The sequence below is a fragment of the Pipistrellus kuhlii genome, unplaced genomic scaffold, assembly GCF_014108245.1.
Source record: "Pipistrellus kuhlii isolate mPipKuh1 unplaced genomic scaffold, mPipKuh1.p scaffold_m20_p_8, whole genome shotgun sequence".
Classification (NCBI taxonomy): Eukaryota; Metazoa; Chordata; class Mammalia; order Chiroptera; family Vespertilionidae; genus Pipistrellus; species Pipistrellus kuhlii.
In genome coordinates, this window is record NW_023425584.1 from 28,712,334 (window position 1) to 28,783,127 (window position 70,794).

The following is a 70,794-nucleotide window of genomic DNA, read 5'->3' on the forward strand; positions in this document are numbered from 1 at the left end:
TTTTCCTCAAAAACATCTGGAAGGATCAGCTCCAATAATTTGACAATGGTTGTCTGTCACTGATTGTTAGGACTATAGGTAATTTTAACTTTTTTTCTTTCTGCTTTTGCCTATTCTCCAAAGCTTTTGCATGGAGAAAGTGTTAATTTTGTAAAAAGAGAAAAATCCTCTTCAAAGGCAAAGGTATCTCACTCTAGGTGAGGTTAAAGGATACTAAATTAACACCAGTTTAAGTGGTGTGATGCCCGGTGCAAGCACTGAGAGGCAGATCAAAGAAACGGAAAATCTGCCTGCAGACACAAGCTGATGTGAGGAAGCATAAAAGACATCTCAGGAAGGCAGAACAATGCAATGGGGAAGGAGGTAATTGAACTCCTGGTGGTGGCAGAAAAATTTGGAGATAAAATTATTCAATCAGACCCCCAATTCCCACCTTAGAGCAAACCGAATTCTAATTGGGTTTGAAAGGTGACAAGAAAATGATAGACACATTAAGAAATAAAGTCAAATTCACAAGTATGACTTTTCTAAAGCTGAAAATATGCTTAGACAGATGACAAAATGATCATAAATTGCTCATTGGTATAAATTTTATGATTTCCAGAAAAGGTATATAAGCTATTGATAAATACCTTTAAAGATTTACTTTTTTTTTTTTTTTTTTTTTTAAACAGGGTATTTGTCCTGGTTGAATTCTCTCAAGTATGTAAATTATAAACCACACAATAAAGAAAGGTTTTTCCTCCAGTGTGGATTCTACCATGTTGACAATGTTTTGTGTTCTGGGCACCTGCCTGACATCCACAGGGATTCGCCCCCAGTGATGTTTGCTGAGGTGGAACTGCACGTGAGCTTCTGTGAAGGCCTTCCCACATCCCACCTGGTTATGATTTTTCTTTCTCGGCTCTTGCTGTCAGGCTGCCACTGTGCCACTGAGGAACAGCCTCTGTGCCCTATTGCAGACTCAGAAATTGCCGTGGTTTGATGGCCTAGTGGGTCTATATTTACTGACGACGACCTACTCTGTGTCCACGCTAGACACTTTGAGGACAGACAACTTGCTTGCTGCCCTCAAGAAGCCGGCAGTTTTGTGGAATTCGGGTCTGTGTGAAATGCATTTAGAGTAGGGCCCAAGAGGCAAGGGTCAGTCATCTGCACCATGCGTTGTAGATATCTGCGCGTTATCCTAAGGAGAGGGTCCCCAGCTTGGGTCAGGAGTCCCTGGTTGTCTGAGGAATCCCCGCTCTAGGCTGGAAGTAGGATCTGAATGTGCTGAGGAGCTGCCCCTGCAGGACTGAGAGACTGAGGTCAAGGGCACTCACACCCTCACTGCCCTCCCTCTCCCCAGTGTGACTAAGCCTTCTCCTCCGCAAGGCCATTTCCCTCACCTTATGCTTCTGGGAGCTGGACTGAGAGCTGCCATCAGGGAAAGGTCCCTCCATGCAGATGGCTTCCTTGAACAAATTATTTAGGAGCTGTTGCCAGGAAGCCATAGGGACTCCCTGATCCCACTGGCGGGGAGAGAGTGGTTTTCCATCTGTTCACTCAAAAACTCATTTCCGCCCAAATGAGGGCATTTAATCAGATGGCTTTCCCCTCTGTCTCTGCTGCTTCCAAATCCCAGACCTTCTTTGTCCTAATAGAGCTGAAGAAGAAGATCCTAGAAATTGAGGGGGAGGGGGGAGACACGCTCTGAGCATGAAACTTTCTCTTCAAAGGAGCGAGGGTCAGATCGCCTGTCCGAGACAAAGGACCCATCTGTGCTGCATTTGTCTGTTCTCTGGGCCCACGTGTCCTCCTTGACCTGGTCCTCCACCATCTCTCACCTGGATGATTATAACAGCCTCTTAACTGGTTTCCTAGCTTCCAATAACCTATCCTCCACGGTGAAGCCAAAGCAATCTTTTAAAAACATATTGGGAACTTAAAAAAGCAATTCCATTTATGATAGCATCAAAAAGAATAAAATAGCCAAAACCAGTTTGGCTCAGTGGATAGAGCGTTGGTCTGTGGACTGAAAGGTCCCAGGTTCGATTCTGGTCAAGGGCATGTACATTGGTTGTGGGCACATCCCCAGTGGGGGTTGTGCAGGAGGCAGCTGGTAGATGATTCTCTCTCATCGACGTTTCTGACTCTCTATCTCTCTCCCTTCCTCTCTGTAAAATACCAATAAAATATATATATTTTTAAAAAAGAATAAAATAATTAACTTAACCACTATGCTGGAAAGTATAAAACATTGTTGGAAGAAGTTAAAGACAATAAATAAATAAAAAAGCACATTCTGTGTTCATGGATTGGAAGACATATTAAGATGTCAATATTACACAAAGTGAAATATAATATCAATGTAATGCCTATCAAAATCACTTTTTTTTTTTTCTGTAGAAAGAAAAAATCCTTCTAAAACTCAAGAGGCCCAGAACAGTCAAAACAATCTTGCAAAAGGAGAACAGGATAGGAAGACTCACACTTATTGATTTCAAAATTAACTACAAAGCTACAGCAATCAAAACAGTGTGGCACTGATATAAAGACTGACACATATCAGACCAGTAGACAATAGAATAAAGGCCCCTAAATAAACCCTTGCATAACTGGTCAAGTGATTTTCAACTTGAGTGCCTAGCCTAGAAAATTCAGTGGGGGAAAGGACAATCTTTCCAACAAATGATGTTGGGAAAACTGTATGTTGCATCCTTACCTTACACCATATGCAAAAATTAACTCAAAATGGATCAAAGACCTAAGCATAAGAGCTAAAACTATAGAATGCTTAGGAGAAAATCTTCATGACAAATTAGATTTGGCAATGATTTCTTACATATGACACCAAAAGCAAAGGGAACAAAAGAAAAAAAAAATAGGTAAATTGGACTTCATCAAAATTAAAATTTTCTGTTCATCAAAAGACACTATCAATAGAGTGAAAAGGCAACCCAGAGAATGCAAGAAACAATTTGCAAATCATACATTTTATGAGGGATTAATAGCCAGAATATATAAAGAGAGAGAGAGGGGTAGGGGGAAGATGTCCCAGACTTCTACTGACCTACCACTTATTCTCTGAACTACCTGCATCGGCTTTGGCCAAAGGACCCCATGGGATGAATGTCTTTCTTTGGTCACCAGGCAGGGCTGGCCGAGATGGCCCCATTTGACTTCGTTTGACTTTCCTGGATAAGACATTGGGCCCATCCCTCATTCCATGGCTCTCTGTCCTGGCTTTGGAAAAATTCTGAGCACAATATTCCGGGCAGCGCCTCTCAGAGCATGACAATGAATTAGGGTTTTGGACACAGAGGTATTTTCCTCTGTGTGAGAATCCCTTTCCCTTCTCTTCTTTCCTGACATGGGTGTGGCTGGCACCCATGGCTGTTGTGGACTCCTCTCCCTATGTCAGAGCATGTAAATAAGTTATGGTCTAGGGCTGTGCAAGCAGAGACTGGGCTGGCCTGGGCTTCTCAGGAGGGTTGGGGTTTTCAAGTCCTTTCTGGCTACCCTGCTCATGTCCTACTCGCCCAGGACTGCCTGGGCGCTTCCTCAATGGACCCTGTGTGGTGGGGCAGGAGGGCAGACAGGGTAAGAGTAGAGAGTCCGGACTCACGTGAGTCTGGACTGCTTTTCAGCTCTTCCTATTCTCTGACCAGGCAAACTGCTTTCTCTCTTTAAGCTCCTATGTCCACAGCAGTAAAATGAAGGTCCTACTAGCGCTCAGCCGTTTCACAGGACTGATGTCAGGAATCATGCATTTAGGTTCATAGCTGGACACAACAGCCTGTCCTCTGCCCCCATACTTGAGCTGGCCTGTCAGGTGGCCAAGGAGGTCAGGTGTAGACAGCCCCTGCCTCCTGCGTGGGGAAGGCCTAGGTCTGTGGAACCCAGTGCCGAGGGTCCTTGCAGTCCTCTCTACACCCCAGAGTGGCAGCAGAGAGAGAAGGGGCCAATCAGAGCCATTTCTCCTGGTTGGGGCTCAGCAGGCAGGGCTCCGACAGATGGTGGCTCAGGGAGGTACATACCTCCCTCCTGCAACTATCCATTTTCAGAAGCAGCCATTGGCTAAGCCCTTAACCCTGGGAATCCATCTCCAGGTGGCAGCACCTAATACTGAGTCCCCAGAAAAAAACACAGGGTGGGTGCTGTTCAGGACCCCCAAATGAGAACTTGATCCTCTTTGGCTGGGAGCAGGCAGGGCAGTGGCAGTCGCAGCGGGTCTCTCCAGGAAGAGCTGAGAGAATAAAGTGGAGCCCTCTTGTTGGGGAGGCTGCGTGGGGCCAGGGCAGCGGTCGAAGCGACAGATGGAGGGGGGAGGGAGGAGTTTGGCATTTTTAAGGAATCCTGAGATTTTTATTTTAAATGTTATCCCTGGGGTTCTGATGTTCTTACGAAGTCCAGGTGTATGCATTTTGGGAGCTTAAAGTGAGATAGAGCGGAGCACACTGGCCTGGCCAGGTGAGCAGGCAGAGCTGTGGGAAAGTGAGGGAGCAGGCGCACACGGAAGACGGTACCTCACCTCTCAGGACACCCTCTCCTGAGCCCTCCTCCCCAAGCCCAGCCACTTACCAAGTTAGCTCCTTCAGCTCCTCCCATCTCGCTCTGGGAGCTCCTGTGTTTCACCCCCCACCCCGCTCCCTCAGACGTATTATCTGCGCAGAATCACAGGCTGTCCTTCCGAGCCCACGTGGGTACGCAGGTGGGAGCGCTGTTAGCCGAAGAATGATTCCGTCTGTGGAATGAATGGGTGCCTTGATTGGGTGACAGGCAATGTCTGTGAGGGAGGGTTGTCTGCTCAGCCTCCTGTTCCCAGCACAGGACTGACCAGCAGAGGCGCTGTGGACGGCACCATCTTTGGGTCTGTGGGTCCATGAGGTGAAATGAGCTCCGCCTGCTGGCCGAGTGAAGTGTGGGAGGGCAGGAATGTCTCTCTTTTTTATTTTTATTCTTTAAAAGAAGTGGGCTGCTTTTGGGAAAAGACACAAAGCAGGCTGTCAGCCTCCCTGATCCTGAGCAGTCTTAGCATGATGAGAGCAAGGATACCTAAGGCTGTGCCAAGCATGTAAGTATCATCATTTTCACCCTCACAATGGAACCATGGAGTAGAAGTGACGGTCATTTCCAGTAGAGGTGAGGAAACAGAGGCACTAAGAGGTGCAGGGATGGGCCCCAGGCCACAACGTTAGGGAGCAATGATGCCGTGGCCACGCCAGCCTCTCAGTGCCAGGAACGTTTTAAGATGGGTAGCACAGAAGGATCAGGGGTGGGGACTGGAATGTTGTTGGCACCAAGAATATGACCTGGAAAACCTGACCTTGCTTGCTTGTCTAATGGCGGCCTCTGGGCTCCATTCAGGAGGCTTGGGCTCCAAGCCCAGCTGAACCGTTTTCTGTGTCCCCAATGGTTCCCCCTTTCCTGAGCCTCAGTCACCTCATCTACATGCAGGCAACCACTCCACAGGGTCACCCCGCTGGAAGGAAACACAGCGCTTCAGGCCAATAAGAGAAGTGCTGGTAAAGTGAACTGGAAACTCAAGGGCTGTCGGAAATGGAAATGAACACAGTTCCACAGAGTCTGAGGTTCAAACCTCAGACCATCCTTGGCTCAGGGCCCCTGAGTGCGGAGATGCTCCTGAGTGCATGTCGGTGTGAAGGAACCTCACAGCCCCGAGGCACAGAGCCCTCCCTGGTGAACACCAGCCAGCACAGTCCCCATCCACACAGGCATGTGTCTTTGGTTTTATTATTACAAACACACCATGGCTCTGCCAAACCTGGGAGACCCTGGGCTCTGCGTGCTCCACCCACCTTCTCTGATCTACCTGGACGGGGCCACACGGAAGTGTCCAAACCACTTGTAGACTCGAGGTGTGTTTGACAGAGCAGTTCAACGCATAGCTTATAATGACGCCATTTCTCCAGCTGTGAAAGAGCTTTACAGAAACCATGCCGGGACTCCCCCTGGAGGCTGGGTTGCTTGATTCGTGTTTTGGGAGCTCCACAAACTTTGGGTCCCTTTTCTGGAGCAGTGGGCATAGGCAGGAAATTCCACATTTGGGACGGGTCCTTCCTGGAGGTGAATGTCAGGCAGTGACATCCAGATCCCTCCATGGAGTGGGTTAACAGCCATGTGCAGAGAGAACAAAAATTGAAATGACACCTCTCCTTCCTCCCCCAACCCACCCAAGGCTCAGATCTCATTACGGTGCAGCCCATGTACATTGAAGTGTGATATTTGGTTTCAAAAACAATCAGTCTCTTTGGCAAACTGAGAGAAATTGGCAAGGAGCTGCAGAAGTGCATTCTTCCCGTGATCCTTCGCACTAATGCTTCATCCTCTCTAATAACCGCTGGTAGACAGGGGCTGAAAGAGAGAAGTTTGAACAGTGAGAAGGATGCGAACTTCCCCATGGCTAGGGCTTGTCAGTGTGGGCCCCTTCTGCCATACTCTCCTTGCACACAGCAGGTGCTCTGTGGTTTGTAAAACCTCCTGTCTTACTGAGATTCTGAACCGGGATTTTCTACATCTATCAGCTTGGACCATGGCCTCACCACAATCTCCCGCCAAGCCCTGTGCAATATCCCCAGGCTCCTAAAGCCAAACATTGATATCAACCCTAAAAGGTTGGCACTCTTATTATCTCCATCTTATAGAGAAGGGAATTGAGTGTTCTGTGTCTGACCCGGAAGGCCAGGCTTGCTTTATTGCCCCGTGATGTTTTTATCTATATAAAAACAGATGGTAGGTATGGCCCGCTTGGAAGTAAGGCCCAACAAGTCAATGAGATCTTCACACCCAGACCAGACTTACCTAGTTTCACAGAGGTGTGGCCCTGCAAACAAGAACAAAAACACGAGGTGTCAGGGTTTGTAGGGAAAGGTATGTCTGCACCTGCTCACGGCAGTGGCTTCCTTCACCGCCACCCCTGCTCAGAACAAGCACCAGGGATGAGGAAGAGGAAGGGGCATGTGGAACTGCTGGGCCCCGGGGAGCTCCTCAGTTGGCATCATCAGTCCTAAGTTGAGGTGAACATTTCCGGGAGATCTCGAAGCTGGGCTTCCACCGAGACCACAGCCTAATGCTTGGGGAGCTGGGACTGCCCAGGGGTGGAAGGGGTGCTCAGGAATAGGAGCTCAGGACCAAGAACCCTTCCTGAGGGGCACTAACACCTTCTTCCAGAAGGAAAGTGACACAGTCCAGCAGCAGGCCTCTGGGTGAAGGACTGCTTGTTGCAGGCTCCTCTCTTGAGGGGCAAAACTTGTGAGGTGCCCCCCGTTGCCAAGGGGCTTCACCTGCCCTGAAGTAGCAAAGCAGCCTGAGCAGGGCTCCTGGGCCCTGCAAGGCTGGAAGCAGGATGAGGAGCAATAAAGAGTCAGAGAGATCCAGAGAGGGGGTGGGGCCAAGGCAAGGAAGGCAGGCTCCGCACACAGAGCTGGTCCTGTATCCAGAACCCAAACCACAGCGCAGGACGCCCCAGGACCACCTGAGAGGGGCCATGTCATGGAAACAGAAGAGTCTCTTAAAGGCCCAGGCTCACGGCAGGCCAGGCCGCCATCTGGTGAATTCCTTGGAGAGATGGGTCCTGGAGCTGTCTGTGCTCACCAGCAGTGGCCCCCACGGCCAGAGGCTCAGAGGCCTCCGTGTGAAGGCCTGGGCTCTTTGCCCTGAACTCCACACAGGCCAGAGCAAAGGATGCCCCAGTGAGAGAGGGAAGAAGTTTCTAGAGAGCCCTGGGGCAGCGGCCACGGAAGACAGGGGAACTGGAGGGCCCCTCCATGGCCCCAAGAAGAAGACCAAGGCGGCTCAGACCAGGGGCGAACCTAGCAGGCATCTTACCCTGGAAAACGCTGACGCCTGTTTGAAAATCTCAAGTGCAGAGTCTGCAAGCTCGTCCCCTCGTTCCTGAGGTCTGTTGGCTGGGGATGAAAGAAAAGGCAGCGTTGGCGAGAGACACTATTAGCATGTCCTTCCTAACAGCCATGGCGGAGGGGCACTGTTGGGCTCTCTGGCTCACGTTTTCTAATGAATTTTCCCCCTATAACTTTCATAAGGCGTGGCAGAATTTGGTCGTGGGGAGAGAGTACAGAGAAAGGCGAATGCACAGGTGAGGATGGAGGCTGGGCTCACGTTCAGCTTTGCTGGAGGTAAAGAGAGCTGCCACGGGGCATGATGCTGAGAGAGCCACACTCATAGCATCTCTCTGCCTGTAACCAACAACTGGGCTGTGTCTAAACGGGCCAAGACAGCCAGGCAATTCAGCAAAGAGAGGCCTGTCCTCGTGTTACTTGGTATAACATCTTGGAAACAACAGTCCTAATTAGCTTTCAATTAGCCAAGGCGATGTGTTCATGAAGACTCACTTTGCACGTGGCACCTTGTTCCTATATGTGCTTAGGAGAGTTTTTTTCTATCGAACACCAACCACTAGAGAGGGGCCCAGCTACAAACTGAGTGGGCATGGGGCCTTACCTGGAGGCTGCAGGACAGTGGAGATGGCATAGACCACGCCGTTGGTGGCCATGATGTCCGCTTCAGCAACAGGCTCCTTGTTGACACTCACTACATTATTTTTCTGGCAGAAAAAGAGGCACTGGTTGTTGAACGTACAGCATACTTATTCATTCAGCAAATGTTTACTGAATGCCAGACCCTGAGTGAAGTGTTGGGGACACTCTGGTGAAAGGAACAGTCCCTGAGGGCTGCAGACCTTTGGTCTGGTACATGCATTCCAGTGCCTCGTGTGACTCAGCACGTTGTCATGTACAAAATGCTCTTGTGTGTTCCCACTTCTCCCTCACAGCAGTGCGTGGGGAGGAGGCAGATTTTATTGCCTCACTTGACAGAAGAGGAAACTGAGACTCAAGAGAGGCCCTTTAAGCTCAGCTGGGGGGATGGATGGGGACAGAAGCGAGGCCTCCTGTTCTGGGTTAAGGGTGCTTTTTCCACTCCTTCTTGATGCCCTACTTAGGATTTTCTCATAGGAAGCACACCAGGGTAAATCTATCTTTGGCTTTTCTGAATGACCCACATGTCAGACCCCAAGGGGTCAAAAGGGGAACTGAAGCCTGTGACAGACAGGACCTGACCCCAAAGCTAAGAGCTGAGAGAGTCTCTGGCGACTGGCCTAAGTCAAACAAGCCATCCCTGCCTCCCTACATGCCTTCCCATGCTCTGGAGGGAAATGGATGAGCAGAGGGATGGCTGAAGGTCAGGAGAGAGCAGGACGCAGAGGCAGAGCCAGCTGCATCCTGGAAGAGTGGTCCCTCCACAGGAACTCAGCGGCAGATCCAACATGGAATATTTATCAACGAGCAGGACAAGGGAAGGCTCACAGATCAAGCATCAGAAGGAAAGCCTTTTGGGATGGTCTGGCTCATGGCACAAATCAGTGAGCCCCAAAATTGGGGGAAGCCGTAGGTTGGAGATTCATCTCTCAAGACATAAAAGTAATTGCCTATCATCTCCTTACAGGAAGGAAGGTCTAAGACCCTCCCCCAGATGCCAATCAGAGGCTTTATTCCCCTGCAAGTGCGGAAGCTCTTATTCATGTCTAGCCACAATCTCACTCCATTTCCCTGAACACCCTTTTCTATTTTCTTTCCACAAGATGCCCTCAGAGGTTCAAGATGTATCTTAAAGACTGTGTGTGTGTGATGCCATTCTGGGGTGAGATGTGCCTGGAACCCTGGCGGAGGGCACCGCCAGCCTTTCAACTTTCAGACACACTCACTGAGCTGACTTCCAGCTTGTCGCCCTGGAGAGACTTCAGCCGCACCAGGGCCTCGATGCCGCCGCTCACCAGGATTTCATCACCAATGTGGTATTTCAGGATGCTGGCAAGCTCCTTGGCATTGCCTGCAGGTTTGTGGGAAAGAAAGCAGAGTTAACCCCAAGGCTGGTCATTGGTGTGGTGGAGAAAGGGACAGAGGAGAAGACACAAATGGCCACCCCTGAGATGGAGAACTCCTGCCTGGCTAACGAATGCTCACTGAGCACCACTGTGTGCTCAGCCCTCTGTCCCACCCCGAGTGACCAGGGAACAAGACGTGTCCGTGGCCATGCATCCCCCCGGCTCCTGGGTTCGAGCACATGTTCTCTTGATGCTGAGAAGGAGTTAATCCATACTCCGCTGTGAGCATGACTCATGTTTCCATGAGCTAAATATTTGCTTGGAAAGCCAGGGACCTTTCCAGCACCGGCATCTGGGACATTTCATCATCAGCATGGCTCCCGATGGCTATAACACAGTAGTGAAATATTTACACATTCTGCTCTCAAACGCATATTCTGAGACGGCTATTTCCTGAAGGGAGAACTTAAAAGAGTCAACAGCTGCAATCTGGAGGAACCATGGAGCCGATGAGGTCAGGGCCAAGGGGGGATTCCCGACACCGCATCTCTCCTCCTCATGTCTCAGCATTCCTTCCAGCCCACATCAGCTTCTCTACCAACTGGGGAAGTGTGATTGCTCATAAAGGTGCACAGGCATTTCCCCAAATTAAGTGTGGGAGGCAATTCTTCAAGCTGCCAGCTGCTCTCTCATCTCTATCAAGGCTGCCACTGATGCTCACATTACCAGCCAAATGGCTGGATCTCCCCCGGGGGCTTATGGATGGTTGTTTCCAGCATCTTGGAACTGAGAACGGAGAAAGTTTTAAAGCATTTTGGAGAGTCGGCTTGGTTATTCACACATCCACAGTAGTGCTGTGTGATGGAGCCACAGGTACCAAGTGATTTCCAAACAGACATGGCATGAGCTTCCCTTCCAAGGAGACACTGCCAGCCCCCGAGGTGCAGGGCCCTAACACCCGATTGACTGCTAACGCCTGGCTGGCCCTCCATCCCCCGAGAGTGCCGGGGTCTAACCCTGCCCTTGGGCCGGAGGGAGGGCGTGTTTGGGAAGCTTTGCCCTTGCCCCTCTGGGCCCCCACACAGCTGAAAGTGAACCGGAAGCCTAGCAGGCTCAGGCCCCTGGGGAAATACTTCATTCCTGCTGGACGGAGAGGAGGTGGAAAGTTTATGTTCAGAATGCACTTCTGCCCTCTTCCCAGGAACATACGTCAGCATCAGAGACGCAGACATTCGCTTAGCAATAAAGAAAATTAAACAGGACACAAATCCAGCTCACAGCTGCCTGCAACCTGAACTTTCTATTCCGTTCCAGAGCAGGAAGGGAGGTGTAGTCTATATGGGCCTGAAGGTTTGGCAGAGGTCCTTCCTCCTCAGGCCCACTTCTCTGCCATGGGTGGAAGTGTCTCTTACGAGCAGGAGTCAGAACTCAACACTGTAGTCCTGTCCTACTTCCCCACCAGCATAGCCGTTACTGTGTGTCCAACATGTGGGAATACCTCATTTCATCCTCACAACAAGGAGCTCTCACCTCCCTCATTTTTCTAACGGAAAAACTGAGGCTCAGAGAGGTTAAGCAACTTGCTAGAGGTCACTCAGCTCGTAAATACCAAGGAGTCAGGATTTGAACTTGCCCAAGCTCTTGACCACTAGGTTTCTTCTCAAACATCCTCAGCTACATTTCTCAGGGCTGTGAGTAGCTGCCAGTCAAGCTTTCATCCCAAGAGAGGTCTGATGCAGGTCAAAGGCTTCATTATCCCTGTTCTCACAGTTCCCAAGTGGAAGCCATGTCTCGATGCCTGGACTGGTAGTTACCCACCCTGAAGTCCTTTCTACTCTTCTCTGCCTTGTTTGGTGCCCAGAAGGCTGACTGTTATGAAAGGTATCTTCCGGGCTCCCTCCTGCCCCCTCCTGTAGCCAGCGGACAGGAGGCCTGGCAGCAGTGGGGGTGGGGGTGGGGCTGAGGCTCCTAGAGGCCATGGTTCTGACAGCAGCTATACTGTGACTCTGGCCACTGTCCTGTGCCCCGTGTACAGCTCTCCTGGCCTGCCCACCCCACCCCTCCACCCCCACGTCTGCCATGGTTGTCCGTCCTTAGGTGCCATCATACTCTGCCACATCCTTAACCCTGTCCACAATTCTGCCAATAGCCTCTCATTAAATTTCTTCCAGTCAAACCCTTCACAACCTGCCAAGTCTTTCCCGCTGGGACCCTGACTAATACTTTAGAAAAGCCGATCCATGCACATAAGTTGGTCTTTACCCAAGAGTTTGTTCAGCTCTCCTGGCGGCATGGCTTGGAAGGCTTCATCGGTGGGAGCAAAGACTGTGTAGACCCCTTCCCGGTTGAGCATCTCGGTCAATCCTGCAGTCTGGATGGCGGCTACCAGCATCCTGTGGACACATGCACAGAACCGGTCACTTTCCCACATACACCCCGTCACTGTGGGCAGGGGGAGTCCGGAGCACTGGGATTCACCTTGCACCACTTACAAAAAAAGGGACAATTCAGTCTGTTTCTTCTCTCCTGAATGCTAAGCTCAGTTAAATGGCCAGAAGTCAAAGGCCAGAGCAGGAAGGAAGGAGAGGCCAGTGGCATGGCTGACCAATGACCCAGATACTGGCAGAGCCATTGGACCCTGGGGATGTGATTCTGGGGAGGGTGGCCAGGTTCTTGTGCAGGCGGCTGAACTCAGTGACAGGAACATTCAATGTCACAGCACCTAGTGGTGAGGAAGTCAGGAATGGAGAGAAGGGGTGGAGAGAATGGGCAGGAAGAGTAGCGCAGGGAGCCTGAGAAGGTGTGGCACGAAGCCTGCAATGCAGTTGGTAGATACCACACAGGGAGACACACATACATTCAAAACCGGGTGCTCAGCTCACTTGGGATTTTAGATTGAGGACATGATGTCTTCCTTGCACTTTAATAATAAAAACTCGGTCCCTCCCTGTCCCCCACTGATGTGAGTTACACTTCCTTTTTCTCAACTTCGGCTTTCAAGGTCACCCTGATCTTTTCCACATCCCAAGCCTGGATGGTCACACCAGCGTGTCACTAATGTTCATTGACCCCGGGAGGATTAGGGGTTGGGCAGGAGGAGCTTGACAAATTACAGCCATCCAGAGTCCTCCCCAGCATGACCACTTGGCAGAAGCCCCGCCTGGGTTGGAGCTGGTTACCTGAAGCGATTGTCCCCCTTCAGGACATCCATGACGGTCCCCACTGGGGGGGTCAGCATCCGGTCTATGGTGAACAGGGTCCCGTACCTCCCCCTCTTGTCGTGGGCGGCGATACAGCTGTTCTCGATGCACAGGCTCTGTGCAAAGGGGGCAGAGAGAGGACAGGTTATCCCCCAACCAGAGGCCCCCGACTTGTGCTGATGGCTTCATCCACAAACATCAATGAATATGTATTGGGGTGGGTTTTCAAGAGTAGGATAAAATTATGTATTTCCTCTGGGAAAGAAAAACTTAAAAATAGTGTTCCTTAAGGAAAGAGGGCCATAGAGGCTTCAATAAAGTTACACAGAGGCGCTGTAATGGGAATATCAAGTTACTTGAGGTCCATCAACAATGATCAATTAAATAGGTCAAGTCTACTGATTTATTTATTGAACCGATGTCAACAATCTTTGGTCCAATGGTTGTGCTTCCTGCCTGCTAGTCCAGGGTAACAGTTGGGTTTGAAGAGAGAGAAGAGAAAGGAGAAGAGAAAAGAGAACCTTTGGACCAAGGAGGGCTGTGCTTCAGTCCAGGAGGCTTCTCTTCACATTAGCTAAGAAGGAGTCAGACCTCCAGCCTTCCACTCTTTCTTCATCCCTTTGAGTTCAAGGTGGACTCTGCCTACCTAGGTAGGTCAGACAGTGTGTGGCTTATTCCCAAAGGCCTCCAGAAAAACAAATTCTAATCCTTCTGCAAAATCTCATGTAACTCTTGATATCCTAACATATAAAACCCCGAGTCTGTCACATCCGCAAAGACTGGAGACTCGACCTAACGCCCAGACTGCGCATGCAGCAGGCTCTGGTGAGTGGGGACTGAAGAGGCCTGGATGGAAGGGAGGGCCAGCAGAGGGTGGAGCGGCCCCCACTGGCTCTGCCCCCTCCCAGCTGGGAAAGAGGAAGAGGAACACAGGGAGGCAGGAAGACCTGGAGGACTGCTGAGAAAAACCAAAGAGAGACAGAGACTGGGCAAGGTCAGGCTGGCAGGGGAGAGCAGTTGGGGGTGAGATTAGGTCAGCAAGGAGGGCAGTTCGGGGCGATCAGGCAGGCAGACAGGCAAGTGAGTGGTTAGGAGCCAGTGGTCCCAGATTGTGAGAGGGATGTCTGACTGCTGGTTTCGGCCTGATCCCACAAGGCTTATACCCCAAGGGGTCCCCAATTGGAGAGGATGCAGGCTGGGCTGAGAGAATCCCCTCATGACCCATGCACAAATTTTTGCACCGGGCCACTAGATATATGTTTTGTAGAAATTCCTCCCTTCCTTATTAGAAGCCAGTTCACAGGCAAGCTCCTAGTTATTGAGAACTTTTTTTTTTTTTTTTTAAATACTAATACAGCTTTTTTTTTTTTTTTTTTTTTTTTTTTTTTGAGCTGAGGCAAAGGAGGACCCAGAACTTACATTACGATAAACAAAAACTCTCAGTTTTTTGCCGCCCAGAGTCTCCAGGGTCTGTCCATGGTACAGATACTTGGAGGCCAGCTGGTCTTTAACCATATGGTTCCGAAGCAAATTCTTCATTCGGGCATCAACGCGGGGGCTTCCATCTGTAAGAGGCGGCACGGTTAGGCCAGGGCCAGGGCCAGGGCCAAGCTCAGAAAGGAAGAGTGGAGAGACAAATGTGGTGGAAAGCCTGGCTGTCCTTGAGTTTGGAAATGGAGATTGAGAAATCAAGTGAGGCTGCAATATTCCTTAATATCTTCTACCTTCTGGGAATTACAAAAACACAAGAAGGTCCAGACAACTGAGGGGGTTGGAGTTTTGCCTGAAGAGGGAGGGGAATGCACGGACACAGCTTGGCCCCCGTCTCCGCCTTTCCTGAGGCCAGGACTCAGCTGTCTCCTCATTGACCGCCTGACTAGCACATTGGCATTGATCCTTTCAACTAAAAGGCCGGGGAGTGCTCTGCTCCCCAGACAGATTCTAACTCTTGAATTCTGAGGACCAGAGCCCCAAATGCATCCTCTGCTCTGCCAAAGGAAACAGCAGAGGCTCTGAGGTTCCTGGTGAAGTCACATCTGCTTTCGGTTGAGCTGGGCGGGAATGCTCATGCTCCACAGGGTGCTGTAAATTAGGGAGGTGACAGTGGTGGGGCAGCAGCCCCCCCGTTGACACCCCCACAGGGATGCCTTCCTTACATTACCTTTGAAGACGGAATTCAGGGGGGCCAGGAGAGTCAGCCGCTCACTTCCAGAGAGGTGGGTGCTGAAGCCCGCTTGTGTGAAGAGATCAATGGCGGTGGAAACATCTGACTCTGCAGCCAACTCAAACAGCGTCTTGGCTACAAGGAAGGAGAAAGTGGGTTCAAAAGTTAAAAGTGCTGTTTTCATTTATCATTCATTCACCCCAGAGCATGACACCCATCAGCAGGAATGTCAGCCTGTGAGTCAACAGCGCCTCTGAACGCTGCTGGGGCACGGCAGGCACGTGTCATCAGGGGACAGTCACCCAGAAAATCTCACTGGTTGGGGAAGCAAGGTGAGGTCCAGTGGGGCAGAAGTCTGCCCCTGTTCCGCCTTTGGGCAGGGCACTAACGCCAGGGACACAGGCATCGTTGTCGGTTCTAAACAGCAGATGATGCCAATGACCACACCCATGGGAAGAGTTTTCCGCTGGTTTGGTTCCTCCTGTGAAAATTCCTCACTCACGCGGAGTAGCCCTCCCTGGAATTCCAGAACGGGGCTAGGATGCTGAATGAAACCCAAGCCAAAGTCCATTCGGTCATTTCTCCTGGGGTCACTGACCCTGGATGCTTGGGCACTACTGAGAAAGCGACCGCCCTCTGTGCCAACCAGATCTTCCGAAAGGCTCCTGTGGTTGAGTCGCTCCCTCCCCAGACTTCAGTGGCTCTCCACTACCTCCAAGATAGCGTCTGGACTGCCAGGCCTGCTGTTTAGGTTCTCCATGATGTGGCTGCAACCTACCCAGCACTCAGGCCTTTTCTCCTGAGAGGCTGTGAGCTGGGTGCAGGTAGGGAATCAGCCCCAAAGATCCCCAGATTCCCCCGGCTCTGCCACCATGGACGGCAGAGGGGACGGTGGGCCTATTGGGACCAAGGCCCACAGAGGCCTGTTTACCTGAATCTGGGATGAGCAGCTCGTCGATGTAGTGGATCACACCATTGGTGGCCAGGATGTCTTTGTTGGAGATGATGGCCTTCCCGTTGATGGTGAGCATGTCCCCGCTGCAGCCCACGTCCAGCGTCGTGCCTTGCAGGGTCTCCACGGACAGCCCCGCCACGATGGCTTCGGCACACATGGCCGACTTCAGGATGTGGTTGTTCAGCAGGTCTGGGGGCAAACCGCACGGGAGGGTCAGGGCCGCTCCAGGTGGTCTCAGGGGCCAGCTCACAGACTGCCCAGGGCTGTGAGGATTCTGTTCTCTCAGAGGCTGACCTCCCAATGAGGCTGGGGCCCTGCATGGCCCAGATCTTTCTCTCCCGCTTGCTGTCCCTTTATAACTAGCCAGGCCTCTGTGGTCAGGCTGCCGGAATTTGAATCCCAGCTCGACCACTGACCAGTGGTGGGCCTGGGCAAGTCATTTAGCCTTTTAGAGTCTCAACTTCCTCAGCCTTAGCACAGCACTCAGCTCCTAGGGCTGGTGTAAGGAGGACATGGAACTCTGAACGTGAGGCACCTGGCACAGAGCCGGACAGAGCAAATGCCCAAAACATATTAGTGATTCGCTTAACATGAACTTCAGGGTAAATTCTCATATTAATACCTGAACTTCAGGGTAAATTCTCTTTGATCATTTGGGCCTTTAACTCTCTCTGAGTCTGGCCTGGACCCCCAGCTCTGCCTCCTTCCTTAGTTAGCACCTGAACTTCAAGAATAGGGGGAAAACTCAAATGAATTTACCCTCGGGCTTTTTATCTTCTGACTTGAATAAAAATGCCAAATGTGGTAGGAAGATGGGAACAGTAGCAAATGAGGTTTTGAATGATTTGTACGTTTTATTTGCTGTTTTACATTTTACCCAAAGGTCTACTACTTGCCCAAGCGCTGCCTCAGGGACCAGACCTGGGCTGGAGAGGACGAGGGGGACGCGGCCAGCCCCAGCCAGGCAGAGCCGGTTCTGGGACTGCCACTCACCAGAGCTGCCAAGGCCCTTTGTCTCATGTTCCCACCGCAGAGGCAGGTTTCAATCTGTCCTGAGTGTGGGAACCAAAACCACGCTGTCACGGTCAGGAGGAAGCTCTGAGGCCGCAGGCCATGGGCACCTGCTGGAGAGTTGACGGCCAGCAAAGCCAGGGCTGACCCAATTGGGCCGGTAGGAGATAGAAATGATGGCAAGACGCTATGGGAATGAGGCCTTGGGGATTTCGCTTCTCAGGGACGAAGGCAGGGGTCGGGCAGGAGTGACCTGCCAGGGCCACTCTCAGGGCGAGCAGAACCAGTCTCCAAAGGGGGCACACCAGCCTGGAGCTGCTTCCTGCCTGTCTGCCAACCCCCTAATAACAACAGGACACTGTGGGACAAACTCGTGGCCTCTGCCTTCCAGCTGGCAGTCAACCCCCCATCCTCATCCCCACTGAGGGCTCTTGCTTCGAGCAAACAGGTTACTGAATTGGGAAAGGCAGATGTGCATACAGTAAATATTAAGGGTGTGTTTTTTTCTCACTTTATGCTGAGATGCATCCACATCTCACCTCCTCCAGGAAGCCTTCCAGACCCCTGAGGCTGCAAGTGCCCACCCATGCCTTGCTCTCACGGTGAGACTCTCTGTCATTGTGACCTTTTGTAAGCCTGTCAGCACCACTGGGTTTACACTTCCTTGAAGGTAAAGGCTATAGCATGTTTACTTTTGTGGCCCAAATCCTGGCTCAAGCCAGACCCATAGAGGCAGCACAACCTCTGGACATGGTAGATCCCCGTCTGTGCTTTCAGCAGTGTGCCCGTTCCCATCCCCGCATGGCTGTAAGGAGAACCTTTGCATTTATAGGTTGTTGGAAATGCAGCAGGCATTACATATAGTTCATTCCAAAGGTGGGTTTGAATAGATTCAAGAGAAATGAAGTTGTCCCTGGGGAAGATCTGGGAGGAATAAGGGTGCCTGGGGTACCCAGGGGAAGGGAGGCAGACTCCCCTTGCAGGGGACTCAGGGGTCACCAGGCAGCAGCTCGGTGGTCTTGGAGCTGAAGGGGGCACAGAGCCTGGCCTCCTCTCCTAATCTCCTCACATGCTTGTTCCTTCCCTCTCCTCCGGCAATAATTAGTACACCCCCTAACACAGAGCTCACTGAGAAGGTGAGGAAGGATCTAGCAAGAGTCGACTCTAACTGGTTTTTAATTACCATTCCCGATTATCTATGATATCCCTGGCCAGACATAGGAAGAGTTCAAGGGTCAGCATGACGATTCCTTTTCAAGGATGCCAGGACCTGCTGCCCACTCCCGATATCACCAAGTTGCTGCCTAACCGGCAGCCTTGTTCTGACTTTGATTATTTGGGCCTTTAACTCTCCCAGAGTCTGGCCTGAACCTCCAGCTCTGCCTCCCTCCTCAGCCCAGCTGTGTCCTTATGCAAAGGCTGCCGGATTCCATATGTGCCCCTCTGGCCAGGGCTCTGCTCTGACCACTGCAGAGATAGGGCTGGTTGGGAGCAACGAGATAGGATGGCAGACGCATGTCTATCTAGGATGAGAGCAGGCCTTGGGCTCAGTGTGGCTGCTCCCAGGAGGTGACAACACGAACTGAGGGTGCTCACCTTTCAGGGCCCCTGGGTCACCCAGGATCCGGTTCAAGGTCGCAGCAGGAATCTTCTCGAAGGCCTCATTGGTGGGGGCCAAGAGTGTGAACTGGCCATCACCTTCGAGCAGGGTGTTGAGCCCCGATGCAGCCACGGCAGCCTGTGGGAAAGAGAGGGAATGAGGCGCTTCCTGAAGGCTCGGGGAATATCTGCAGACAAGAGACACACACAGCATCGCCAGTCCTCCCTCAGAGCCCGAGATGAAAAGGAAGGCCAAACCAAAGCTCACTTCCTGCCATGGCCTCAGGGAGCTTGCCCAGCCCGAACTCCAGCCGCTCTGGCCATGTCTCAGTTACTTCGTGTGCCTTCTCCCTTCCTACCTCCAGCCTGGGCCCTGCCCTCCCCTCTGCTTTCTGTGACTCCTATTCCTTCTGTAGGCCCCAACTAAAATGTCATTTCTTTAAGCAGTCAATGTGACATCGCCTCCCACTTCACCTCACCCTGCCACTGCGCCCAATGAAAATGAGGCTGTTACACATACCTACACAGCTTGCTGTCCTTCTCATGTTTTAATTAAATAGTTATTGGTAATAATTATTGTGTGAGCCCCGTGAGTGTAAGGTTCAGATCACCCATTACCTACAGAGCAGCTAGAACGGCTCTCAGGATGAAGGTCTGCAAGGCCTTGAAGGAGCTGACCCCTGCTGACCTGGCCACACCCTCTCGCCTTGTGGTTACCTCGCTGTCTTTACTCTGACCCCACTGGCCTCCTGCTTGCCTTTATTTCTTTATTTCTGCCCTCCCCTCTGCCCGCTGTGCTTCTGAAGCTGTGTTTTCTTTCCCTCTCTTTATGTTTTTATTGATTTTAGAGAGGGAGAGGGAGAGAGGAAGAAACATCAGTGTGAAAGAGAAACATAAACTGGCCGCCTCCCACATGCACCCCAATCAGGGATCAGGTAATGGAGCCTGCGACTTGGGCATGTGACATGACTGGTAATCAGTCCTTTCCGTGCATGAGATGATGCTCAACCAACTGAGCCACACCGGCCAGGTCTGAACTGCGTTTTGGATAACTGGCTGTTCTCCTTTTTCAGGCCTCAACTGAAAAGTCACCTCTTCCAGAGAGACCTTTCCTGACCATCCAGTCCCAGCTGGCCTCCTCTGCTCACCACTTACTGACCACACACTTCCCACAATCTGTGGAAACCTTGTTTGTTTCTTGTCTGTCTCCCCAGAAAGGCCATACATGCCACTGAGGACAGAAATCTGTATATCTTGTTCACCACTCTACCCTTGTCACACAGAACAATGCCTGGGAAGTAGCAGGTGCTTAACTAAGTATGTGTTTGCAGAAGGAAAAATAGGTGTTAGGAAGAAGCTAAGAAGGAATATTTGACAAACATAAACAGTAAGAAGAGATCACTTGGTGGAGATCAACTGATGTTAATCAAAAGATGTCTCCCCCAGACCCCTACCCTGCCAAAGGTGACTCCCACTCTGTGAGAACATCATTCCTGTGCAGGCTCCTGACCTCTGAGTGACCCGGAAGGAAAGCAGGGGAAGAGCTTAGACAGCAGGGCTCTCCAGAGCCACTTCCTGAGGCCACCCCAGTACAGCCAGGGTGTTTTCTCTGTGTGTTGGAGATCTCCAGGGGAGGAGCCACCCCACTCCCACCCAGTGTCCATTGTGGTCAGGAAGTTCTCCTTGAATCAGGGCAAAAACCCTGACAGGGCAGCCTGTGTTCACTTCCTTTGAGCAGCGTTGCCAAGAGGAACGCCCGCCTGCCACTCCAATTGTAAGTCTTCTGGGCAGTGGGTAGGACAGGGTTCCATGGCCCCCTCCTGCTGACCTGGGATCCAAGGAAACATGGCTATGGCTGGAGCAGGGCTCATGGGGGAGACCTGTGGTCAAGAAGTCCATGCAGCCCAACAGGCCATTTATTTTAAACCCACAGGTGGGAGGCATCACCTGGGAGGAAGAACCCTCCCACCTCTGGAACCCACAGCGCAGGCCCTAGAAGCTCAGAGGACCCTGTCCTGCTGTGGGCACAAACCACTGAACTTCCTGGGAAGCCAAGGAAAGGAAGGCTTCACAAAGGAGAAGACAGGCTGGGGGAATTGACAGCAGGCAGTTATGATGTTTCCTGTGGCCAAGCTGGATCTAATTAGGAGATTCCCGATGTTCACGGTGTTTAGAAAAACTTGCTCCATGTCCGCTGCATGCCCGTGAACATGGAGATGCCCCTGCTCCTCCCGCTGCCTCTGGGCCCCCTCCCAGGGCAGTCCCTCACCCGAAGGGTCTCGAAGGTGTCCTCGATCTCGATGATCTGCTGGATGTTGTTGCTGATGGTGGAGATGACCCTGTCAATGAGGTGCACCACCCCGTTGGTTGCATGGTGGTCAGCCTTCAGCAGCCGGGCACAGTTGACGGTCACAATCTGCCCAGAGAAGGAGTGAGGATGAGCAGTTAACACATCAGAGGCACAGTCTTGAAGCCCCAGGCGGGGAAGACACAGCACAGGATGGTGTTCCACAAGGTGTGGAACCAGAGGCCCGAGGAAAAGCAGGCGCAGGAGGCAGAGGATTACCTGCAGCCACGGCACCTGTGGGACCAAACCTCAGAAAGCAGACCCCGCGTGGACCAGGAGTGAGCTCAGGGTGGGCACAAGGCAATCTGTGTAACGGGGCTGCCTACCCCATTGGGATAGTGGTGGATTTGGATGTCCGAGTTCTGGTACATGGAGGTGAGGGCCGTGCCGTGTTTCAGCTCGTCCGTCAGGACCCGTCTGTTCACCATGTGGTAGCGAAGGGCGTTGAGCAGCTCGATGTTGACATTGCTCACCAGGGAGTCCAGCACTTCCTACAAGGTCAGTGTGACAGTTAGGGGACTGCAGACCCCATGTTCACGAGATGGGTCATTGCTATCCTGGCAAAGATGCTCTGAAGCTTCAGTGACCCAGGCCCCCATTCTGCCAAGGACCCCTCCTCAGAGAACACTGAGGTCTGCCTGTCCGGTTGGCAGCAACCTGGTGAGGTATATTTTAGCTCAAGTTCCCTGGCTTCGTCCCTGGTGGGCTAAGAGAAAACTTTACTGAAATCACTACAGAATCTCATCCTTCATGCCCACCAGCCCGCCCCTCTGGGGAATAAGGCAGGCCCAGGAAGAGTCCCCTGGGCAGAGGAGGTCATCTCACAGCTGGCAAGGAAGCCCAGGCCTCGTTGCTGGGGGCAAAGATGGTGAAGCTGCCAGGCCCTTCCATCTCGGGCCTCAGTTTCTCTGTGCGGTCCGTGTACAGCTGAGTGGTGGTTGATCCAACGACTCCCAGTGTCTCGTAAAGGTTGGAGAGCGGTAGGGCTGCAGGGGCAGAGGACAGAGGAGGGATGAGCCTGTGAGGCCACCCCCACCTGACCACACCTTCCCTGTCCATAGCGGACACACATCTGCAGGAGTGTGTGGGCAGGCCCGGAGCCAGCCTGCCAGTGGTTGCTGGGGCAGGGGTGGGATGGAGGGAGGGGATAGCTCAGAGCGGGGCTGAAGCTTTCTCATGCTTCTTAAAACAACTCGGCCAAATGCTTCCCTACTTGAACTCAACCCATTGGTAATTTTTTTTTTATCATTTTAACCACAGCAGAGCAAAGCAAAGCTGTAGTTCACAGGCATTTAGATAATACAGGTGGGAATGTACTGGTACACCAGAAATAGAGATCCTAATCAATCGAGTCTGACAGATTTATCTAGGTGTTGAAACTGGTTCCCAGAATGAAAGTACTCTGCAAGTCTTCGAGGTACTTTGTGTGTTTACAAGTAGCTTGGGGGGGGCGGGGGGCTTGGCCTCACGCAGGGAGCGTAATGTTCATTTCACAGGGCGTGAAGCTGAGGCTCCAGGTTGAGCTGCCCTTCTGAGGCCTTGCTCCTTTCCCATTCCATATTCCCCGCCTGTCCTTCCACTCAGGACAGGAATGCCATGGCCCAGACCATGCCAACCACGCCTCCCTCGTGATACTGGCACCAACCAAATTGTCCCCTTCCTTTTAAATCTGCCTCACATTCTCAACTAATAAAATAGCATATATTTCAAAGGTTGAAAAAAGTATCCTCTGTAACATCCCTGGTGTGTATGGAACTAAAAGGAAGGCTCTGATGAAATTCACAGGAACACGCAGTCCTTGGCCTCATGTGGCCATTCGTGGCACTTTTGTTGAGTGTGGACAAGCCTATCTGGACGGCCACTCTCCTTCGATGGGCCAAATTTCCACAGAGCGAGGTGGAGGTGACGTGGCGCTGTGTGTGCTCTCTAGCAGTGCCGGACAGAAGTGCTGACTGTGTTAGAATCACTCCCAGCCCACAACCAGTAAGGCCAGGAGCCTGAGAATAGCACGGATAGGTGGTCAGAACTGTAGTCTGTTCCACCCTCTTGTCGAGGGGGTCATCTCAAACAGGCGGGAATAGTTGGAAACTTCAGTTTCCAGCTTCCACCTTCTCGCCCTTATGGAGCCTAGAGGCCAGAGAGCACATGGGGGGAGGGGGGAAAGTCCACACAGCTCATCCCTCCAACCCCCACTCAGGCTCTGCTGCCTCCATCTGCACCAACAGGCAAGGCCTGACTTATTCACCTGCTGGGCAGCCCTTCTCTCCAGGGACCTTTTCATATCCAGGACAGCACTCGTAGCTGATGACTCTGCAATGAGACATACAAACGCAGTATTAGCAGGGCTTCCCTCCTCCTCACAGGCCAACCGTCCTCTCTCCTGGAAGAATGGCCTCCACCGGCGAGGAAGGGAAATGGCGGGTAAACATCCTGCTCATGGAGGAATTGTTCAACTATCATGCCTGTGCCTTTCATTGGCAAGGGAGCTTGTCACTCCTCCTCGGCTTTGCAGAATATTCCTGACGGCACCAAGAAGTCTACCGCCTGGGAATGGTCAGGGGACTGTGGCAGCACATTCAACAGTGGGATCTGAATATACCAAGAGCTTATATCTCCAGTGTAATTCCTGGGGACCCGGCAGTTCCCGAGAGGCCGCGGGGAAGAGCAGGAAGAGCCCTGGACCTCTCCTGGCAGCCCCGCCTCATCTCTGGGACTCAGTTTCCTCATCTGTGGAAACTGTGTGTGTCATGTGAGGGTCATTGGATTAAATCTCTCATTGCCTTCTAGCTCTCCGTTCAATAACCAAAAGGACAGCATGTATATGGTCAAGTTGTTCTCAGTCTTTACAATCAAACTTTTAAAATTAAAAAAACAAAGCTCCTATTACCAAGATTTTTTTTTTTAATTTAAATTAAAAACCAAATTTTAATCGACAATCCCATCAGCCTTCCAGGAGGTGAGCAATATTGCCAGTTTGCAAGACTCCTTGTATTTGGAGGAACAAGACGGGCAGTATACAGTTTTACATGTTGAAATCATTTGGCAGAGAAACTTCAAACTTTCTCTTGTGCTAACTCAGACCAGTCTGTCTTAGAATATTTTCGTCCTTCCCGAGGTCTGAATCAGAGCTTCAGCTAACCTGGCGTTCTGGGGAAGGCCCAAGGACTTCAAATATCATTGCAGGGAAGCCGCTGTTCTAAAAGCCTACACCTGAAAGACTTGCTTCACATCAAATGTCCCCGTGCTGCCTCAGGCCACCCCTGCACTGGCAGTGTGGGCACAGGCCTCCTGGGCAGCCCGGAACGAGAGGCAAACAGCCATGTCCTGCCCCTCCCGTGGGGACAGTGGAGGACTTAGACTGGACTTTCCACAGAACAGCTCGCCACTCTCCCAGGGGCTGTTTGATGACGTCACCAGAAGAGAAGCAGGCGGATCGGAAAGAAACAGGGCTTGCAGTGGGGGCGGATGCTTTCAAAGAGCCCATACATTCTGCTCTGAGTAATCCCCTGGAGTCAGCTCAGGGAAGCCCTGGTGAGTCACGTTCATCTGTTATCCAAGGTGGTGTTTCAGAGACGGACTGGCTAGGATTCTCAGGCTGCTGGGGAGCTACAGGAGCCATTGGCCAGAAATGCTCCCTGCCACCCCCCAGGGTATGGCTGAGATGACAAGCCATGCACATTCTTCTTTGTCCTGTTCTCTCAATCTTTCTGCCTCTCTCCTCCCCCTTTTCTCTGGCCCTCCTCTAATCCTGTTCCTTTCTAATCTACACGTATAAGGCTAACCAGGCTGGTGGTCTCAGGACTCAGCTTGGCCAATCCACAAATTTATTTTTAATACCTAAAGTAATATTTGATGACTACTCAACCTCTCGAAGACAGTGTGGTGCAACAGAATAAGTATAAGAATTAGAATTGTTGTGTGACCCATCAGTAACTACCAAGATGACACTGAAAGTCCATTCTCTCTCGGTCTCAGTTTCCTGATCTATAAAATGGGATGAAGTTAAACTAGATGATCTCTAAGGTTCTTCACAATTTCACATTCACAATTCTGGTCAATGGGATTAATTCTAGGCCAGTGGTCGGCAAACTTATTAGTCAACAGAGCCAAATATCAACAGTACAAGATTGAAATTTCTTTTGAGGGCCAAATTTTTTAAATTTAAACTCCATAAGTAGGTACATTGTTATTAACTTAATTAGGGTACTCCTAAGCTGGCCTTTGCTAAAAACTCAGGGGCCAAAGAGCTTCATGTGGCTCTTGAGCCGCAGTTTGCCAATCACTGCTCTAAGAGGAAGAAGAACTCTCTTTCAAAGAAGGAGAGTGCCAGCTTCTCCCAGCTAACCTCAGGAAGAGCTCCAAGCCTTGAGCCCACAGGACCAGGGGACACCCATGCGTGGAATCCCCGGCTTTCTGTGATAAATACCAGGGTTCTCTTCCGGGGTACACGGTTAGGCCAAGCCCACCAAAGTTTAGTTCCTTGCAAAAGTGCCTGGGTAACATTCCATGACCTTGGAAAAGCACAACTGGAGGATAAGTCTTCTCCTCAAAGCCTTCCTTCTCCCTGGGACCCTTCTATACATGGGCACTACACATGCCATGCCTTGGAGCCCAGCCACACTGGCCCTGGTGAGCCATGTGACTCACCAATGACTCTTCTTCCAGGGTGTTTGCACCTGAGTTCCATCCCCAAAAAACCACAAGAGAGCTCAACGGCTCGGGTGACTTCATCAAGAATTCACTGAGGACAAAAGAAAACCAACTGCCCAAGTGTAAACTGGTTCTTGTGGCCAAGCGTCTGTACTGGTGGGGGAAGTGGTGAGAATGACAGGAGAAACAGGGCTGGGGAGGAGGGACGGATCTAAGCCTGCAGAAGGATACATAGATGGAATCAGAAAGCTGCAAGGGCTCTGAGGCACAAAGGGGTTTTCAATTCCTTTCCCATTGCTCTTGACAAAGCACATCTTTTGGGGAAAGCTGACTGATTTGGAAAGTTTAACTCTGAGAGGACACAGGTTTCTCTCCAATGTGGTCAGAGTTAAACCTTGTCCTCACTCACTGTGCCTGTCCAGGTGGGCTTTTTGAACCCATGTTCCCCAGAAGCCAGATGTGGGTGCCACACTATGCCCAGCAGGGGCTTAGTCCCCCAGCTGAAGGCTTTTTCCTGGTTTTCTACCAGACAGCTTTCTCCTAATCCTCTCACCTGCTGACCTCTCCCTCTCCCTCCACGGCCCTCCTGCTGCCCAGTCTGGCATCCAGGCACTCTCTAGGTAAGCAGGTGTCAGCCGTGCCTCTCAGCCTGAGCCTGGCAGCCCTGTGGGTTGAGATCTGCCACAGCTGGCAGTTTCCCTGCTCTCAGCTGCCCCAACAATACCATCTCTCCTCAGAGCCTATCTGCTTGGCCCAGAGAAGCAGAGCAGTTGGAAACTGAAGATGGTCCATTGAGACAATCTTGACCAAATCTTTCTGGACAAGCAGTCTCTGTTTTCTGGCCCTGGAGAGAATACACATGCTGTGGGGAAATGGGGCTGGGGGCAACCACAGGGACATGGGCCTGATGCCATCTTTCTAGGATGAAGGCAGCAAAGGATGATGGGGAATCCCCATCATCTATGTCTCCCTAGATCAGTATTTCCCAAAGTGTGGTACAGGTACCCCCAGGGGTATGGGAAGAGTTTGGTGGGGGTATGCACTGCACTGTGCTTAGCTGCGCCTAATTCTACAATCTCATGAGTACGAGGGGTACTCAGCATTACGTAAATTATAGAAGGGGTACGCATATGTCAAAAGTTTGGAAACTGCTAGATCATGAGCTTCTCTGTGTAGAGAGGACCAATTGGTTGGTTTTTGAAGTGAACCTCATCAGCAAAAGCTGTTCTAATTAAAGGCTCCTCACTCTCCTTGACCTGACACAGTCCAGTAAGTAAAAACTTTAGATCAGAAAAGGCAGGAGACACTCATTTTTGTTGTTGTTGTTGTTGTTGTTGTTCCAGCTTCCCTGGTCAGAAGAACAATTTGAGGAAGAAAGTGAGGGAAGGTGTCTGATTTAAAAGGGCATTTGGGGGAGGGTAAAAACAAGCCATGGACGGGTAGTGTCAATCCAAGGTCTAATAACAGAGATTTGTGGGAAGCTCTCCTTCAGCCTCCTCCAAAATGTTTACTCGTGATTGGATTAAGAAAGAATTATTGGTGTTTTTCTCCCTAAATAATCTTCGGAGAAGTTAATGTAATAAGCTAAAACAATCACTCTCTCCCAAGTATGCTTCATGCTTTTGGCTGTCTGCCGTGGCTGTAAATACCCTAGAGATGGACTAGCCCCTGGATGTAGGTGGAGCAAGGAGCGGAGCCCGAGAGCCGGTTTCCTGTGACAGAAGGTAAACCATTCAGTGTGTCATGATTTCCAAGAGGGATCCCAGAGCAAACACAGACCAGCATTGTCTAGACATCCAACATGCCCCGCAGCTGGGCTGCCTGGAGCTGCGTGCTTCTGCCCTGCTGGCCTGGGAAACTCAGCTGAGCTTTCTTGAAAGCTGGTGAAAAAGGGCTTGTTTTAACATAAGGTCCATCCCCAAAGACCTCACCACTACCCCATTCACCAGGGTGTAGCTTGGTTAGTGATGAGACTGTCTTCAGAAAATGTAGTTGTTTTCTTGTGGGAATCTGTGTGTTTGGGAGGCCGTTTTGGGGCTTCTGGATGGTGACCGTGTCTCCTCAGTTCCCATGCCCTTCATCATCTCACCAGGGGTGTTGGGGAGGCCCCTTGAAGCAGGGGATCAGAATGATACCAGACTGGGGGTGAGCAACCAGGAGAAAGTTGGTAACTCTGGGCCAAATGGCCTCTGCTGACCCTGAGAAGGCCTTCTCCCTAGGGTTCAAAGCTGAAGGGAGAAATCTGGGGCAGTTCACCCAGGCCCTTTAGGGCTGCTCACTCGTGGACCACCGACATTAACCACTAGCCTTATTCTCCCTGGGGCAGGAAAGTAGAGTAGCAGACCTCCCCACTTACTAGCAGGTGACTTTGAGCGGGCTCCTTAGGCTTTCTGAGCCTGTCTCCCCATATGATCTGATAGGGCAGTTGTGTGAACTGAATGATAGGAAAGTCACTTAACAGAGGCTTGATATGTACTAAGTGCCCAGTTGTTGAGCTTCTTCTAAAAAAAAAAACTCCAGGTATACACTTTAAAATTGAAGGTTGGTTAATAACTTCATTGAGTCCTACCTGAGACCACTGATCAAATCATGTTATAATAAATCTCTCATAACACATCTGTATGACTCAACAGTTAGGGTCTGTATTATTTTCTCATTGTCGCTGCAACACATTATCACAATTTTAGTAGCTTATAAAAACACAAATTTATTATCTTACAGCTCTGGATGTTAACGTCAGAAATTGGCCTTATCAGGCTAAAATCAAAGGCTGCATTCCTCCTAGAGGCTCTAGGGAAGAACCCATCCCTTATCTTTTCCAGCTTCTGAAGGCTACTTGCATTTCTTGGCTTGTGGCCACATCACTCCAGCTTCAGTTTGCATTGTCAGATGTCTTTCTCTGACTCTGACCCTCCTGCCTCCCTCTTGTAAGGATCCCTGGACTCATCTGACAATCCTGGATAATCTCCCTCTCTCAAGACTCTTAATTTAATCATATCTACAAAGTTTCTTTTTCCTTGTAAGGGAACATGTTCACAGGTTCAGAGATTAGGATGAGGACATCTGTAGGGAGTCATTATTCTGCCCACCACAGGGCAAAATTCCATGTCAGCTAAGCTGCCTCCTTCGAGTTTGCAGAATGGGACAGAACCTCCAGGAAGCCCTGCCTAACAGAGGTGTTCGGTGTACGACAACCCTCGGTGTTGGGTGTACAACAAATCTCAGCTACTTTGGAGCAGATTTCCCATGAGTCCCAGCTGGCTGGACAGGGAATATGAATTAGTAAAGGAGGTGCTGGTGTGTGTCTGGGGACAGCCTGTCTTCCCTAGATAGCTTCTCACCATCCTCTTCTTGTTCCTCGTGTGACCAAGGTTGTGGGATACAGGAAAGGGAGGCCATGAAGGGCTCTTCTCCAGTGTCACTGTAATGTCTCTGGCTGCCCCACCTCAATGAGAGCTCCTGGAAATAGCCCTGCCAGCCGATGAAAGCTCAACCATACACTGGCTGGCTTTGTAAGGGACATATTTCTTTTTATTTATTTATTTATTCATTTATTTTTTATATATTTTATTGATTTTTTACAGAGAGGAAGAGAGAGAGATAGTTAGAAACGTTGTTGAGAGAGAAACATCGATCAGCTGCCTCCTGCACACCCTCCACCGGGGATGTGTCCACAATCAAGGTACATGCCCTTGACAGGAATCGAACCTGGGACCTTTCAGATCTGCAGGCCGATGCTCTATCCACTGAGCCAAACTGGTCTTGGCAGGGACACATTTCTAAGCTTTAATGCAGCGCTGCAGAAGTATTAATACTTCAGCCCCAGGGCAAAACACAGCACTGCTTGCTACTAGAGAAAGGGGGTGTCCTGCCAGCTCATCTTGGCTCTGGAGGAGGGCTTTTGTGCTCATGAGATGTGTTGCTTGTGAAACAACTTCAAGACTTTTGGAACGGACAGCTGCCATTCCAACCTGCCAGCTCCCACTGGCCTCCCGGAGCCACGTTTATGATGTCTGAGCTCCTGCAATGACTGGTACAGTCTCATGATGTCAACCCCGACTTGGCTGCTAACGAGGCCTCCCTCTCACCGGGGTTTGCACAAAGGAGTCCTGTTGAGAGGCAGGGAGGCTTCCTGACCACAATTTCCTGCACCACCGCTCAAGCTGCTGCATGTAAAAATTTTATGGTTTGCTGATCAGACTGGAGCCTAAAATCAGAGTGGGATGCCGTCTCCCTCATAATTCTCTTTGTCTGGTTAGCTATTGTATTACTCTGGTGCTCTTTAGGGTCTGAAATAAAAGCTAACTTAAATCTCCAAGTAATAAAATTCACTCAAGTTACTAAACAGAGGCCCACTGGTAACCGCTTCCTGTAATAAAATCCATATGCTGGCTTGACAAATAGCACCGAAGATTCTGGTTCTTCTCTTTTAGCCAATGCAGAAAAGTTATTGTCTGGGAACGAAGTCATGTCCCCTGAGAGGCGTGCTAAGTGTGGCCAGTATCCTCCCTCCCTCCATGGAGGTGGCTCCAGGTTCCCTGGGTCTCTGTGCGACCTGACACTACAAAGTCTTCACAAACTCCCCACCCTGCGCTTGGTGCCGCTTATCTGCTTTCAAGGTCAAGTTCTTCTTGGTCTTGGGCCTCTTGGTGGCCTGTGCTATCTCCTTCCCTATGACACTTTGCACCCTTTCACCCCAATATACACTTCTTGCTCCAGTCTTCTCCCTGAGAAAGTTCCCACTGCCCAAATTTGCCCCCTACTGAGATAGGCCTCTGTCCAACCACCTCCTCCCTACTCCCCATGTACCAGTCTGGTCCTCACCCACATAAATGTGCTTAGGGACCCATTTTCACCTGGAGGACATCAACTCCAGCCAGCACAGCTCTCTCCCCCTCCCTTGCTGACCATCCCTAGCACTTAATTCCTGGGGATCAGAGGGCAGCTCTGACCGGGGCCTCAGTCCTGGGCACACCAGCGAATGGTGAGGCTGATCTTTCTCAGCTTTCCTAGGGACAACGGAGATAAGTTCAGCTGCTTCTTCGTTCCCTCCCCGGGTTCCCTGGACCTTTCCCAGCTCAGCTCCACCTTCCTGACACGCACATAGTGTTCCAGGAAGGGACCCTCTTACCCTAGATCATGAAGTTTTATATCAACTCATGATTTTCTATCCCCATTTCCTCTTTTGAAGCTGCCTGGAGCAAAGGCCACACTGACAAGTTGAAAGTACAAATTGTCCCCTCCGGTGTTGAAAGGCCAGGCTGATGGCTGGGCCTGCCCCTGGGCTCTGCTTGACTCCACTGTGTACCTTGTTTTCTGTACCCACACCCCACTCACCTATTCCCTTTCCCAGTGCCCAGGCCCTGCCCTCACTGCTGTGAGGTGACTGCACCATCATGTGGCCACACTCAAAGCCTAACCTGCCCAGAGGGGAAGACTGGGTCATCAGGACACTGGCCAGCACACCGCTGTGCCACCTGTGCCTCGTCCTGGCACACGGACTGAGAAGGACACAGGTACAAGGGCCAGTGAGCCAAGGCCACTCACCACCAACAGCGGTGTCCGCCTGGGAACTGCTGGGGAACATTCTCAGTCTGCTGTTAACTATTCAGGCAAACGCCTCAACACAGGGCCACCTGAAGTGCCAGGGCCGATGCCACCCTACTGCCAGCTTGACATCACATTTCCATTTTTAGGGAAACTGGTACGGACACAAAGGCAGAGCTCTCTGAAGCTCAGACTCTGACATGCTGAAGAGCTGTGTGCTTGGTACAGATGCTCTGGTCACCTTCCAAGAAGCAATTATATGGGGCTTGGCTTGGTGTTGAGTAATTAACTGTTTATTTAAGCAGATAAGTACACACATGGGAAAAATCAGAGTACTGAAGGTTTTCTCTCTCTCTCTCTCTCTCTCTCTCTCTCACTCTCTCTCTCTTTTTACTTGAGCACCATGAAAGGATGTGTGGTCCATCATTTGCATAATCTCTTTTGTCCATAGCAGAAGGATTATCCTTGGGTGTTTGTTCACTGAACCCCGAAGGTGTTCTTAGCTCATTCAACCCTCAGCTTTGAAGCTGGGCTTGGTCAGGTGGGAGCCCGCTGTACCGGACCTGACCTCGACAGGCTCCCAGGGGGCTGCTGGCTTCTCCCCTAACACCCTTGATTCATAGGAGGATGGACTAACATAATAAGGATCACAGTTGGGATATTCATTTCCATTTTAAAGGAAGAGCATTTTCCCTTCCTTCAGTCGGTTATGAAACCGGAGGAGATATCTGCTCCAAAGCAATGTCACGAACAATACTTAAAAAAGAAACACCCAACATGGGAAGGGGTTCAAGATAGTAGCTTAGAGTCTCATAACCCTTCTCTTATGAGACAAGAGGAGGGTCAGGCCCTCCTAGGTGGTTCAGGAGGTTTCCCACAGCACCTCTTCCTGTCTGCAGGAGAGAGCCAGCTTTGAGCTCTGTTGACAAGTCGGCGCCAACACAGATTAGGTTTCCACGAAATTCTGTTAGAACATGCTCGCCGCCCCGTTCCCACCAGGCAGCAGGTGGCTGAGTGCATGTGCCTCCCTGCACGCTGACATCGGTCCACACCCCACTGGCACTCTCACTTCTGTTTGTGTGGCCTAGATTTGCAAGTTCTAGGGGTAATAAGAATAGCAGATAGCCTCTCACATGCATTACTTCATTCAATCCTCCTGTAATCCCATAAGGTCTTCCTATCGTTATTTCCATTTCACAGAGGAGGGAACTGAGGGCTCCAAGGTAAAGCAACTTGGAAACAGGGAAATGGCAAAGCCAGGGTTTGAATTAGGGAGGCTGAGCCTATATTCTTAAGATACACCCTAGCCGGTTTGGCTCAGTGGAAAGAGCATCGGCTTGCAGATTGAAGGGTCCCGGGTTCGATTCTGGTTAGGGGCACATGCCCGGCTGTGGGCTCGATCCCCAGTAGTACAGGAGGCAGCTGATCAATGATTATCTCTCACCACTGACGTTCCTATCTCTCTCCCCCTTTCCCTTCCTATCTGAAATCAGTAAAAAAAAAAAAAAAAAAAAAAAAAAAAAAAATATATATATATATATATATATATATATATATATATATATATATTTTTTTTTTTTTTTTAAAGATGCTATACTCATAATTGCATATTTCTAGGCACTTTAAGTCTTTCCTGGGTGTTTACCTCAGAGCAGAAGGAATACATAAATCCACCACAGGCTGGTGGCATCTCCATAACGATAATATTTGTATCATTTAGTGAGGATTAAAAAACTCACACGCACACACATACATGCTTCTTGTAATCTCAGATCAGCCCTGAAAAATGTATCCAAGTCTTGTCAGGAACCTTAAAAATGCAAAACAAAACTGGCCGGCTTACTAACACTGCCACTCCCAAGCACACGGTTCCCTGACACGTTTGCACACGCATCTGCCAGGCTCCCTAGGTAGCCTGACCTCTCAGGTGGCTGGCCCAGGGCTGAGGGGACCTGCAGCTGGCAGCCACGGAGCCCAGCCCCCATGGTGGCTGGTGGTCTTGGGCGGGTACAGGTACTCACGTTGATTTGCCGCAGATCTTCCTCTGGTACCACTGCTTGCAGTTGGTGAAGTACTTTTTGTTGGTGCCGATGAGCTTCTGCACGGCACACACGTTGGGGCTGCAAAGAAAGCAGTAGCGGCATTAGCAAGATGGTCAGCATGTCCACCCCGCTGCCATGTCCTTCCCACCCAGAGGGCCCTCCTGGCTCATTTGAACATTCTAGATGGAGACGATACAGTCATTTCAATCTGGGGAGCAGACGGTGGCTTGGGGCAGATGTTGATCCTCCTGACCTAGGTTTCCGTCAGCTTCCTAGAAGTTTCCCTTCAAATTAAAAATTGCCCAAGTATATCACACATGGGCATAACTTCCGCGTGTAAGTATCTTTCTTTGACAAGGACATTGGGTGCATGGAAGTAAGAGCATCTTAAATGTTTTTAGATTGCCTGTTACCAATGGAGATAACCGGCTAAGTGAAAGCTGTGGATTTGCTAAATAAATAAAGCAACGTCCAGAGAAGCACCCCGCCTTTCTCTCCATCTCCACCCACTGACCCGTGCTCTAACCTGTCATCCCAGTGGGCTGGTGGCCCTGGTCCCAGTCCCGGAACCTCCCAGGCAGCTCCACACACTTCCTCTGCCTCCCTAGGCCTGGTTCCCAAACACAACCTAGCCAGTGCCACTCTGGAAACTAGAGGGCACAGCTGGCTGCTGTGGGGACCTTGGCAAGAGACGCTCTCCCACTGAACTCTGCCATTCATGCTTAGACCCCAGCTCCATTCTCACTTCCCCCCAAACGCCTTCTTCCGGTGACCCTCTTCCAACTCTGACCTGGAACATTCTAGATGTGGAGAAGACACAGCCCTTGTCTGACCCTGGGCACCACGCAGACTCTTATAGCTGAGCAGCATGTGTATGTCTCCTCTCTTCAACTACCTTAAAGAGCCTGAAGGGCAGGAGCCCTGCCTCATTCTTTCTTTTATGTTCTAGATGGAGCCTCGCACCAGGCCAGCGTGAAAGAGCAGCTTGGAATGAACTTGAATGGACAGAATGAAAGTACAGTGGAACCCTGTTTCTTGAACTTAATTTGTTCTGGAACAAATTAGTTTGTGAAGCGATTTGTTCGAAAATGCAATGATTTTTTCCCATCAGAAATAATGTAAATTGACCTTCAAGTGATTCTTTTTTAACCTTTCTTATAAACATGTCTAATGTACTAGTTAATTTATTGAACCAGCCTTACTAGCCTTAAAGGAATTTTTCTGCCTCAGAAATTCTATAACTAATTTTCATTTATCCAAGCAACAAGTTTTTCTACCTCTTCAATTGCCTGTGGTTGTTGTTTTGTAGGCACTTTCACACCTTTAGCAACATTAGCACTCTTGATGGCCTCTTTCTGTGTGAAAATTGTGCTAATCACCCATTTCTCTAGCAACAAAAGCTTGCTCTCCTTTGTTGCCCGAGAGACTTCTTGTCATGCTGAGGTATCAGCCTGGAAGGACTGTCAGGTGGAAAACTGAAGTTTTGGTTGACAACAGAAGCATTTTTTTTGTCTGTGAACAACTTGGTAGAAAACAGAATTGTTGCCAAAACCGGTTTGGCTCAGTGGATAGAGCTTTGGCCTGCGGACTAAAGGGTCCTGGGTTCGATTCTGGTCAAGGACATGTACCTTGGTTGCGGACACATCCCCAGTGGGGGATGTGCAAGAGGCAGCTGATCGATGATTCTCTCTCATTGATGTTTCTAGCTCTCTATCCCTCTCTCTTCCTCTCTGTAAAAAAATCAATAAGATATATAAACAAATAAATAAAAAGAAAACAGAATTGTTCGAGATGGGAAGAAGCATCTAAGAACCAGGTTTGACAGTACCGCTCCCAGGGCCACCCATTCAGAAGGATCCTCAGAAACTCTGAGAAGTCATGTGCTAATGCCCTTGGGTTCCGCTGAGAAGCCTTCTTTCCCAGAGCCATGGGGTTCTGGTTTTGTATATTTTATTCCAGCATCTCAATTCCTGACCCAAACCATGTGCAGGCCACGCAGTACCAGGGCCTTCATTAGGCTCCCGGACAAAGAGGTAGAGGTGGTGACCACTGGGAGGGGGCCTCCCTGAGCTGGAGGCAGGCAGTTTATCTGGCTGAACCCAAGTCAGAGGAAAGCAAAGCAAAGAGGCTGCGGCTTTCCCATAACCGCTGTGTCCACAGAAGGTCAGGTATCATTCTTTCATATCAATTCCTCTGCTGCTTTAAAATGCAACCAACAGGCATCATTAGACATGCACCGTATCTTCTAGGAAGGCATTGATGAGAACATGGTCAGTTCTCAAATACCCACTGCCAGTTATTGGGCCATAGAGCAGGCTGGCCCTTTATTTCTCCACCCAGGTGGCTGCCACCTCTTGTCCAGGTTGTGGTTCAGGAAGCAAAGATGAGTAAGCCAAAGATAAGCCTGGAGAGGAAACCACAGGCTTGCAGGGAGACGAACCCATGACCCCTTAGGCCTAGCTGTTTTTGGCCAAATGCCTGCAGCTCCCAGAGGATTTTAACAAGAGGCCACCCTGCTTCTGCTTGCTGCCTGGGACTCACAGGTGACAGCAGTCCCCAGATAACCCCTGGAGAGTGCCTGCTGGCCCCACTCCAGCCCTAGGTGTACCAACTCAGAAGTTCTTTTATCTGACCAGGCAGGAAACAATTACTGTCCAATTCCCTGCAACTTTCCGTAGGCGTCTGGCAAATCTTCATTGAGCCTCTTGTGGATGTGGCTCCAACATTCCCCTGAGTGACTTCCCACCGCTGCTGCCTTTTGAGACAGGAGCAGAGGCTGGGGGTGGCTGTGACTCCATCTTCCCCCCACATCAGGGTGAGAGGGGTGGGCTGTGCACATAGGGAATTGATGCAGAAGTGTAACCAAAGCGGGCAAGCCACTTCTGGACCTTCAGCCTTCAAGTCCAAGTTGCACAGCAACTTGAAGTCTAGTGCCTCAGGAAATTCAGTCCCGTTTTGGTTGGTGATATTGGGAAGTAGGATTGCATTTTTACTTCTCTTTCAGTAATTCTTTCTTCCCCATAGCAACCCAGATGCAGCTGGGAGTGAAGAGACCACAGCCTAGCCACTACTCTCCCACCAGCTTTCTGTGTTTGGACTAAGTCATTCCATCTCACTAAGCTAAGTCTCTCCATCTGTAAAACAGGAACATGACCAGAAGGTGCAATGCTGGTGACGGGTAATACGGGGCAGCACAGCAGCAAGGCACCCTCACTGGTGTTTTTTTTCTTTCACATCTTGGAGCACACGTTAGTTCCTTAAGCTAGCAAAGAGGTTTTTCTTCCCTTTTCACCAGTTTTCACTTTGAATAAAGGTTATCCATTTCACATAGGTGCCACGCCCATCGGCCACGCAGGCAGCCCTGCGGTATTTTCAGGGACAGTTAGATCAGAGTAAAGGCAATTGCACCTGCAGCCATTCTGTCACAGTACCTACCTGTGCATGCAGACTTTACTGGGGGAGGGGGTGTTTGTGTGCCTGCTTAGACCATCCTGCCCATCACAGATCACCACAGGCCTTTCCAACCGCACAGCAAGAGGCTAATCAGGAGGATTAGCCTGGCCCTGGCTGCGTGGCTTAGTTAGTTGGAGCTCCATCCCATACACTGAAAGGTGGCAGGTACGATTCCCAGCCAGGGCACATACCCAAGTTGAGGGTTCAATCCCCATCATGGCATATGCAGGAGGCAATCTGATCTCTCTCCCTCTCCCCCCCCCCCCCCCCCCCCCCTCTCTCTCCTTCCATCCAGTCCACTCAACAACAACAAAACACAGAGGATTAGGCCTGAAGGGGTATTGGGGGTGGGAAGGTGAAGAGGAAGTTCATCTAATATCTGAAATCCATAATAAAGAACATTTGTATTTGAAAAGCTATCCTGTTTTCCGGCTGGTTAGCATCTCCTCTGTACTCCAGGGAAGGAGGTTTGCTATGCAAATGGTTCTTGGTAGAACCCTATTGACACCTTTGGGGAAGTTTCACCGTGGTGTGCACAGACACCATTCTAGGGGGCAGTGCCACAGGGTATATTATAGGGGTCTTCTCCTTGGTGACTAAGACACAGAGGAACACAAACCTCCTGGGCAGATACTACAGCACCCTTCACTTGCAAGAAAGGCAGAGGGACAAAGGTGAGCTGGGCAGAGACAATGAAAATGCCAGGTGCTCCCCTTTTGACTTTTATGGCTTACATCTCCCTCATCTTTCTGACCTGTCCCCTCATCCTTCTGTACCAGCCTAAGTCAAGGGTGCTTCTGCCTCTTCCCGAAAGACCCTTGGTGCTCTCTTCTTTCTGCGAGGGCATTGAGTCTGTGGCGTGGCCTGGCTTGATTTCACTCAGCAGAGTGGCCGGACTCCCTCCCAGTAGCCTCCCTCCCTGCAGCCCTGAGAGGCCAAATAAGAGCCTAGGGCCATGGGCAGAGGTAACAAGGAAATGACACCCAGCCCGGAGCAGTCCTGGGTGGGAGCCAAGGCTTTGCCAAGTCCTAGAAAGTCAATGCTAATCGCCCCCAGCAGTGAGTTTTGATCTGACTACAGATCCCCTCATCACTTCGCATGGCAGTCTGGTCACTACCTGGGTGCACATATCTGGACTCAGTGCCATTTGGGCCCCTACACAACACAACACAACGACTCTATCCACACAAGAGTTTTAACGAGCTGTGAAAAAGGAGTTGGTGCAACCGGGCAGGCTGGAAGGTGCGGCAAAGCCCCGCTATGTGTGAGCTGGATGGCCTATTTTGGGAATACTGCCCACCCAGTAGAAACACTGCCCACCTCTGCCTGGATATGCCAAGATCTTTACCAGGTCAGACCCTCTGCCTGAGTTTGCCTTCTTAGGACAACATCTTCTTATGAGCTATGCCCCTAAGGAATATCTGCAATGACAATGTCCCACACATTTGCAAACTTAGCTATTATTTCAAGAGATATTCCAATCCTGGTTCCAGTTTACACTGCAGGACCGTGGGAAAGTGGTGTCCCCCTCTGGACTCAGTTTCCCATCTGTACAATGTGTGTGAGGCCATGGGGTTCTCCTGCTCATCTGGCGGGGAGGAGATGTCACCCTGCGTTTACTGCCCCAGCCGTGCCCAGAGAGCGCTGTCAGGCGCCAGGAGGTGGGCACAGGGCCCGGCCAGGTGAGCAAAAACCTGGGGGATGTGGATGCTACCAGCCTGTGTGTGGCCCCAGTGTCACCGGTGGAGGTGCCGGCCAAGGCCCTGACTGGACGGGAATAGTGTACTGATGGGTACACGCTTTGCCCTGGCCAACTTCCCACTTTTCTCTCCTTTGCTGGGAGCAGAAGCTAAAAGCCAGAGTTGGGCATCTCATGCTCTTGCCTGGGTCTGGGGTCGCTGGTCCGCTCTTCCACCCCCTTCCTCTGCTGGGCTTTCCTTCCGCCGCCCCCTCCCTCTCCCCACTTCGCGCAGGGCCAGTGCCTCCGGGGAGCGCCCCCGCTGATGGCTTTGTCCCGCGAGTCCCCAGCCCGTCCCTCCACCCGGCGGGCGGCGGCTTACCCGTGCTGCCGGCCGCGGAGCCGGCTGTGCTGCAGCACCAGCTGGTAGGGCGACCTGGCGGGGCCCGCCTGCGCGGCCGGGGGACCCAGGGCCAGCGCCAGGGCGAGGGGCAGCAGCCGCAGGAGGAGCGCCATGGAGCGAGAGGACAGGAGTGCTTGCTGGCCGGGCGGTGCGAGCGCCTCTGCCGGTCCGGGTCCGGCTAATAAGCCGGGCGGCGAGGGGCGGGAGGCTGGGCGGCGGGTGGAGGCGGGAACCGGGTGCCTCCCCGCCCCGCCCCCTGCCCGCTGGCCAGGGCTGTGAGGCTCCTCTCACTCTCCTGGCGTACCAGCCCTCCCCTCTCCTTCTTCCCCCCATCCCCCGTCCCCCCCAACCTGCTAACTGGCACCCAGGCTACAGGTCCTGGGAAAGCAGAGGCTGGAGTGAGGGGCAGCTGTGTCCCCCGGGAGCCCGCAGGACCTGACCTCAAAGAGCCTCCAGGGTTTTGAGGCTACAAAACATTTCCCAGAGTGGGGAGAGAGGCGATACTGAACCCTACAATACTCCCCCCAGCAGACCTGCCCCTGGTTCCAGGAGCTCCCCTCTCTCCCAGGCTTGTTAACTGAGAGATAAGGAAAGAAGCCCAAAGAATGTGGGGCAGGTTTTGCTAGACTGGAAGCCGGTCTTGGCTGCCCTGGAGAAGGGTGGGGTCCGGCACCTTGGTGCACTCATTCTCTCTTCAAAGATCTCTGCCCTGGAGGGGCCAGAGCAAGTAAACAAATAGTCACGGGGAGAGAGGATTCACCCAAGCACAGATTAACCACCCACCGGGTAGTTACCTGGCTCTGCTAGCCTGGGGTGAGAGGACGGGGTCTGGCTCCTGCAGGCAGAAGGGGAGGTCTGTCCCCTCTCCACAGTCCAGAGATCTGCAGGACACCCAACCATGAGCCCTGGAGAGGGGCAGCGTGGGCCTTGGGAGCCTGGAGGAGGCCCCAGGCCTTGACACCCGTGCTTAGGCCTGAAGGCTCAGGAGCTTGCCAAACAAAATGAGGCGTGCATTCAGGGAACTCAAGTCCTGGGGTTGGCTAAAGCAGGGGTGGAAGAGTTATGGGTAGAGGGAAGCCGTGTTGCAGGGCCCAGACCCAAGCTAAGAGTCCTGCAGGTGATGGAGAAGCAGGCAAGTGACACCATCAGTGTCGGGAGCAGGCCACGAGAGAATCAGCTAAAATAAAATAAGGCAAGACTGGAGGCAGGGAGGCCAGTGACTAGGAGGGGCCCTCGTGAGAGTCTGACCTATGATAATGGAGGTGGGCATGACGAGAAGTGACAAGCTGAGGGGTGTCTAGGGGTAACAAACTCAACCGAACTTGGAGACTGCACATAGGATATGGGGGGAGGGGGGAGGAGTCAAGGATTACTAAGGTGCTATTGGCATGGGCATCTTGGTAGGTGTTGGTACCATTTTTACTAAGGGACATCGAACAGGTGTGGTCTGTCAGGAGAGAGTAAGTGGCTTGGACACGCTGAGTTTGAGGGGCTTGTGATTCACCCATGTGGAGTGTCCCCTGGGCAGCTGAATATATATAAGGATCTGGAGCTCCAGCCAGAGATCTGGAGTGAAGAATCGGATGGGGGAGTGTCTTTGGCCTGTAAAAAGCCGACACTGTGGGAGTGGATAAATTCTTTAGGGTGGGCATGTGGAGCAAGAGGAGAGTGATGACGGATGATGGAGAGGAGGTGTGGCAGCAAGCAGCCACCAAGGAAGTGAGGGAGTGCTGACAGGAGAGCAGGAGGAAATGGGGAGTGTGGGGCCCCAGAGAAGGGAGCTGTCGGTGGCAATGCTGCACACAAGTCTTTCCGAAGAGCATCTGCTGTGCCTCAGACGGTAGGCACTGGGAGAGCAAGTGGGCAGAAGCCAGATTATGGGGCCACGGAGAAACATCAAATGTAGAGTATAGATGAGTCTTTCAAAATGTATGTCTGAGAAGGGAAGGGGAGAGCCAGGGTGGAAGCTAGAGGGAGACAGAACCAACAGAGGCTTGGACATGTTAGGATGCTGAGGGAAAGGAGTTGGACGAAACTAAGGGAAAGAGAGAGGGGTAATCAGAGTGAGGGGGAGGAGGAAGCAGGAGAGGAGTGTGGGGGCTGGTGGAGGGACAGGGTACTGAGGGAGAAAAAGCCATGGAGGGCCTGGCTTGAGGGATGGTGGGAGAGTGGAGAGGAGGGAGCAGTTTCTAGGGAGAGTTCAGTGGTAGGCTTGGCTAGACTTGGAAACCTTGTGCATGGAGGGTAAGGAAGAAGGGTGAGTCAGAGACAGCCTATGAAGACTGGGTACATTTGGGCACTGGTGAAGGTCCACATTGGGCTGCCTGCCAGGTGGGAGGCATGACTGCAGGTGTGTTCACATCATGCCTGAGGGCACCCTGCATTTCCAGGAGGAAGCTACCTTCAAAGGTCTGGAGGTCAGGGGAGTATGAGGACTGGAGATGCAGATTCGAGTCACCACACTAGCAGGTGGTGGCTAAAGCCATGGACTGGACAAACTCCCTGAAGAGCATGTGTTGGAAATGAGGAGAAAGAGCACTGGGGAAGAGGAGGAGTGGCAGGTCAGAGCCCCAGGAACACCCATCTGGAGAGGTTGAGGGAAGGCAGAGAGGGAACCCTGGAGTGACAGAGGTCCTGGGAGATTCAGAGTGGCCACAGGAGAGGAGAATGCCATAGAGCCACCATCATCGCCAGGTGGGGCAGAGAGTTCCAGCTGGACCCTCTCACTGAGTGGTTCCTAGGCTATGGTTGGCACTCAGGAATCCAAAGACCACATGCTACAGAAAGTTTTCCGGAACATTCTGATTCCAGGTTGTATTGTCTGTATTGAAGACTAGGTATCCTGGGGGTGGTTTTTGACCTTGTAGAGAGCCAGATTTTTCTCTGGTGTCCTCCCCATCTCCCCTTCTGCTTGCAGGAACCAGACCCAGTGCTGTCCCCGCTCCACACTGGGTTCCCTTTGTCTGTCTCTCTGTCCAGAAGGGCTCATCCTGCTGGCTGGTGAGGACTTCAGTCTGGAATTCTGGGATTTTCCTGAAAACCACTCTCTGAGAGAGGAGAATTCCTCTTCTGCTGCAGTAGGTCTAGGTTTGGGCTCCTGAGATTAGGTCCACTTTATCTAAGAATCCTTCTCCTCATTGTGATGTTATTATCATTTTCTTTTTTTTCCTGGAGCCTCAAGGAGAAAATCTAGATTACAGGATAGGAAGCACTAGTCTGATGATTTCCACATCAACAAATCCTGTCTGCTGACTTTTGCTCAGTCCGTGATTATGCAAAGGGAGAGGTGTCTTTGGCAATGACCTTATTCAGTAAGTTGTTATGGATGAACCCTCTGGTCGGGAGTTGGGAAGATTGCATTGGCCGGGCTGAGGTCTGAGTGCACAGCAGCTTCCTTGGATTGGCATTCAAGTCTGAGCTGCTGTAATACAGCCCCTTTATGAAATTGGCATGGTCCTGCCCCAAAGGGCAGGATAAGAAATGATAAGAAGTTTCAGAGAAGGAAATGCACTGTGAGGGGTGGAAGTAGCCTTTGGCAACTTTGCTTGATAGTTTAGGGCCATGGGTCCCCCAACTGGGTCCAGCCTCACCTGAGCCATGGCATTGGTATAACAAAGCTATTGAGTGAAGGCTCTGGAGGCAGGCATCCTGGGTTGAAATCCCAGTCCGCTACTTACAAACTGTGTGGCCCTGAGCAAGTTGCTTGACTCCTCTGAGCCTCAGCTGCTACTTACCTCATAGAGATGATAATAAAACCTACCCTCCAAGGACTCTACGATACATTACATGATATAATTCCAATAAAGTGGCTAATAAATGTGAGTTGTTGCCGCTCCCCAGTAATTGCTTTTCAGAACAGAGGTCACTGAAAAGATATGACAATTTAGCAACTATAGAAGGAATTATCTGAAAAGGATCATGTAAGTGATTGAAAGCAAAACATTTTTCTGTTCCCACATGAGACACAGGACACTGGGAAGGCTCACAAAGATGCAAACTAGGCCTTGAAGTTCCCCCGCTGGAGCACTGGCTGTGTTCCATTTTTAGGGAGATGCCCTTTGTGTGGAAGGCCTGGGAGCCCTTCCCCGTCCAGCTCTTCCTCTGGCATTATTTACAGGCTTTGGGGCAAGTCAGGCAATCTCGCTGTAAAACTTCGCTCATCTGTGAAATTAACATTCCATGACTTGAGTTTTTCCATGAGCTCAGAAAACAGACTACAGTAATACTTCATGTACTGTTTAGATGTAAAAAAAAAAAAAAAAAAAAAAAAAAAAAAAAGTTCCACCTCCATGCCCCAACACGACCCCCTCTCCAAAACCATAAAATGCAGATCCCTGTGAATGGAAACGTGTTCTCCCACCAGAGATTGCTGCTGTAGGGGTGTTGTTGTTGTTTTTTAAATCTTCACCCAAGGATATATTTTTATTTATTTTAGAGAGAGAAGGAGAGGGAAACATCACTTGGTTCCCTCCTGTTTGCACCCCGGAAAAGGGAATGAACCCACAAACAACCTTTTGGTGTACTGGACAACAATCCAACTGATCGAGCCACTAGCCAGGGCTGTGGGGGTGTCTTTGTTGCGCTGGACATGATGCGGCTGGAGGAAGGAGCAGGGCCGTCCATCCCCAGGTGACCGGAGCCAACCAGGCTGAGCACAGCTCTACAAGACCTTCCATTCAGGAACCGTTTTCCTTTTCCTTCCATTTTAGACAAGCTGAAGAGAAAGAGAGGCTTGTTTGGAACAATAATTACTAGACTTTTCCTGGCACTTTATAAAAATGACTACTTCCACATTCTGTGTGGCTCATTCAGGATCACCAAACACAGTTAGGTGTTTGTTGTTTGTTTGTTTTTAAATAAGTGGGGCTTGACAACAGGCCTTAGACATCAAGATGAATTAGTAGCTCCAACAAGCTCCTCACAGAGGACGCTAAGAGAGAAACTGGTCTGGGTCTGTCAGGGGGAGAGCTGGCATCTGCAGCCTGGCTGACCCCGTGCCTTCTTCTTGTCACCCTCTCCTGTGTTCCTGGTGATGCTGGGTATCAGTCAGAGGGACGACACCGTCAAAATAACTCCCAGAGGGCACTTGGCCTTCCTAACCTGCCGCCTGTGGTGAATTAGAAAGCTCTTAAACCCAGTTCCCTAAGACTTGTTAGGAAGAAAGCAGGGTTGGTTTGGGCAGGATAACCAATTTAAAGGAGCACATGAATCAAATTTTGGGGAAAAGTCCCATTCCTTATACAACACGCAGCACTTAGAACAGTAGTTTCCACACAGCAATTGATCCACCTAACAAATAAATGCAAGAAACATCCCGGCTTATCAAAGTTAGGAGGTGACTGTAGTGCCATTTAGGGAATTCGAATTTGGTTTTCCAAGGATTTGCCGCTCTAAATGTGATCTGCTAAACAGCCGCTTGGGCACCTCCAGCCCCACACTAACCCCCGGGCACCGCATGAGACTCTACATTTTAACAAGGTCACCAGGTCAGTTGTGTGCATGTCCAAGGCTGAGAGCACAGGCCTCCAGCTAAAGCTCAGAGGAGTTTCAACTAGGATTCAATTTACCGTATTTTTCGGACCATAAGATGCTCCGGACCATAAGACGCACCAGTTTTTAGAGAAGGGAAATGAAGAAAAAAAGATTTTGAAACAAATAGTGTCCTAAAATATTTTATGTGCATTAAAACCCAACATCACAGTCATAAACACATGTAATCAATCCTGTAAAGTAAACAGCAGCATTTAGAACCATTTTAGAGCCAGGCAAGCACACAGAGACCACACAGAGCCGGGCAAGTAAAAAAACTTTTTTTTCAAAGTATATGTGTAGGGTATATTTGGACCATAAGATGCAGGAACTTTTTCCCCCCACTTCTGGGGGGGAAAAAGTGCGTCTTATGGTCTGAAAAATACAGTATATAAAATTTTTCAAGAAATACCATATAACCATTGGGAATAAAAAAAAGATTTAAATACACCTGAAAATGTGTGCCAGTGAATTGACCACGTTGGAAATCTCTGCTCACCCACCCAGTCGCTGGGCATTCACTACCTTCCACCCAACAAATGGGAGAAGAATTGTTTTCAAAACAATTCTTCTCCCCTTCCAAAACCTGCAAAGGGGGCCTGGGTGTCCCACAGGTTTGTAACAGCAAGAACCCAAATCCTGCATCTTCAGGCTCCACAACTGATGAGGAGAAGGCAGCTGTCACTGCTCTGACGTGGCAGTAAGTCCCCGTTGTTTACTCTCCTTAATGACTTGCTGTTTTCACAACTTCTCCAAATGCTGGCTTTCACAATCAGGGCTTGCCAAATGCTGCTGCTACTTGTTGGTTAGAACCCAAATTTATTTTCCAGGGAAATTGACTCTTCACAGGAGAGTCCCATTGATTTGGCTCAGATGAAGTATCTTGAAAGAGAAGAACCCAGAGGCGATTTTGAGATTGCTTCAATTGCCTGACCTCAAGTACTTTTGTGGAGCCATGCCCACAGTAGGGAACTCAGCAGATGGTTGTTGGTTTGAGAAGCAAAGGTACCCACCCACGCCTTTCCTCTGTTTCCCTCAAGGTTTCTTGCAAAGGCCTCTGAGAAAGAGACATCCCCCAGGGGCGAGGCATTCTGAAGCCCAGTAATCCCCTGGATTCATTTGTGCAGCTCTCCTCTGCTGCTTTATCCTCATCAGTGGAACGCCCAAGGTTGGAAACCAGTGCAGCCAGTTTTGCCCCTCTCCCCTTCCTGCCACACCCCTGCAGTCAGTCACCAAGACCCAGCAGTCCCCTTTCCAAATCTTTCCTAGATGTTTCCTCACCCCCCACTACGTCCCCTCTCAGCCCCCAGCCAGTCTCCTTGACATCACCTCCCACCCCCACCCTCACCCCAGCCGTCAGTCCTTCCCCACACTGCCTGTCTTATCTTCCACAAACATTGCTTCTACCAAAACACTGCTCTCCTAGGACATTCCCAATGGCTTCTGTTGTTTATCAGAGAAAATCCAGACCATTTGGATTTAATAAACAACTTTTTCCCCACTAGTTAAAAAGAAGGAATAATACAGGCACATCATTTAAAGCTTGGAAAACACAAGAACAGGTTAGATCAGAGGGTAAAAATTCTCCATCCATAAACCCCTATTACCAAAAGTTACTTCCCATGTATTGTCCTATTGTAGCTGGCCTCTAACGCCTCCCTTTGATCCAGTGTCAGCTCTGTCTCCTGTAGGGCTGTGCCCCTTTAGCTCCCGCACACGCCCACGCAGCCCCACCTCTGCTTTCCCTGTGCATGGGATGCCTCATTGTCTCTACTTACATGTAAACACTCTCCCTTCAAGGCTAGCTTTGTTACTGAGATGCTGTGTGTCCTCAGGTAAGTCCCTTAACCCTGCTGGGCTGCTGGGGTTTTTAGCTCGTCTCCTTTCCATAGCTTTCCATGGAAGGCTCTCCTTTTCGATGTCTGACACTTCTAGCCTTTAGCCCTGGGGTCTGTCATCACAGTTTTCACCTGTGCTTCTTTCATTAACCCCCCACCCCGCTTGATAACTCAGCAGGAGCCCAGCTAACATGTAGGCATTCACTAATTGACTGGCTGGCTGTATTTGGAAAGGTCTGGCCTACATCCCTTCTGGTCCGATTCCCACCTGTTCCAATGGATCGGTTCTGGGTAGGCAGCGATGCACTGCTTTTGGTGGCTGTTCCACTACACACTTGGACTGCCCTGTGGCCCGCTGAGTCAGGCAGACTCTGAAGTGCCTTAAAGAACGCTGGCCCTGGATCCCCTCCCAGCTTCCCTGGCTGGGCGTGCAGTCCCAGCAGGAAGAAGCCGGCTCCTCCGGAGCTGGGTACTCCCAGCATCACATCCAGATTCTCACTGACTGTCCCCCGTGCTACCAGAAAAGAAAGCCCCCACTTCCTCAGCTACAGGGCTGTGCTGGCACAGAGAGCAGAAAAGGGATGAGAGGCAGAAGCTACTTTCTGAGTGACAGCAGCCATTCTAAGAGCCATGTTAAATGTGCCTAAGAAGTGCTTGTATGCTGATAATGCCCTGCCCCACCCAATAATCCCCCTAGACTAGGCAAACTCATTAGTCAACAGAGACAAATATCAACAGTACAATGATTGAAATTTCTTTTGAGAGCCGAGTTTTTTTAAACTTAAAACTTCTTCTAACGCCACTTCTTCAAAATAGACTCGCCCAGGCCGTGGTATTTTGTGGAAGAGCCACACTCAAGGGGCCAAAGCTGCATGTGGCTCGCGAGCTGACCACGGCCCTAGACATTTGAATCCATGGAATAGAAGGCAATTTGTGCTGGCCGAAGAGCTTGTGCGATTGTGATTAGCAAGACTTGTCTTCTTTCAATCAAGAGACAAAGTGCAGCAAAGCAAGCAGGAATGCATTGGCTGCAACAAAAACATACTTAGGATGAAACAAGAAAGGGCTTAGCATAGAAGAAGCAACAGGAGAACCTAGGCTGGCTGGGCTGGGGAGTCAGAGAAAATGGGGCCTGGGAGACAGGTTCAGGGGGTTGTTCTGGAACAGGCTGTCACTGCTTACTGCTACCTTGGCTGCAAGTCTCATGGGGTCTCTTGGAGTTTAGGGGATGCGTGTCTGTGGGGAAGCAGAGGGGAAAGGGAATGGCTTCTGTGTGCTCTCTGCAGAGAGCGTGCTTGGTCCTTTGTGTTGAGGGTATTTATCTCACTCTGCAGGTGGGAATCTTAGGGGAGGCCTCAGGGGAGGGTCTCAATAGAATATCCGTCAGCTTTTCAGGTGTGTTCTTTCAGGGTCATGGTCTCCTTTGCTTGATTGGCACCAGGGCAGGGGGTCATTAGTCAGTATAGCTGGTCCTGAGGTAGCCATGGTGTCACTTGTCTGGTTTTGTTCCCTTTCTGGGCCTGGAGCTGAAATACAACTGAGACCCAGATGTTATCGTTAGGGAGGAAAGGTCATCATATGCTCGGGAAGGAAAGGTTGCCGGGGGATGAGGTTCTTCTTTTCCCAGTTTTGCCTTTGCGATGCACCCAGGATTTCCCCGATGACCTGTACCTGGCCCATCGTCTTTGCTCTGCTCATGTCTGTCTAACTGCCTAAAAGAAGACAAGAGCCACAGAATTTTGCCTGCTGCTTTTAACATTGGAACATGCTCATTCTCCAGTGCCTTTACCCTGGGAATGAAAAGGTCACAATTAACCCTCATGCAACTTCTCCATGTTCCCTACCCAGACTTCCCTGGACCCATCACTACCCTCTCGCCCAACCAAGAGGACAGGGCTCCAGGGCGTGCACACTTGTCAGCATCAGTTGGCCACCACCTCCCCGCTGCCTAGCCTTTCTAAGTGAACATTTTCTTCCTGAAGCTTATCTCCCATCCAGGGGTCACCTGCTTATTCACCAGGTCATGAATGGAGTACATGCTGTGATAAGAGGAGGAACATCAAGGGGCTGGGATTGCTGCTTCTAAGGACAGCAAAGCAGGGATGAGTCTCTCAGGGCCCCCGGTTGAGGCTGTGTCTGGGAAAGGCTATGAACTGGAGAATGACCAGGGAAGCAGTCAGAAGAGGAAAGCAGATGTGTGCATGTGTGTGGCCAGGCAGAACACTAGCCTATTAAAGAATAATCATAGCTTACCAACGGCAGGGGCTACCCTAAGTACCTCTGTGTAACTCTTGGTTGGCAAGATGGAGCATTTTCTCTCCTGAAATATTTCACCTTGGGGATGGACCAACATATAGTAAGCCACCATTGTTTCTCTTAATGCACCGTAATAGTGCAGTAGTCCCTCTTATCCCCCAGGAGTACGTTCCAAGACCCCCAGTGGATGCCTGAAACCATGGATAGTACCAAACTCTGAATATGCTGCTTTTTTCTATACATGCCTATTATAATGTTTAACTTATAAGTTAGGCACAGTAAGAGATTAACAACAATCCTATATAATAAAAGGCTAATATGCAAATTGTCCCTATGGACGGGAGTTTGACCAACCTGAAGATAGACATGTTCTGACCACCAGGGGGCAGTGCAGAACATGGCAGGTGTCTCGAAGCAGCCTGGCAGTGGGCAGCAGTCAGTGGAGGGGCTGCAGGCCCGATGGGCCCTGACGAGAGTGGGATCGCAGTGGGATGGTGAAGCAGGTGAGCGGGTGGCAAAGGCCAAGGCGGGGGTGAACGGGGCCCCACTTGCCCTCCTGGTCACCCCAAAGATCAGCCCTGATCGCTGGCCAAGTCTAGGGATCCTACCTGTGCATAAATTTCATGCTCTGGGCCTCTAGTAACTGATAATAAAAGAATAAATATACTATAAGTTATGTTAATGCGACCTTTCTCACTCTCAGAATATCTTACTGTAGTGTACTCACTCTTCCTATGATAATGTGAAATGATAAAATGCCTATTTGGTTGAAAACTTTCACCTTTTCACATAATAAAAGCACTTTCTGGCTTCTCTTTGGCATATCCTAGTTGCCAGCCTCGCCGCTCTTGTGCTTTGGAGGCTTTATGAAGTAACGTGGGGATGACTTGAACACAGCACTGTGACACGGCTGCTAAGTGACCGCCAGTGGACAATGTGGACAAGCTGGTCCCGGTGATTTACGATGTACCCGGTGTGATGAAGCAGGATGCCACGAGATGTCATAACACTGCTCAGAACAGTGCACAACTTAAAACGTAAGAATTATTTATTTTTGACCCAGCCGGTGTGGCTCAGTGGTTGAGCATCAACCTATGAACCAGGAGGTCACGGTTTGGGCACATACCCAGGTTGCGGGCTTGATCCCCCATGTGGGGCGTGCAGGAGGCAGCCGATCAATGATTCTCTCTCATCATTGATGTTTCTATCTCTCTCTCCCTCTCCCTTCCTCTCTGAAATTAATAAAAAAATTTTAAAAGAATTATTTATTTCTGGAATTTTCCATTGAATATTTTCAGACTGAGGTTGACTGTGGGTAATGGAAAATGCAGAAAGTGAGATTGTGGATAAGGGAGGGTCTACCGTATGTTAAATAATAAGTGAAAGGTAATTTTTTTTTTTTTTTTTTATTTTTTTTTTGCTTGGCACAGTCCCACATGTGACAACATTTTGGCAAGGCACATTAAAAAAAAAAGCCCACAAAACCCTTTCTTTTATTCCTGTTTAATTACTGATCAAACATTAGTTATCTGTACCTGAGAATTCCTCAAACTTATGTCACTTTAGTTAACATTTAATTCCACAAAATCCCAGTGCAAAGAAAGTATTAAAACCACCCAAGGGATCAGTAGAAAAGATTTGCCTGTATTAATGAGCATATTTCTGAACTTACAGTTGAACTAGAGTTAATCCTATTGCTTGCTCTATATCATTAAAAAAAATACTGGATACAGGCTTTCTCCAGGGAGTGGTTCTGGCCTGACTGTGCAAACACTGAACTCATGTGCTGAGCCCTGTGGTGGGCTGCAGGCTACGGTTCTGGAGATGAGTCAGTCCTTCTCTGGCCCTGAGACAGTCTGGTGGGGGAACCAGGCACATATACAATGAAATAAGTGCCTCATGCAGGGATCTATGCAAAGGGAACTCTACAGGGAAGTACCCAACCGCACAGCGGGGGCAGGAGGATCGGGAGGGGAGAGAGAGAGGCAGGGGGTCAGGATTCTTCCCAGAAAAGGTGATTCATCATCTGGTTGAGAGGGAAGCCAAGTCAGCAAGGTAGACTGCAACTCATCAAACCAGAAGCTGGAGACAGACAGAGCTGGGTTTCTGGTTCTCGTTAGTGCTCTGCACAGATCCCAAGGCACAAGAGCACGGAAGAATTGCTCTCTGTGTATCCACTCTCAATGGCCAAGGAAAATGCCATTCTGATGATGCTATTTAGGATCAACCTTTTCCCCCCTCCCTCCATTGTACAGAACTCTACTAAACATCCTAAGGTTTGATTTATGGGCCTTCTCAAAAATAGATCCAAGTTCATCCGGTGGGCACTTTCCAAATTCCAAAACCAGTAAGCCACGGAGCGGGCCTGGGGCCTGTGCACTCTATTTCATCAGCGACTCAGGACACAATGTTCTGGTGCCACGCAAACACAGCTAGGCTCCTTCCAAACATTCTAGTCGCTTACAGTTTAAAGGGGGAAACGAGGAGCAGCGTGTGTGTGTGTGTGTGTGTGTGTGTGTGATGTGTGAACGGCAGACTGTATCTGTGTGTCCAAATCCAGCAAGTGCAAGTCCTATGGAGCCCCCGAGGGACATGGCAGAGTGCTGCCAAGTTGGGAGGGGCACGAGGCTCAAGGCAGCGCTTAGAAAGGCTTGGCTCAGTGATGAAAGTCCAACACAATATGCAACTTCAAAAACATGCTTGTTTAGATACAAAGTTCATCCAAGACCCCATAAATAAGACCTTGGCCTTGTTTCATAGAGCTTTGTCACAGTCGTGGCCTCGCTTTAATGCCGGCTCCCATAACTTACACTGGGGACCAGAGTTGATCACTCCAGGCCAGTAAATTAATAAATAACGCGGCAGAGAGGGGACTGCAGAGTCACAGGGCCCAGGCCTTCATGCCTCTTCTTTCTTTGTAACCGTTTCCAGATGTGGGGGGGTTGGCACAGTGCCAGCTCGGTGACACTAACGAATGGAAGTCCTTCCTCCCCGACTCACAGCGGGCAGCTACCGGTCCCGGAAGAGCTGCCTGTTTATGTTTTCGGTTCCGAGGACTCGCTTGGCTGGAAGCATGGCCCTTGTCAAGTGTTTACCTGGCAGTGGCCATGGAATTGATTACAGCCAAATGCAAGCATCTCAGTGCAGGTGTCCCCTGAGACAGACGGGGGAGAATTGCATACTTCTACGGTAGCCTAGACCCGTGGTTGGCAAACCGCAGCTCGAGGGCCACATGCGGCTCTTTGGCCCCTTGAGTTTTTAGCAAAGGCCAGGTTAGGAGTACCCTAATTAAGTTAGTGACAATGTACCTACCTAGATAGTTTAAGTTTAAAAAATTTGGCTCTCAAAAGAAGTTTCAATCATTGTACTGTTGATATTTGGCTCTGTTGACTAATGAGTTTGCCGACCACAGGCCTAGACAATAGAGAAAGACAGCGCTGGATTTGAGGCCCAACATCCCATCCCCAAGGCAATGATACACATATGGTCATTAGCCTGGAAACCTGTCCTAACAGAGAGGTGAGAAATGGTTAGTCCCTGACTTCAGGGTGCTTACAATCTGAGCTGAGTGTACACAGTGACACCAAACCAGATGAGGACTGGGCCCAGATGAGCTTGGCCAGGGAAGCCATTCTGCAAATACTTACACGAAAGGACTCTTGAAGGACAGAGGTGCTCTTGGAATGGCAGGTCCTGGCATGGCGCCAGTGCCAGTCCCGTGTGGAATCTGAGCTGCATGCAGAGTAAATCTGTACGTGGCCCAAGGCCTCCATTCTGCTTCAGTTCTTATGACTCCTGGGAAAGTCTCCCTCATCTGCAGATTGTTATTTGCTGGCCAATGTGCTTATCACACACAACCACAGGGAAAATCAACTCTGACTTTTTAGAACTGGACATATATTAATTAGTTATATATGGTCTTCTCCAGCAGACTGATAGGGAGTGGTTGTTCCACTGACTACCTTGGAGTCAACCTAAGAACGAAATGTCATTGCTTTCTAGAACACGAGCAGCGCTTACATGTGGATTTCCAGGAAAATCCTGCAACTGGAAATGCTCCAAAACAGCCCAGAAAATATTTGCTTTCATGCCTCAAAAGATATATCTGAGCTCAGTCAGTTTTGACTTGTCAGTGGCCAGAACTTGTTCCCCTGAATCATTTGCAGGAATTAATTTTGCCAACATGAACAGAAAGCCCTGGAGGGTGTGAAGGAGAGAGGGAGAGCCTGTGGTTGGCCGGGGCCGCTTTGGGGAAGCAAGAAAAGCTGAGTCTGTCTGCTGGTGACAAGGCCTGCCGTGTCAGGGATCGAGCGAGAGAGTTCAGGGACAGTCCTGCTCTCCCGTCCCTGCTCTGATGCTGTGTCCTTCCCTGGTCTCGGATGGGAAAGGCAGGCTGAGACAAGCTATGCATTCCATCCACACTGCAGACCCACAGCCCCAGCCCCGGGGCACTGGGTGTGCATACCCCTTGCAGGCAAAATGCTCCTACATAACCCTGCTTTTGGAACAATGCATGAACATATATTTCAGAGCATGGCTTCTTGGCTTCATGTCTCAGGGACCCACAGATGGGGTTTTGTAGCCCCTTTCCTGACTAGACGGGTTTCAGGCAGTGCTGCCCAGGCCCAGGGACCTATGAGATGAGCTCCAGAGGAGTTCTAGGAGCCTCCTTTTTTAGTAAGTTCAGCACCCAGGGAGCACATACTGAAGTGTCAGCTGTGGATGTAGAAGATTCTTTGTTTTCCAGAAGTACACCGTCATCTGGAGGCCAACCAAAGACACGAACTTAAGTCAGAGTGGGAAACCTTCATCTGTGTGGCCAAGCTGACGAAGTCTTTTCTGCTTTCAGGACCCGGCACGTTCTTTTTCATCTCCAGGCCCTGAGAACACACTGGCCCTGTGGGCTGGCTTCCACTTGTCCGCTGGATCTTAGTTCAGAAGCGCTTTCTCCAGGAAGCCTTCCCTTCCCAACGCCCTTTCTCAGGACTTGCGCTGGCCACTGTTTTTCTACTACTGGGGCATCTGTCTCCTTGTAACTGTCTGGTGACATCTAGACTGCACATTGGGGAGGGCAGGGGTAATGCCTGCCTCATTTACTCCCCTACTCCCTGCATTCATTCATTCATTCATTGATGCATTAACTTATTATGGAGTACCTGGCATGAGCCAATTAGATGGTCAAAGAGGAGAATGTCATTGCAAGGCTTTATTGCTGGTAATGTGGGGGTTGGGGGGGTTGCAGAAGGTGCACTGTGAGTCTTTGAAGGAGTTTGAAAAGGGAAGACAGGTGGCAGGGATCCTCGCTGTATCATGCCATCACCCCTAAATGACATCTGGGCTTCCATGGGAATAAATCTGGGAATCTATCTCTATAAAACCCTAATATGCAAATAGACCAATCAATGGAACAACTGAACAACTGGTCACTATGATGTATGCTGACCAGGGGGCACATGTGGAACATGGCAGGCGTCAGCGGCAGGCAACAGGTTATTTCCCTGTGGTTGTGTGTTGGCCACAGTGGGCTGGTGGAGCAGGTGAACGGGGGCACCAGACCAAGGCAGAGTGCTGGTCACTGACATTGGGACAAGCCTCTGATGGTTACTGAAAATTCTTTGCTCCCACGTGTCACAGTCCTGCCCAGTTGCATCTGCTGCTGGTGCCAGGGCCACTGCTCACACCCGTTGACCACTCCAACCCCACTCGCACCTGCGGCCAATGCCCGGCATCATTCAGTAGATGAGAGTGGCAGCTGCCAGCCCCAATCACCCCTGAGGGCTTCTCCAACTCCCCCTGTTCCTGAGGGGCGATCAGGGCAGCAACTGCTACTCACACCCACTGGTACTGGCCCCAATCGCTCTGCACCATCAGCAGGTGTGGGTGCAAACAGGGCCATGCCATCAGTTGTAGGAGCGGTGGCAGCAGGAGTGGGGCTATGGCAGACAGGGGACTGAGGGCTGCAGTGGGAGGGGCTAGGCAGGGGTGCAGAAGATGGGCAAGTGGCCCACAGTTCATTTCAAGGTGCATGAATTTGTGCACTGGGCCCCTAGTCATGAATAAGAAGGAAGGTTGCTCACATTCAAGGAGCTCCCACCACAAGCCAAGATGGCTTTCCAGATGCCAAGCAGATTGATAATGTCTGCCCTTCACCATGAGCTGGCTGTAGGCCAGGACACTTCTTGGGCTCTCTCATTTGATCTTTGGACAACCCTGCAGGGCAAATATGGTTGTCCCGATTTTTATAGATGAGGGACTGAACCTCAGAAAGGGCAGGATTGAGTGAAGACCGCATAGTCTCCAAGCCAAATTTTAAAGTTGATATTTAAAGATTTTCATCATATGTTTACATAACTGCCAAAGATGCATGCCAGAGTACTGTATTTTGAATATGTATCAATATATTACATTATATTTTTTCAAAATATTGGAACAGTTGATTTAGTTCATGCAATTTACAAAAAACAATGTCTATGTATCAACTCTACCCCTTACCAGCCATTTGACCTCTGGCAGCTACTTAACTGCTTATATGTCAATGTTGTCTCTAAATTAGAAACAATAATAGTAGCTACTTGTAATGTTGACACATTAGCTAAAGCAAACATTCTTTTGGTCAGAAAAGTAAGATTTTATTTTTTTAATTCAAATAAATATAATACTACCTGCCCCACTGACAACCATCTCTCCCATGAATTTTCATTAAACCAAGTGGAACACTTTCACTGCTTCTTGCTTGGTCTCAGGAGCCTGCTTTTCCAGCTCCTGTCCTTTGTTAGGAATCCTGGGATTCCGTGTCCTGGCACAGTGCCCCGAGGTAAGCCAAATGAGAGGAAAATCTTGTGTTTGCAAAGCTGAGCAGGAGCTGGGAAAGGGGAGGTGGGCCAGGCAAGCCAGCATCAAGGAGGGGACTCTTCGGCGGACGGACTGCAGAAGAGCACACATGTGAAAGCCAAGAAGATGGATGATGGTAAAAATGATGCATGCCCACACCCCTTGGAACATCTTCCTGTAGCCTGAGGGGGTGTACTTAGTTTATAGTTCCCATTTGTCCTTGAAGGTCAGTGACCACTAGTGTATGAGGCAGCCCTCTCTCAGCAGGGGCACAGCATCCCGGAGCACACCAGATGAAAGAGGTCAAAGGTTTGCTGGAGTTTTCCTCCCCAGAAAGGTCAGATTGCAGGCAGGGGCTCCACTGGCATGTCATGGCCAAGTCCTATAGGCCCTTGTTATTCAAAGAATGGCCCATGGACCAGAAAGCCTGGCAAGGTCCCTAGATCGGGCCCTGCCCGCTGGGTCAGAATCTGCTACAAAACAGGGGTTCTGAATCTTGGGGGCACCTTGGAATCTCTGACCAAGGGGAGCTTTTCACAAATCCTGATGCTCAGGCCACCTGTCAGACCAATGAAGCCAGACCCTGGTCCTGTGGTTGTCCAAGCAACAGTTTTAAGGTCCCAGGTGATTCCCGTGTGTGGCCAATGCTGAGCCGTGGATGCAGACACAGGCCCTACGTCCATCACTCCCAGTAGCACGCTCCCCTCTTCACCTGGGCTACTAGGGAGGCCACAGCCCTTTCCCACCCTAAGCCAGACCCCACAACTTGGCCCTGACTCCTCTTCCCAGCCTTTTCTCCAAATGCTCCCCCATCCACATGTCCTGGCACACAAGAGCTGTGTGTACACACACACACACACACACACACACACACACAGCCACCCTGCTTCTTCCCCGGGCAGAAGGCTGGCCCAGGAAACTCCAGATCTTGAGAAACTGCAGGGCTGCAGACCATCTCCGCCACTCCCGGGAGTTAGCTGGCACACCAATTTGTTTTATTAAATTAAAGCTATTTTAAATGACTACTCGAAGGGGGTGGGCAAAACCCACATTAGGCAATTTTCTTTGGTTTCTACAACATAAAAATTGCCTGGAAATAACCAGCTTTCTATCATGTGTAGCAATGTTAGTACAGAACTTCAAATGAGGGCCCCTCCCTTCTAAATAGCAGTCTTACTCTTTGGTGGCACAAGATAAGTCTGTGACCACAGCCAGCAGACCCCTGGCCGCCACACTTCAAAGGAAATCTTCCCCAACCGTGCTTTCCAGCTCACTCTGGCAGCCGGAGCCTGACCTCAGTTCAAACCCACCATAAAGGCTCTGTTACTCCAGAGGCACACACTAGGATTTGGGCCTGGGCTCCTCTGCTTTCCCTTTGAGCTATGGAAATCATTTACTAATTTGCTTGTATTACATTCAGACATATTTAATATGTCTGGCCAGAGGAGAGAGGGAGGGGGACTCCCCTCCCATCATTGCCACCCATGGGCCTTCCTCCCCAGGGATCCAGACTCCCAGCTGTGGCCTTCCTCACCTTCAGCTACTGCCCTTGCTGGGTGTCCCCATTTAAATATATATATATATATATATATATATATATATATATATATATATATATATATATATATATTGCTTTCCGAGAGAAAAGGGGAGGGGGAGAGAGAGAGATAGAAACATCAATGATAAGAGAGAATCATTGATGGGCTGCCTTTTGCACATCCCCCACTGGGAGTTGTGCAAAAACCTAGGCATGTGACCTGACCAGGAATCAAACCGTGACCTCCTGGTTCATAGGTCAACGCTCAACCGCTGAGCCACACCAGCTAGGTGCCCGTCATCCCCTTTTATTCTAATTGGTATATATCAGACACATAACATGGTATTAGGTCTATAACATAATGATTTGCTATAGAGAGTGAAAGGATTACCATAATAAATTTAGTTACCACTCATCACCATACACAGTTACAAATCTATTTTTCTTGTGATAAGAACTTTTAAGATCTACTCCTTTAGCAACTTTCAAATATGCAATACAGTATCATTAACTATTGTCACCCCAGGACAGTACTTCCCCAGGACTTATACACATGACCTTTCCTTCATTCATCTATTGATGGACACTTAGGCTATTTCCTTGGCTTTTGTAAATAATGTTGCAGTGGTCATGGGGGCGCAGCTACCTTTTTGAGTTAGTGATTTGGTATCCACTCTTCATATGGCTCTTCCAGCCCATATTTTAGACAAGATTTTGGTAAGTATCAGTATGGATCACACTCAAAGTGCATTTTCCCCCAGAATTTGTACCGACAAGGTTCTAATACAGCTGTATGGCAGGATTTAAGAAATAGTCAGCAATTTTTGGATTATCATCTTCCTAACACCAAACCGTAGCTCTCACGTGGAATTTTAGAAAAGTGCTGCTTTCTTAGTACATAGAACTTAAGAGGAAGGATATTTAGCCATGATAGAAGCAAGATAATCTTTCCCTGTCTCTCACCTAGACAAACGATGCTAAAGCAGCAAGACCTCCTCCAGCCTCCCATCCCCGGGGCCCAGGTTAGAGCAGGTCACATTGATATCACACATGTAGAAGGATCTCTTGACTGTTGCAGAAGCTGCTGGGAGGTGTCCCGAGGAGATCTTTAAGATCATACAGCCACCTAATGCACTTGGGGGAGGAGCCCAGCAGAGAGGGGAGGGATGGAAGGGGCGTCGCATGCCGCCCGCCTCTGCAGCATACCATTTGCCTGTATCTCCACAAATGCTCCCAGCACACTGTGCAACTGCCACTGAAGTTCCCTCTCACACAGGAACTTCAACCGGAGGAGAAAAAGCTGAGGGTTCTGGGCCAAACACCAAGAAACTGTTGTTTGCACATGCCTGTATGATTCATCTCTTCAGAGATAACACAGTTGTCAAAGATCTGAAATCTGAACCAGCCCTAGTTTCCAAACATTCTTTCAGAAAATGCCACCTCAACAGCCCTCAGAAATTTACACTCTTCGTTCAAACTTTCTGATGAGAACGGCAACTTTTCTCTTTATCGGGAAAGGCATGAATTAGCCACTTGTAGTGAGAAGAGGAAATGGCTTACCAACTCTCAGCGTTAATTTTCGAGATTCCGTTTAATTACACAACACTCTACTTCCCCTTCCCCAGTTACCATGAGCAAGCAATTGTCTGAAATATGGAATATACCAGACCACAGCAGAGACTAAGAAATCCAAAACTGTGGATGTGTGCTCTTTGTGTACCAAGCAGAGCAGATGGCATTGCGGAAAGAAAGGACTGAAGGAGGGAGAGACTCCTTCCCCGCCCCGAGTTCCAGGAGAGTCTGTCTCCAAAGCCATTTTTGGAGTTTATTTCTAACCCGCAGGCCGATAACAACAAAGAGCTTTTAAGTCTTTGGCTACAACCACCCGGAGTAAATCACTCCCTTATTAACCTAGAGGAACGATCAGATCAAGTCAGAGATGCTCTCTTGTTCCGCAGCCCGGGCCTGCTGCAAACGCCTCCACATTCTACGCTGCCACATGTGTGAACACTTAGACGTTGGAATACGTTCCCTGTGATAGCTGTCACTGCATTGCTTCTTCAGCTCAAAAAGCGATTTAAAAGATTATCAAACAGAAAATATTTCCAAGCTTAGAACAAATCCTCTTACTATGACTCCAACTCCTTTCTGTCTCTTATCACCAGGTTAGATTAAGTAATCCCCTGGCTGTGTTCCCCAAACACCCAGACATATTTTATGTGGAGTGTGAGTCACTGGCGGCTCCGCTTTCAGGCCTCGGACCATCTCCTTGGGGGGAAGAACAAACGGACGTCCTCGGTACCGATGATGGATGGGGAGCGAGGCATTATCCAAGGGAAGGAAAACAAAACAGGAAAACGTTGCCTGCCAACCTGAAGTCAAAAGAGCTACGCATTTTCCGGCGTATAAAACGACCTCCCTAATTTTACAGTTTAAACATAGGTTTAGGCCTATATTCGCTGTATAAGACTACCCCCCACTTCCGAGGCAACACCAGTTCTTTTTTTAATTAAATTTTTAATGAATGACCCCCGATTTTCGGTTGACTTTTTTTCGTCTCAAAAGTGGTCTTATATGCCAGAAAATACGGTAACTGTCTTCTGTGAGCTGTGTCTGCTAAGATGCATGGGATCAGGATCGTGGCGGAGTCTGGAGAGGTGAGCTCCGTCATGAATGAAATATTTAGGCTCCGGAGTCAGATGTGGACTTCTAAGAGCTTCATGGAAAAAGAGGATCACTGCCTTGCCTCCGCCCAGTGCTGATTTCTGTGTGGTAGAGTTTTATGATGGCAATTTCAAAAGAGAGTGAAGTCAGTTATTTCCTAAAATGTCGGTTTTAATCCAAACACTATTTAACATATGCATGAGGAGACAGAATGATGAATGGATTTTGTACCTAGATCCTTTGCCTTGTCAGATCCCCATCCGAGGAGAATTTCATGTCTGCCAGACCATTTATGAGAATTTTTGTGGTTTTGAATCAAGATATCAGACAGAGGGAAAAAGAACCCCAGAAGCAGGAGGAAAAGGAGGGAACTAGGAAGTCTTTCTTGTCTGACTCAGTGCTGTCCAATACTGAGCTACAGATATAACAAACATTTCTAGTAGCCATATTAACAAAGTAAAAAGAAATAGGTAAAATTAATCTTAAATATATTTAACCCAATACACTATCATTTCAACATGTACTCCACATAGAAATGATTAGTTTAGCCTCGGCCAGCGTGGCTCAGTTGACTGAGTGTTGTCCTGTGTACCAGGAGGTCACCTGCTGATTCATATTCTCAGGATTTCAGGCTTGATCCTCAGTAGGGGGTGTGCAGGAGGCAGCCAAACAATGTTTCTCTCTTATTAATGTTAATTTCTCTCTCTGAAATAAATAAAAACATATTTAAAAAGAAAAAAATATAAGTTTATATATTTTTAACTGAGTCTTCAAAATTCAGTGTGTATTTTACACTTAAAGCAGGTCTCAATTCACTAACCACATTGCAGGTGCTTAATGTGACTGGTGGCTACCATAGTGGACAGCACAAACCTAGATAACAAGTTATTGGAGAGGAGTAGAAATGAAGATATGCCCTATAGGCTTAGGTTTAGGAGTTTGGGCAAGGATAAGAATTTTGAAGAGACGTGCTGGAGCAGCTGTGAACTGTCAAGTAAGTGTACTGAATTGCTGTGGAGCATGTACTCAGATCCATCGATTTCAGAATCGTCAAAGAGTAAAAATAAAATATTGGAGTTATTTTGAAGTTAATTTGGGTAGGTAGACTATGTTTCTTGAACCTGGACCACTTGATCCTGGCTTCATAAGGGTTACAGATGCAACCTGGATGGAGGAAAAGTAGACTGAAATGTGGGGTAGAAAGTATGGTTGTGGGCAGAGGCCAGAGCTATACTATTACCTAGATCTATGCAAGGAATGCTTGTCCCTTGTCTGGCATGGGTCACAATCAACCCAGGAGGGCTGAAGTTAGCACAACAATCAGATACAGGAGAGTGTGTCAATTGGAATGGCCAGTGGGTATTATGGAACAACAGCCTTGAAACCTTTGGAGGAAACAGGCATGGCCACATGACTCAGAGCCTGACATGTGGTGTAGTGTGGGCTGGTTACCTGGTACAGCAGCACAAAACAGGATAAAGGACGCCAGTCACCAACTCAGGCGGGAGTAAAACTCTTCCCAAATCAGCATGTCAGCACCATTTTGGTGTTCCAATCTTGATCCTGTGGAAAAAAATATGCTGCCCTGTGAGAGTGCTCTACTCTTCTGGCAACTGGGGTTTGTCATGAATCCCTGGACAATCCCATGGATGTGGGTCCTACAGTTCTTTAGAGCATCTGGTCAACCAGGCATGGGGGAAAGAGAGTACCCCAAAAGGATGAAATGAGAACCAGAGTTCATACAGATGGCTTCAGCTGGTTCCAGACTTCAGATGGAACTTGGAAAATTTCAAGAAAGTTACTCCAAAGCATGAGTCCCTGAGGCAAGGGGTCCAGGATAGAGACCTCCTTTGTGAGCCTAAGGCCATGTGGGAAGGGACCTCTCCTAGAGTGAAAGAGAATAAAGTCAACAAAAAGAGAGAAACAGAGGAGGGGAAACCAACTGAGGAACACAGTCATGGTGACACTAAGCCCTTGAGACCAGTTCAAGCCCTGCAATGATCAGCTTTGGCAGTCAGGAAATTCTCTTTCTGACATTCGCTCGTTTGCCTGGGGGGTGTCTGCCACCTGCATCTAAAAGAGCCCTGGCCAATACCAAAATGTTCAGTGCCTTCAAGATCAAAGTCATAGTTTCCATCCTCTCAGCAGCCATTCCCTCCTTCCTAATCCCAACACCATGCTGTTGTCTGAACATGTCCCAGAGGTGCTCAGCAAGCAAGGCTGTTACAAAAGTGCAGCAAAAGTATATCCCTCCCTGGAAAAGCACATGAGTGTGTGAAGGGTCATCCCCATAGCAGGATGAGACCCTGGATTTATCATGAGGTCTTTTCAAAATGCTTCCATCAAGAGATCTGTCCCACCCTCTACCACCCAGTTCAAAGCACCTTCGTGGCTTCACAATGCATTTAGAGTCCTGTGTGACCTGGTCCCAGTCAACCCGCATCTTAAATCTCATGCCATCTACTCCCCACTCCCACTCTGTGCTCTTCAGCCGTTCTAGATGTCTTCCTGTTTCTTTAACATGCCACGTTTAGTTCTGCCCTAGGCCGTTGCACAAGCTTGTCTCCTCCATCTGGAATGTTCTTTCCTCTGTCTCACTTCTTTTGACCTCAGATCTCACTTTAAAGGAGACAGGTCTTCCCAGAGCCCAATCACTCTCTATCATCCTATTTTCATCCCTTTAACAACAAGTGCTATTTCATTTGTTCTACTGGTTGTTTATTATCTGTTTCCCATTATATTTAAATGGGAGTAGGAATCTTATTTGTCTTGTTCGCTGCCATATCCCCAGTATCTAAAAGAATACCTGGCACATAGTAGATGCTCAATAAATATTTATCAGTTACACCACCTGCATGCACACGGGCTGCTGTGGTTGACAGATGCAGCTCGTCTTCCTGGGAATGTCATCCTCTCGGCTCTTTAGCTCAGTCTAGAGCTGACTTACTCATTTGGCTTAACAGTCCATTGTCGAGCATGTGCTCTGCACAGGCTCTGTCTGAGGTGATACCTGGACAGGACTCTAAACCCCCAGTGCAGACAGGTGAGAGACAGACACCGACAATGAAGACAATGTGGGAAGTGCTGTGGTCCAGCTGGGGGAACGGAGAAAAGAGCATGCTCTTTCTGGTGGCACAGACATTCAGGCAGTGAAGTCAGGGAAGCCACAGAGAAGCATCCTTTGGGATGCATACCTTTTCCCCTCTGGCAACACCTCACAGATAAGAATTACAGAAGGAATTCTCCCCATTCTTTTCTCTCCCTAAAGTATGGGAATATGTGAGAGGCCCAGGTATGAGCAGCTTGTCCTGAAGGAAGGGAAAGCTGGAACACCAGGTACCTGGGAGATGGTGATTATTCTGTTTGCATGTCAACAGCCAATTAGGTTATGCCTCTCAGGTGGATTTTGCATTAAATGTGTGCCTGATTTTGCCAATGTTTTATAATCCACTAAATTAGCTAACGGCCCCTCCTATCCTTGGGGTAAGGTGGTGAGAAATGAAATAGTAGCGGGTGGTGGGGCCTTCTGCCCTCTGAGGGGTTGGGAGGACGGCCAGTCAGCAGTGTCCCCATAGGAGTCCCTGAGTTCTGGCTTCTATCCCACTGCCCCTTGGGGGCTGACCCGTAAGACCAGCCTCATCAGAGAGCAGCATGCTACCCGCTCTTCACCTAGGGCACTGACTCAACCCCGCCTGCTGCACTCGCCCAGACTATGGAATTCAGAATGCGAGAAGAAAACCCACCTGGAGCACCCGAGGCTCCAGGCAGATCCCGAGATCTTTGCACACCATGATGTGTCCTAAGACTCCTTGTATAAACTTGTAAAGGATCATGGCTCATCGTCAGAACAAAGCAACAAGCAACGTCCAACTCCTCATGGCTAGACGATGAGTCACTCATAAAAGGAAGAGCGGACTTCTCACTTTGTAAAGGAAGCCTGAAATCCACGTTCTGCTACATTAAACGCACACATATATATGGGCGAGATGATTTAAATAGACGAGGCCTGTGTAAATGGCAAACTCATATTATTGTATGTACAGGCCATCTTGTCTAAGGAAGTCTAGCGGACAGAGAGATGGGGTGAGAGGCTGGAGTTGGGCACTCCTCACAGTGAGGCTGGACAGTGGGAGGTACCTTAGCTTCTGTTTCTTTGGCCCCTGGAGGTGATCAATCAGCCCTAAATCAGCTGATCCCTCCTTCCCACAGAATTCCCGCTCAACAGTCTCAGCTGCCAGAAAGGATGATGAATGTTGGAGCTGGAAGCACACTAGAAACTCTCCAGGCCAATCCCCTCATTTGTAAACAAAGCAAGAGTCCCAGAAGGCCCTGCCTTGTCCGAGGTCCCACAGCAGGACCATGCTGGAGGCCGGCAGGAGCCAGGGTTCCCGAACCCCAGGCCATCGCACTCCCAGGGCACTCGTCATCACGCTGTTTGGTACTGTGAGTTATTTTCCAGGTGCCTGTCCCAGCTCCTAATGAGACACTAATCTCCTTTGGTTACATACAATGCTATATTCTGTGATCCCCAGTAATCCCTTAATTAGAAGGTTCCTTAGACTTTGGCCTTAACATGATGCTTGATGAATAGCCCCCAACGGAGCTACTCCCACCTCAGGAAAATACCCAAGACAACACTGACAACAGTAAAAGCCTCCTTCTGTGGATAAACATTAGTATTCAAACAAGTGCCAGGCAAGAAACTGGGTTAAACAGGCCATTTTCAGGACCCCTCTCTCTGTAAGCCAGGGAATCAGCCCCTAAAAGCAGGCAGCCCCTTCTCAGGACCTAGGAGGTGTGGATGTGAGGGAACCGGGCTTCACAGCAGAATGGGAGGTGGGGGAGGGGGGAGCATTCACAGATGGGGTGCTGTAGCCGCAGCCTGCAGACAGCAGAACCTGAGGCAGGCCCGCTGGGGCACCGTTCTTTCTGCACACTCCATTCCTTTTCTGTGTACTGCTATTGAGTAGTGCTCCTTAGGAGAAGAAGGGTTTCTATGAACAGATGTTCAGTAAATAAAAACCTGCTGGTCACTAGGAACAAGGCCAGAAAAATTGCGCCACAGTCTATGACTCCGCGATTGAATGGGCTCTGACAGACATCCCTGATGGCAGAGGCAGCAATAAGCCCAAGCCTCCCACCTCTCTTCTGAAAATGAATGGCTCCTGAGAGATGTTCCAAGGTTTGAGGATAAGCAGTGGGAGGAGAAAACAAGAAAATAATCCTGTAACATCTGAAAAAAGCACTCAGGTTTGCAATTAAAAAGTTTTCCATGCAACAAACCCCTCCTGCAACAGGTCCGCAAGAAGCAGAGCTGACACCATAGGACAGAGAATGAATAATTGGAGGGCAAGTCTGAGACTTAAAGAGGATGTGGGAAAGGGCAAAGCGGATGAAAGTGACGAGGAAGGAAAGAGTAGGTGTGTCCTCATTCTCCACCCTGCCACATCCAAGGACTAGTACACTTGGAGCAAAAGCAGTAATGGACGATATAATTAAAGAAAACTTTACTTAGTATGCAAATGGAAAGGGCTCAGTAATTCTAGGTAAAAATAAATTTAAAGGGGGCTGTGCGAAGAGTTAGCAAAGCAGGTCTGAAATTGCTATTCTTAGAAAGGCTTGCTTGCAGGGGTCTGGGAAGTTGGCTGGCAAATGGTTCCCTACGCTGATTAAACCTTTGTCTAAAGCACATGTGTCAAACACAAGGCCCGCGGGCCAAATCCGTCCCGCCAGGCCTTGCAATGTGGCCCGCACCGCGCTGTCATCACTGCACTCCGCTGCGTTTCCATCACAATGACAGTTTATGACTGTTCAGTAAACCATTCGGCCCGCGATTTAGGCTGGATTTTAGATTTTGGCCCCTTCTCTGATTGAGTTCGACACCCCTAGTCTAAAGGATGAGAGTGGCTCATGTGCCTGAACTGTTTTGTGTTTTTTTTTGCAAACACTGTTGTTTCTCCTGAGCACCTGCTTTCCTTATGAAGTCTGAAATTTGGGTGGATGCTAGGTAGAATGGCTATATGATCAGACCCCAATAAAAAAAACTTGAATTCTGAGTCTTTATTGGGCTTCCCTGGGCAGACACATCACACACACGTGGTCTCAGTTTCCTTGTCAGGGAGAGTGAGCTCTGGGTGGCCCCTTAAAAGGAAGGCAGGATATAAAAGCCTGGGCTCACCCAGCCAGTATGGCTCAGTGGTTGAGCATCGGTCCATGAGCCAGGAGTTCACAGTTCAATTCCCTAGTCCCAGCAAGGGTACATGCCTGGGTTGCAGGCTCGATCCCCACTAAAGGGCATGCAGGAAGCAGCCAATCGATCCCTCATCACTGATGTTTCTCTCTCTCTCTCTCTCTCTCTCTCTCTCTCTCTCTCTCTCTCTCTCTCTCTCTTTCTCTCCCTTCCTCTCTCTGAAAATCAGTAACAACATTTTTAAAAGAAAATCTTTATTGTTGAAAGTATTGTATATGTCTCCCTCTCCTCCTCATTGACTTCTTCTAGCCTGGCCCCTGTCTCCCACCCCAGGCCTTCACCACCCTATTATCTATGTCCATAGGTTATGCATATATGCATACAAGTTCTTTGCTTGATCTCTTCCTACCCACTCACTCTCCCCCGCCTTCCCTCAGCAATTCAACAGTCTGTTCCATGCTTCTATGTCTTTGAATCTATTTTGTTCATCAGTTTATTTTGTTCATTAGACTCCATATATGAGTGAGATCATGTGATATTTATCTTTCTCTGACAGACTTATTTCGCTTAGCATAATACTCTCCAGGTCCATCCATGCTGTTTGCAAATGGTAACAGCTGGGTAAGAAAAATAAAGACGAAGCCTGGGCTTATACCCTTCCAGACTCTGCCTGTGCCTTTTTCCTTCTAAGGCAGTTGCATGTCCTACGTTGCTGCAATAAATCTTAGACCTGATTACACTTAATGCAGAGTTTTATGAGTCATTTTGGTGAATTTCCAAACATAGCAATGGCCTTGGGGACCCCTGACACAGGGCTTCACTTAAAGCATATTTGAGCAAAATATTTGAATTATAAGAATAATTTACTTTTATAAAAATCAAGGAAGAAAAAAACAACTTCTTACTAAGAATATCAAAATTGGTTGGCTTCACAATTGGTTGGCTCCAGACTTCTTTTGCCACCTTATATGGAGCCGCATTCAGAGGGTTTTGAAGGGAGAAAATCGGGACTCACTAATGTTGTAGCCTTCAGAGTAAAAGCATTAGACAGTCATTCTTAGATATGCAAGGACTCAAAAGAGACTAATTCTAGTAACCGAGATCATAACATTTCAAATGTAAGAATTAGGGATTCAGGGTATGCAATTCTTCTCTTATAGAGATCCTAAACTCAAAAAAATCAATATCCTTAATGTAATAAGCATGTGCAAATCAATTTACAAATGAATTACACAACAGAAAACTGGGTAAAGTGAATGAGCAGTAAATTTACAAAAATAATAGTTAAAATGGACAGTGAATGAATGAAATAGTTCAGTTTGATTCACTAAAAAAATTAGTTAAAAGTTTAAAAAGTTAGTCATAAATTTGAAGAAAAAAAACACACCAACCTTGCCAATTTGATAGAGGAAAGGCTATAACACCCAGTGTTGTAAGTATAACTTTTCTTAAAGGCAATTTCTCACATCTTTCAAAACTCTCTCTTTTTAAAAAACTTTCATAAGAGTTTATTTGAGCCAAACCGAGGACATATGCCAGGGAGCAAGATCTCAAATGCTCCTCAAAAGTCTTTCAACTTCACATGCCCTTTCACACGGAAATTGCCCTACTGCCCAGTCACAGGAGGTGGGCTTAACGATCTGTACCGAGTGAGCAAGTCAGGATTATAATGGCAAAATTTGGAACAACCCCAAACCAGGGGATTGGTTAAATTGGTGAAGATAAGTCTATGCCATGGAATATACTAGGATGCAGCTGTAAATCATGTACAGAGGACATTAGACTGAATGATTTACCGTTTGATGAACCACAGGAAACACAAGCTAGCTTGCCTTCCACACAGGTGTGTGTTGCCAGGTGGTTCTGAGCTATGGAATCTGGAGTACTCAGCCTGCCCTGGACCCTGACCCCACCTATCACCCTGGGAAATTCTGGGCAGAGTTCCTGCCCCTTCAAAACTGCAGTGTTTCCATTTGTAAAAATGGTGTTAATCAAAGTACTTCCCTTACAGAGTTATTCTATGTGCAGCCTGAGATCATGCAGGCAATGTATTCAGTGCACTGCCTACCTCAGAACTGCACATTAAGTCGTTTTTTAAAAACAAAGCTAACAATATTCATGAAAAGTAGCCCAACAGAACCCGCTCTGAAACCCTCAGTAGGGAGGCTTCTGTTTCCTGAGCTTTTGCTTCTTTTACTCCTCTAGGTTTTCTGCCTCGAATGTAGATGGCATTTATAATGTGAAAAGACACATACAATAGATATCACTTTACAAAGAGGTGGCCAGGAGTCTTGGGAAACAGCTGAAACCCATCTTTCTAGGAAGGAAAGGAAGAAGAAATGGCCAAACGAGGGGAACCACTCCCACGCTCTAGGAAACAAGCTCCGGCCTATGGACTCCTCCCCGGCCAGCCAGGCACAGGCCCAGGTCGCTGCGCGGCTGGGCGGGCTGCGGGCTGCACACTGGCCCATTGTCTGCCCACGGCCGCTGTGGTCAATGGGAAGCAGATGGCCACGATCGCCTGCGCGCCCTGCGCTGCCCTCACCACCTCGGACGCAGGGGCTGCTTTGAGCGGAGCTGCCAGCGAGGCAATCTGCTTTTCATTTTATGGCGGAGAAAAGCCAGGGAGGAGAGAGGGAGGCCATGGTTTTGAAGGTATCAGGGGAGTTAATGCAAGAATAATTCACATCTCCCCTACTCTGAAAGGCAAAGCAATCCCACCCCACAGGAAGCCTGCAGCGCTGGCCCAAAAACTCAAACTCACTTCAAACTACCTCCGGTGGCTGCAAGCCAACCCCGGAACCCGCGACCTAGAAGCCAAGGCTCCAGGCTCTTTGGGCCAGCAGGGGAAGGGAGTTCAAACAGGGGCTTCTCCACGCTGCATTGTGAAGGGAGCTGGGGGAGGACTGGGCAGGGGCCTCTGAGCAGCAGGGGAATCACTATAAACACTGAAACCAGGGGAGCCACCTGGCCTGCGGGGCCCCTCCCTCCCCTTGCCTCGGGTGCTATCCCTTCCTGGGGAGGCCCTTGGGTTCTGCGGTGCTTCTCTATCCAGGATCTTATCCCAGCTCTCTGCTTTCTTGCTGTGTTACCTTAGGTGTGCTACCTAACCTCTCTGAGCCTCCGTGTCCTCATCAGACAGGTGGGCAGGAGACTCAGGTTACCTGATAAGACTGCGGGAGACAGTCCATAGGAAGTGTCTACACCACATGTGTCAAACACAAGGCCCGCGGGCCAAATCCGTCCCGCCAGGCCTTGCAATGTGGCCCGCACCGCGCTGTCATCACTGCACTCCGCTGCGTTTCCATCACAATGACAGTTCATGACTGTTCAGTAAACCATTCGGCCCACGATTTAGGCTGGATTTTAGATTTTGGCCCCTTCTCTGATTGAGTTCGACACCCCTGGTCTACACAGTGCTTGGCAAATGCTTGTTAACTGCTGGCTATTGTTATAATTGCCAGATATTCTCTCTCTCTCTCTCTCTCTCTCTCTCTCTCTCTCTCTCTCTTTAAATACATTTTATTAATTTTTTTATAGAGAGGAAGAGAGAGGGATAGAGAGTTAGAAACACTGATGAGAGAGAATCATCAATCAGCTGCCTCTTGCACACCCCCTACTGGGGATGTGCCCCCAACCAAGGTACATACCCTTGACGGGAATCGAACCTGGGACCTTTCAGTCTGCAAGCCAACGCTCTGTCCACTGAGCCAAACCAGTTTTGGCAGCCAGGTTCTCTTTTAAGTCTTTACACTGTGACACAAGTTACTCCGTGGCATGCTCTCGTATGAAATTTCTCCCCATAGCAGCAACTGTTTCCAGCTTCGGTCGAAGGGTGGCCTCTGCCTCTGTACCACGTGTGAGTCCCCACCTGCATCACCGATGATTCCTGTCTTTGGGATGAGCGCGTGATCCCTGTGGGACAGCCCGACGCAGCCGGGGTCCCTGTCAGATGGTTGTGGAGGAGGGACAATGGTATGGAAACCCCCGCAGGGAAGTGCCACTCTGAAGGGCAAAAGTAAGGAGAGGCCCAGGAGGAGAAAGCCCAGGGCAGAGGGCAGCACGGGCCGATCTATGAAGGAGGAATGTGGGATGGTTCCCAGAGGAAGCGGAGCAAACGGGAGCCTCTGGCAGGTATGGAGGGGCTGCAATTTGAGAAACTTCAGAGAAGGTACTAAACCGCCACATTCTCAGGAAGGAGCAGCACTTCAGCGGCCTGTTGGAGGTAGTGGCAGAAGAGAAAGAATGATACCATCACATGAAAGTCTGGAAAAACAAGAATCATAAGGGTGCCTGCACGATGGACAAATTGCAGGTGCAGGGAAAGAAAAGAGGATTCTGTGTAGAGTAGGGGTGTCGAACTCAATCAGAGAAGGGGCCAAAATCTAAAATCCAGCCTAAATCGCGGGCCGAATGGTTTACTGAACAGTCATAAACTGTCATTGTGATGGAAACGCAGCGGAGTGCAGTGATGACAGCGCGGTGCGGGCCACATTGCAAGGCCTGGCGGGACGGATTTGGCCCGTGGGCCTTGTGTTTGACACATGTGGTGTAGAGGGCTTGAAATTGAGATTCTCGAAAAGAGCCGCAGGTGAACTGCTTCGAGGCATGTCGCAGTCAGGTGAGGGTGCTCTGACTGGCAGCTTTCTCTGAACCTGCTAATTACAGTTGTTTGTTCTCAAGCAAAAACAGCTTATTTGCCATGAAGGCTGAGGTGGAGAGTGAGAGAGCATCTTCTCTCAGGGAGCAAGCAGGTGGACAGTGTGTTTGAATGACAGGAAATGCATGAATGTACCAGGGAGCAGGTGGACAGTGTGTTTGAATGACAGGAAATGCATGAATGTTCCACACCACAATCATTTTCATGAAGATTTTTGGATACGGTCCTACAGCAATAAGTCACAGAAGTAACTGGACCTGGGGCCTGGTGAAGATGAGGGTTTTCAGAGAAAACGGGCAGGTAGCAGCGAGATTAACAATGAGACGACCCTTTGTCTCCCCAGGATCGGCTAGGTAATGATGCAGGAACAAACAACCCCAAATTGCCAACCGCGGT

General features: G+C 49.6%; 1 protein-coding gene across 3 annotated transcripts; it reads right to left on the reverse strand.

The window, feature by feature from the left end:
- Nucleotides 1-5,720: 5,720 nt before the first annotated feature.
- On the reverse strand, nt 5,721-39,056 carry TGFBI (transforming growth factor beta induced). Of its 3 annotated transcripts, XM_036424953.2 has the most exons (18): nt 38,873-39,055; nt 33,339-33,437; nt 23,366-23,430; nt 21,946-22,106; nt 21,447-21,611; nt 21,043-21,189; nt 18,771-18,912; nt 16,140-16,352; nt 15,206-15,343; nt 14,464-14,609; nt 13,024-13,160; nt 12,107-12,237; nt 9,725-9,849; nt 8,464-8,566; nt 7,831-7,910; nt 7,067-7,069; nt 6,805-6,826; nt 5,721-6,357 (listed from the first exon to the last, which is right to left on the reverse strand). In XM_036424953.2, exons 1-18 carry the CDS (start codon nt 39,004-39,006, stop codon nt 6,317-6,319), a joined length of 2,052 nt encoding a protein of 683 aa, XP_036280846.1. In that variant the 5' UTR covers nt 39,007-39,055; the 3' UTR covers nt 5,721-6,316. The 3 variants fall into 3 exon arrangements, with proteins under 3 accessions (XP_036280846.1, XP_045432962.1, XP_036280847.1); XM_045577006.1 differs by lacking the exon at nt 7,067-7,069 and having other exon boundaries at nt 38,873-39,056; XM_036424954.2 differs by lacking the exons at nt 6,805-6,826; nt 7,067-7,069.
- Between the last annotated feature and the right edge of the window lie 31,738 nt (nt 39,057-70,794).

Bases quoted from the DNA above. Each gene is read 5' to 3' on its own strand.
- TGFBI (XM_036424953.2), bottom strand. From the start codon at position 39,006: ATGGCGCTCCTCCTGCGGCTGCTGCCCCTCGCCCTGGCGCTGGCCCTG. The intron at 33,438-38,872 runs GTAAGCCGCCGC...CTTTCTTTGCAG, and splicing joins CTCCGCGGCCGGCAGCACGG to CCCCAACGTGTGTGCCGTGC. The intron at 21,612-21,945 runs GTGAGATGACCT...CTGACCTTGTAG, and splicing joins CCTGGGCTTCCTTGCCAGCT to GAAGTGCTGGACTCCCTGGT.